The sequence below is a fragment of the Aethalodelphis obliquidens genome, unplaced genomic scaffold (genome assembly GCF_003676395.1).
Source record: "Aethalodelphis obliquidens isolate GAN/ISIS:26980383/991018 unplaced genomic scaffold, ASM367639v1 scaffold4, whole genome shotgun sequence".
In the NCBI taxonomy this organism is placed as follows: domain Eukaryota; kingdom Metazoa; phylum Chordata; class Mammalia; order Artiodactyla; family Delphinidae; genus Aethalodelphis; species Aethalodelphis obliquidens.
The window spans coordinates 60,190,050-60,262,138 of record NW_020837948.1 but is presented as its reverse complement, the minus strand read 5'-3'; the positions used below and the strand labels follow the sequence as shown (position 1 = coordinate 60,262,138).

Below are 72,089 nucleotides of genomic sequence, written 5' to 3'. Positions count from 1 at the left end.
TGGGCATATACCCTAAGAAAACCATAATTCAAAAAGAGTCATGTACCACAATGTTCATTGCAGCTCTATTTACAATAGCCAGGACATGGAAGCAACCTAAGTGTCCATTGACAGATGAATGGATAAAGAAGATGTGGCACATATATATAATGGAATATTACTCAGCCATAAAAAGAAACAAAATTGAGTTTTTTGTAGTGAGGTGGATGGACCTAGAGTCTGTCGTACAGAGTGAAGTAAGTCATAAAGAGAAAAACAAATACTGTATGTTAACACATATATATGGAATCTAAAAAAAAAGGTTCTGAAGAACCTAGGTTCAGGACAGGAATAAAGACACAGACATCAGAATGGACTTGCGGACACGGGAAGGGGGAAGGGTAAGCTGGGATGAAGTGAGAGAGTGACATGGACATATATACACTACCAAATGTAAAATAGCTAGCTAGTGGGAAGCAGCCACATAGCACAGGGAGAGCAGCTCGGTGCTTTGTGACCACCTAGAGGGGTGGGATAGGGAGGGTGGGAGGGAGACACAAGAGGGAGGGGATATGGGGATATATGTATATGTACAGCTGATTCACTTTGTTATAAAGCAGAAACTAACACACCATTGTAAAGCAATTATACTCTATTTAATAGAGATGTTTAAGAAAAAAAAGAAAGAAGAGTGACGATGGTTACTAATACTGTACTGCACATTTGGAAGTTGCTAAGAGAGTAGATCTTAAAATTCACAAGAAAAACATTTTAACTATGTCTGGCAACAGACGTTAACTAGACTTACTGTGGTGATCATTTTGCAATACATGCAAATATCAAATTATGTTGTACACCTGAAACTAATATAATGTTCTGTGTCAATTACACCTCAATTTAAAAAGAGAAAAAAAAGAACAGAAAACATAAACTTTATAAACATATTTTATGTGTAGATGTAGATCTAGTTAATTACAGTTAACTCAGGAAGAAAGTCAGAAGGGAGAGGGGAATAAAGAAACAGATGAGTGGGAGTCTGAGACAATGAGGAAAGTCAAATCAGGAAGTGATTGAAAGGCATGGAAAAAGTAGCAAAGCAGAAAAAGATACAAGGAAAGATCACATTAAAAACCCACCAAGAGGTGGATAGTCAGGTCAGGCACACAGACCCCTCTGAAGGAAGCCCACTAGGAGTGTCCCTCTAAGTGAATTGCTGTTGCTTTTTCGCATCTCTAGGGGCAAGTCACATGGCCTGCAGTTGACTCAGGTATTCTGTCCATCTGCTTTAAAAATGTTTCTCAGGCTTCCCTGGTGGCGCAGTGGTTGAGAGTCCGCCTGCCGATGCAGGGGACACGGGTTCGTGCCCCGGTCCGGGAAGATCCCACATGCCGCGGAGCAGCTGGGCCCGTGAGCCATGGCCGCTGAGCCTGCGCGTCCGGAGCCTGTGCTCCACAACGGGAGAGGCCACAACAGTGAGAGGCCCGCGTACCGCAAAAAAAAAAAAAATTTCTCACTTGGCTTGGATCCATTCTCTCTGAAAAGAGACTGGCAAAACAGGTAGGTCAAATTTCATTTTCCAAACATGGATTGCAAAGCATCATCTTAGTGCCCATACAGATAGAACAATGAATAAAAGAGGCTCTGTCCCTGCAGCAAAACTGTTCGGGCCTCAGGCTGTGAAGTGGAATGCAGCAGTGAGCCTGCTCTCAGAAGGGTCATGGCCGGTAGGCTTGGAGGCAGATTTGGGGCTCAGAGGTAGTGATGACCTGGAGGGAGGTTCTTTATAGTACACACTGGACTGGGCTTTTCCTGCCTAAAGATGGGGGCAACTTAAGGCTAAAGAGGCCTGCAGGGGCTCTTGTCATCCTTACAGCCATTTACCATGAGCGGTCCCGTGGTGACTGCCCTAGGTAACAATGGTTGTGTTATCCATATTGGGGGCTATAATCCGCTTCCTTCCAGAAATACACAAATGAGGGAAATAATATTGCCCTCTTGGAGTTAAACCCCCCTCAAATCCACTCAACACATACAGGATGGAACCGAGAGAAGCACGTTTACCGGAGGAGGTGTGCCGGAGAACACTGCATGCATCCCAAGAGTGTGTGTCTTTTACATGTTGTTCCCTTTGCTGGAATGCCCTTCCCTGCATCTCTAGCTACAAAAACACTACCACCCCATGTAGCATTCTCTACCCTCTAGAAGTATGTGTTTGACTTTGTTGTAGTCCATATTTTATTCTATCTTGGAGTAGAGTTTGTGGTTACATGTAAGTCTTCCTTACTATAATACAAACTCCTTGACCATAGGAAACAGGTCTTACTCCACACTCTCTGCATATCATGGGTGGTCAATAAATGTTGTTAAATGAGAAACTGAGTGAATATGGGATGACCCCTCACTATGCATTGAAAGGTCTGGAGGCCAGTCCCAGTACTGCACATTCCTAGAAAGAATGCATTCCTACTAGTAGCCAATCACAAAAAAATCACACATTGATGTCAATCCATAGTATACTATTGTTACTTACTTGCCCGAGGAAAGGTCTGTCCTAGGTTGGGATACGCAGAAACAGCCTTAGAGGGGGATTCTCGTCCTTGTGATATGTTGAGGAAGTGCTCTCAGGAGAAGAGGTGTGAGGAAAGAAGGAGATGGGAGGTGGTGCGGGGACACTAAGCAAGGATGCAGTCTCAGCTGGAGACCATCAGCCCGATCCCACGAAGCACAGGAGCATTAACTGCCCCGCTGAGCTGGTCTTCCATGAAGTAAGGAGACTGGTCTTTTGTACCCCCATGTCAGCTTGACTTTGGCTGGGGGTTCCCTTGGGGCGTGGGCGTAATCCTCTGGGAGAGAAGGCTCCCATTGGCCGGGGGCAGTTCTCTAGATTGGGAACAGCTGTGAGCTTTCAGCGGCCACATTCACAGCAGCTGAGGGTAGGTGCCCAGGCTCGGCTAAGGAAATCTGGGCCAGAATTTTTAAGCCATTTACAGTGAATCTCTGGTGGTTTCCAGGAGCTCCCCTCCCCTAGTCTTCCTGTCTCTTTCCTTTTCTCCTCCTTGGCTAGCCCTACAGGGTCCTGGTTTCAACTGGCTGGTACCATGACTGATGGCACTGCAAGGGCCACAGGGAATTCATGCAGCTGATAGTCCCTTATGGCTCAGGTCAAGTTCTGTGGAGAGGCACGCCCACAGAGAAACAAATATTTCATCCGCTAATACCGTTCACCTTTCATAGTTTAACCTTGAACTGTCCTTCAGCTGAACGATCTCTTCCCACTAGTGGTAAAGAGGAGGGGGAATGCAGGGAACAGAGGAGATCAACAACCTCTTACTGCCACCCATGTAAAGACACCACCTTAGAATTTCCCCTACTTGGTAAAAGAGATATCGTTCCTGCAACTTTGCGACCCTAGTCAGGGTTCAATCTGAGCTGCTATAATAAGCAGACCCCAAGGTTGTTGAGCAAGACAGATGTGTATTTTTCTCTCACAAAACAGCCTGGAGGAAGCTGAGGGCTGGAGAGGTGGCTCTGCCCCATAAGGCTGTCTAGGGACCCGGGATCAGGAATGAGAGTTGCATTGCCATCCCTGATATGCAGCTTCACTGCAGTCTGCAATGGCTGCCCCAGCTCTTGCTGTCATGTCTGCACTGCAGCCAGGGGAGGGGGAAAGGGCCAGAGGGGTCCCTTGCTTTTATTTGTTTGTTCATTCCTTAATTTATTCATTGTGGTAAAATACACATAACATAGAAATGATTTTTTTTTTTTGCGGTACGCGGGCCTCTCACTGTTGTGTCCTCTCCCGTTCCGGAGCACAGGCTCCAGACGCGCAGGCTCAGCGGCCAATGGCTCACGGGCCCAGCCGCTCCGCGGCATGTGGGATCCTCCCGGACCGGGGCACGAACCCGTGTCCCCTGCATCGGCAGGTGGACTCTCAACCACTGCACCACCAGGGAAGCCCGAAATGATCATTTTTAAGTGCACAGCTCAGTGACATTAAGTACACAGTTCAGTGGCATTAAGTGCACAATTCAGTGGCGTTAAGTACATTCACACTGTTGTGCAACCAGCACCGCTATCCAGCTCCAGGACTTCGCCTGTTTCTTTCACGGGCATGATCCTAACTTGGCATAGATCACTTCCACTCACCTCCTTTAGCCAGAAATTACTCACATGGCTACACCTGCTGGGAGGCAGATGGAACTGAATGTATTCTCTAACCAGACGATTATGTGCTCAGCTGAAACTTGAAACTTCCTTGGTTAAAGGAAAAATGTGCAGCCCTACCGACCCCACTCTATTGCATCCTCCAAGAGGCTCTGCTCCTTCGCCTGTTCTTCCAGTCCTGTGTTTTGTCTCCTGTCTGTGTGCTCTTTATGTGTCTGCCAGCATCAGGGCTGGCTGCCTGGGGTCTGGTGCCTAGAAGACACAGCTGCTTTAAACTGCTGGTGGCGGGCCACGTATGAGAATTCAGCACATACTGACATGTTCCCAAAAAGTTGAGTCTAGATCAATTTTTGTAAAGAAAGTTGTCTTTAACTTATTTGAAATACTTGCACATACAAAGGATGTTACTGTGAATCATTTGGTAAAATGAATAATTATTTCTAAAAGATTGGCCACTACCTGATCTGTCGTTCATGTAAATGTGGAGTCAGATCCCTAGCTTGGTGTGGGGCTACCTGCTGCATTTAGTTAGGTTCTTCTGGTCCTGCTGTGGCAGGTGCGGTTCTGAGGAGAGATCAGGCCACAGGTTTTATTACTTCTTCAAGGTCAGCTGATCCTGGTATCTATTGCTGTAGACAAATCATCCTCAAACTTAGAGGCTTAAATTAACAACAGTCACTTTATTATCTCTTATAAACTATGGGTCTCTGGGTCAGAAAGGAAGTAGTGGGTTGGCCTGTCACTTCCAGCTCAGGGTGTCTCATGTAGTTGTAATTACATGCTAGGTGGAGCTGGAAGAGAGAAGGGATGAAGCAGCTGGAGGCTGACTGGGCATTGGTCGCTCTCCTCATGTAGTCTCAGGACCTCTGTGTGTGGTTTCTCTACGTGGAACAACTTAGGCTTCCTCACGGCATTGCTGCCCCTGGGCAATCAGACAGCTCCCATGGCGACTAAAGGCTTCCAGAGCGAAAGCACCACTGAACAATGTGGAAGTTGTGTCCGATGATCTAGCCTTGGAGGTCACATGGTGTTGCTTCCACCGTACGCTATGACACGGTCACAAAAGCCCATCAGTGTCAAGGGCAGGGGACATAGACGCCATCTCTTCATAAGAGTAGTGTCCAAGTAGCAATGTAAGAAGAGAACGAGAAATGGGAAATGCTATTGTAGCTACCTTTGGGAGAAAGTCTATTGTGCCAGCTTTGGCTAATTAAGAGCTTCGTGAGCTCCAGAAGATATGAGGCAGGAATCAGGAAGTCACTTGGGTTTCCCAAGTTGAAATTTCTAAGTGTGCTGGATTTTGCTTGTCTCTTTTTAGTGTGGAAGATAAGCAGCAGTGGTCTGGAGAGAATTGGCTTTTCTACAGACGAGTCATCTGCTGTAGTCTTCTGCTTGGCAGTGAAAGCAGAAGCAGCAGCAAACAGAAGCATCTGGAAAGACTCTGCAAGGATCTGAAATTGGCCACGGTGGTTTTTAAGGAAAAAGCTACTGAAAGTCAGTTTTCCCCAAATATAATCAGTGTCCTCTACTTACTCAGTCTCTGCTCTTAAGTTCTGTTTACACGTGACCAATATGCAGCTCTTCAACTCTCCCTGCCCTCTGTCTATGTCATGGCGCTTCTATTTCAGCCACTGGCATCAATTTTTAGTTTCCCAGTTTCTAACTGAGAATCTGATTTCCCATGCTATTGTTTTGAACTTGGCTACACAGGTCGTAAGTCCCTTCTTGCTAGGATGACCAACTTGTCCTAGGAATTTTCTGGTTTTAGCGCTGAAAGTTTTGTGTCCTGGGAACCCCTTCAGACCAGGCAAAGCATGATGGTTGTCCGCCCTTCCCTCTATCTAGGGAAGGGTCGCCCTTGGATCAAATGTTCACCTTAAGAGAAGGAGACCTGGGTCATCTGGTGTCCAGCAGGGCCACTGTCTTTCAGCAGTGTGGGGTAGCTTCTCTGAGGAGGGGTTATGAGTTGGGCCAGCAATGATCAATGTTTCTAGTTAAAACTGTAACTGCATGAATCACTCATCAGAAGGGGAGGAATGGAGGTTTTGTAAGTACACGTGCAGCAGTTTGAATGTAGTTGGGAGAGCAGTGAAATGGGAATCAAAATACCTGGTTTCTGCCATTAAGTGGCAATAAAACCCCAGAGCCAAATAATTCAACTTTATGAGCCTCAGTTTCTCCATCTGTAAAATGAAAAGATTAGACTAAGCCTTGCTTCCTTTTTTTTTTTTTTTTTTACTTTTGTTCTAGAACTTCACTCTAGAGGCTAGAATCACTCATTCTCTTCAAGACATGGTCTGGTACCCTCATCGTTCCAGCAAGTTTCTCTCCTCCCCTCCCTTCCCCTCTCCCCCCGCCCCGCCCCTCTTCCCTTCCTGCTTTCTCCATTCCCAGCACCGATCCTTTCTCTCCCAAGAGACAACCACATCAATGTGAAAGCTATTTATCTTTGAGTAGGTACGTAGTTTTATAACATATGAGTATTGTTTCGTGTATGGATTTTTAATTTTCCTATGCTATATTGTGCTGTAGACTTCATTTTATTCCTAACTTTTTCTGTACTCAGCACCATTTGCTAGTCTCTAAGGCTCCTTCCATAGTGACATTTTATGAACCTTGTTTAATATCGCAGAATGCTGTTATCCAGAATTCTACCTAACTGGAACCAAATGATCAGCGAGCTTTCTAGAGTGACAGAAAAGAGAACAAAGTATCTTTAATCCCCCCCCAACCCCACCCCCTGCCAATTGTACCATTTGGTCTGCATGAAGGGAACCAAATGGTTGAATATGCAGAGAACATTGCTGGGGAATAGAGGAAGTGTTAGATGGCAAGAGCAGTTATGAAAGCACCTCCGGGCTTCTGACTCTCTGGACTATGGGGCCTTCCCCAAACCTCCAGATCCTCTGAACTCTCACTGGGGGAGCTCACCTCTCCCTGAGGCTGGTGGGCATTTTCCTAGGGGAGGCGGGCGGAGGAGTTCCCTGGCTCTGGCTCGTGCTTCACCAGGCACAGAAAAGGAAGGCAGCTGCTTAAGACCTCGGCCGGAGATCCAACTCAAAGAGGGCAGATACCTGCAAGCTCTCGCTTCTCCTTCCCGGGCCGAGGACCCGGGTGGCGTCCTGCCCGGAGAGTTCCTGTGGCTATTGGAGGCTATTAGCAGATCAGTGACTCACAGGCTGAGCCGCTCTCTTGGTGGCAGTGAGGCTCCGGGCGCCATGTGTTGCCTGGGAAGAGGCTGCAGGTGGGGAGCAGCTGTGGGTATCAGCCCCTCGTGTCACTGCCTGCTGACGCCTGGAGACCAGATTCCATTTCGGGCAGCAGCGAGTCACACTGGGTGGCCTCTGGCTTGTCTTCTACGTCAGCGCCATGGAGAACTACCCAGAAGACTGACAAAAGCAGAGATCCCCTTGGGGGAAAGAGGGCCTCTCCTCTCTCCCAGGTTTCTGGCTCCAGCCTTCACCCTTCTGGCCCCTCAGCAAACTGAGCAAGATCTCGCCAGGCTTGGCTGGTGAGGGCCGGGAGGTCAGGGTGGGACGTGGGGTGGAGGGTGCCTTATGCTCCCCCAAGTGACACACTTTATCACCAAAACTTCATACAGAGGCACATCTGGACTCTATTCCAGGCTTAACGATTTCTGCTTTGAAGATACAAAAACAACAAAATACAAAACCAAAAATAAACAAACATATTAATAGGCACACACACAGATGCAAAGACCTATTGTTTCCAGCCCCTCTCCAAATTTCGGCTGACTCCACATTAAGATATGTGGTTTCCACCTTGTGTTTTTCAGCTTCCCAGAGGAGGAGATAAGTGCAGTCCTAGGAGTACGTACACACTTCACCTATATGTCTTCCTTTGCAGTAATAGCACTTAAGCTGACTCTAAGAATCAGAGAAGGTTCACCTTGGCTTTCAGACCTAGTAGCAGCTGATCCTTTGTACCCAGGGAATGGCTTCAGGGCCTCCTGGCAAGGGCCTGGGTGCTCCAGCCCTACCAGGGACCCAGCTCCTCAAGTACCCAAGGGGGAAGTTTAAAGTCAGATGACATACTTCCCCGTTTCTGAGATTAATCATCTATAAAGATGTCCCTCACCAGGATATCAGGAAGCTTAAGCAAGAGGATGGGATAAATGCCCGGAATCTGTACAGTAGTGATCCCTGCCCACCCACCCCTCCCCAAGATGCTTGTTATTCTTATAACAAAGTAAAATTCACGGAGACCGTTTTGATTTTCAACATGACTATAGTACAGCTATGATCGGCGCTGAGCTTACTATGCTACGTTCTCTTTCTGTATCATCACTTGCCCCTCATACCCTTATGAAGTAGGTACTGTTACTAGCCTCTTTTATAAGTGTGGAAACCGAGGCTCAGAGAACCTAAGCAGCTGATCCAGCTGCACATCTAGTGATTGGTGGAGCCAGGATTTGATCACAGAAAAGACTCCAGAGCCTAAGCTCACTCTTAACCATTACGCTTGTGTAAGCTCATACACACACGTACACGCGCAATGGTGTATACATGTGCACTTTGGTTTATGAAGTGTGATCATTTTAATAATACTCACAGAATCATAGGTGGTTGGAAGTCACCTTAGAGATGACCTATCTGGCCCCTCCCTGACTTTTGATTTCCACAAAAAACCAAAGTGGGGACTTGCCTTAAAGAAATAGTTCTTAATTGAGCAAGAATCAGAATCACCCGGTTGCTCTGGACCCCAACCCCAGAGCGTCTAATTCAGTAGGTCTGGGGTGAGGCCCAAAATTTGCATCTCTGACAAGGTCCCAGGTGATGCTGATGCTGCTGGTCCTGGGACGGCACCGTGCGAACAACTGCGTGAGAGTGAATTGGACTCGGACCGTAAGACCTGCCGCAGTGTTGTTACTTACACTTTCTTAGCAATGTCGACAAAACCTACACATGGTCACGCTTAGCTGAGTCACTTGTTCCTAAATAACTCTCCGCCTCTCAGCAACAGAAGCAGAATGTGGTAGGAAGAATTCTAAAAAAGCCCTCCCCCCAAAGGATTCCATACCCGTTGTTCCCCGAACCTGCGAATGTGATAGCATTCCTGTGCCCGTGTTATGTTATACGGCAAATCCATCTAAAAAGGAATGATCTGAGTGGGGATAATTTAATCACACAGGGCTTTCAGAGAAGCAGAGAACTTTCTGTAACCGTCACAGCAACAGAATAAGGCAGAAGGAGGAGGTAAAACAAGTCAGAGAGATTTGAAGCCTGAGAATGAGGCAAAGTACCATAGCTGCTGTGACGATGGAGAGGGGCCACAAGAGAAGGGACATGCAAGCAGAAAGTGACCTTCAGCCAGGAGCCGGGCCCTCACTCCTGCATCTGCACAGGATCCAATTTGCCAACAACCTCAAGGAACGTGGGAACAGATTCTTCCCAGAACCTCCAGGTAAGACGATGCCCGACTCACTATCAATATAATATGAGGGTCTTGTAAGCCTCTAAGTCTGTGGTTGTGACCACAATAGAAAGCGAATACACAAGTACACAGATTCCTGGATCCAGAAGGGAGCTACTGCCCAGTGCAGACCTACCCCATCGGAAGATCCTCAGAAGAGCTGAGCCCCTGGGAGGTTACCTTATGGTTTGACGAAAATGTCAGGGGCTGTGACCTAAATCCCAGCCCCAGCAAGGTAGCATTCAGTTCAGTCCGAAAAAAGGTTGTCGGGGAGAGCAGCCTGAAGACCGCCTGCCCCAGTGCCCCTCGCAGACAGCCTGGCTCAAGAACTCGCCAGAGAGCTTGTCAGCATGTGCCTGTCCTTCACAGAGGAGGAGTTTAAAAGCAGTTTAGGAAAACAGATTGTCCTCCTGTGCCGCTACTTGGTCAGATAACATACTTCCCCGTTTCTGAGATTAATCATCTATAAAGGTGTCCCTCACCAGGATATCAGGAAGCTTAAGCAAGAGGATGGGATAAATGCCCGGAATCTGTACAGCAGTGATCCCTGCCCACCCACCCCTCCCCAAGATTCTTGTTATTCTTATAACAAAGTAAAATTCATGGAGACCGTTTTGATTTTCAACATGACTATACTACAGCTATGAATGATTCAACCACTGTGTCTTTTTATTGTAAAAGGTGAATGTAACTCTCTGATGCCACGGTCAGGTGCAATTCAAGTAAATAAAACAGGTTAGCAGCAGAGAACTCCTGCTATTGAGATCCCGCCAGATTCCTCCAGCGGACTTACAGACACCTGACATTCGTCCAAGTGCAGATTCACTTCTCAGGGCTGAGGTTCCACATCTGTTCCACCTGTACTGTGCATCGATCCTCCTGCCACAAGTGCTTGTCCCGGTACTGCTGAGTACCACGTGCGGCCTGGTTCATGTTCCCTGATGTCTGCACCCTCGGCCCTCTGAAGGCACAGAGCTGGTCGGAGCATGGCTTTTGGACCCTAGCCGCCCCCTCCATGACAGCTGCCTGTTTCCCCTCCTCTAGCACTAATGACAGGCATGTCCTGGTGGAAGTACCTGCCTTGTGTGGGACACCAGGACCATTCTAGGCCCTGGACTTCCGAGCAGGGTCAGGAGCTGTGCATTCTGACCCTCTTTTCCTCTCACATCAGCTGAATGCAGAGTTGAGCCCATGGACCAGGTTCCTGGAGAACCCAATCATGTCCTCCAAACCTTTTCTGATTTTGTTGATCTTCTCACCGTTGGGGATGATGGTGGCCATTGACAGATGACAGGCCATTTTGACATTGGCCTACTGTGCAGAGCAAAGCATCCAGCCCCCTTCCTGCTGCTGCTTTGTTTTCCCCCACCCGCTCCGACAGTGTGCTAGGTGTAGGGGAAGCCACATGGTGTCATTTCTACCTAAATGTTTGGGGATAAATTCTTTCTGAATTCTGGAAATCTTGAAGGGTTTTGAGACACATATTTGAAAGCAATACTAGTAGATTGCTATTTTCCCATGTTGTCCAAGCTCATGGTTTTGTTTTATTCTATTTTGCCTTTTATGTGCTTTGAGTGGTTGAAATATTTTGTACTTTTTGGCTATTAGAGAACTGGTGGTATTTCATCTGTAATCAAATCAAAGTGAATATGGCCTGCACTGTAGCAGAAACAGGTTATGCTGCAGGAGCATGGCCTGAGCAGCTAGAGTGTTGCAAAATGAATTGGTCACTTTACCAAACTTTTGTGTGTGTGTGTGTGTGTGTGTGGTACGCGAGTCTCTCACTGTTGTGGCCTCTCCCGTTGCGGAGCACAGGCTCCCGACAAACAGGCCCAGCGGCCATGGCTCACGGGCCCAGCCGCTCCGCGGCTCGTGGGATCTTCCCGGACCGGGGCACAAACCCATGTCCCCTGCATTGGCAGGCAGACTCTCAACCACTGCGCCACCAGGGAGGCCCCTATCAAACTTTAAAAAAAAGCCATTTGATCACACACATAACACACACACACACACACACACACACACACAAATTCCACAAAGCAATTTACTCCCACCACAATGTGTTCAGTCAAATGTTTTGTTAACAAATACGTGACTGTGTTTTGTTTCACTTCCCACAAGAGTTCTCTGATAAGCTCGGAAAACTCTTGTTTTTGTGGTTTTAGCGTCACTTTTCATTCATCTCTTTGTACTGTAATCATTTCAAAATTACAGTTGTTAACTAGGAGTGTGGATTGGTGGTTAAAAATTGGAAGTTTGATGTTTAAGTCTGAAAAACAGTGGGAATATGCAAGAAACTCAGGACAAATCAGAACTCGGCATTACTGATGACTGCCACAGAGTTGCCCGAGTAGGTCCGATCCAGAATTTGCCAGTAAAGAAGGATGAGGTTACTAACCACCGATAAGAGAATGAGTAGACAAACATGCTTGATCTGAAATCTTGGGGCATACTTGGATGTCCACATAGACAAACATTCAAGCAGTAGCACAGATGAAACAGTGAAAAGCCAGTATCCCTCTGTGGAAGATTGTACTTTCCAGAGAGTGGCAGTAATATCTCCTATGCCACGTGTTCTTCTGCACTGTGACCTTGACATTCTTCCCCTAGAGAGGAAGAATCTAATTCTCTTTCTTTTGTATCTTGGTTGACTTAGTGACTTCCTTGAGCAATAGAATGAAATGCAAGTGATATTCTGGGACTTCCAAAGCTAGGTCACAAGACGCCTTGCAGCTGCCACCTGGGACTCTTGGAACACTCACTCTTAGGACATTCCCTCTCGAAACCCAGTGCCATGCTTGGAGAAATCACATGGAAAGGCCACAGGTAGGAGCTCTGGTAGACAACACCCATTCAACTCCCAGCAATGGCCAGAGTAACTCTCAGCCGTGTGAGTGAAGCATCTTGGACGTCCAATTCAGTTGGGCTTATGGATGACTGTAACCCTAGCCAACTGTCCAGCAAAACTCAGTCAAGTTACAGAATTATGTTTTAAGCCACAAAATTTGGGAGTATTTTGTTATATAACTGGAACTTCTCCCGATTCTCTTTCCCAACTGATTATGCATCCTTTCAGTGATGTTTTATGCATGTTACTTTCAATAACAAGTATACCTCACTCCCCTTGCAAATGGTAGCATAGTAAATACACTATTCACTTTACTTTTTTTTCAGTCAACGACACATCTTCGAGATTAGCCCATACTTGTTCACATAGATATGGCTTGCTCTTAAACAGTGGCAGAAAACACACACACACACACACACACACACACGTACACAACCAATGTTTGTTCCCAAATAGAAACATAAATAGGGCAGAATCGAACACTCTGTTCTTCTCTCTTCCAAAGTAAAAAAAAAAAAAAGAAAGAAAGAGAGAAAGAAAAGAAAAAGAAACGCAGGGCTTGAGGCTGTACCCCCTCTTAAACAGTGGCAGGATACCCCATTGTTTATCACTGTAACTTATTTATCCAGTCCACTATTGATGGATATTTAGGGTTTTTTTTCCCCCAAAGACAGCGATTCATTGTTTATTCTGCTAAAATACTCTTTTACGCAGGTGTCTAAAGGATATACTTGGGTTACATTCCTATAATTCAATTCTATTCTATTGTATGTGCATTTTAAATTTTAATAGATACTGTTCCCTTCCAAAAAAGTTGTTTCAAGTTGTACTCTCACCAATTAGATTTTAAAATGACTATTTTCCTATACTCTTGCCCCAACAGTGTATTACCAAAGTTTAAAAATTGTTTACCCTGGATTCCTATTCAGATTATTTTATTATAGTAGCCAAAAATGAACTTAATCATTGATTTCTATTTGATATCTTGATACATCTTGTTTGAGAAACTCCTAGCTATAATTGCATCAAACAATTATTTTTGTCAGAATATTAAAAAATAAATTGTATGGATTGGGAAAGATGGCATGAGCTATTAGGTAAAAAGAGAGTTAATGAATGACATAGTTTCATGTGACTCCATTTCTATGAAATGTGTAAACTTGTTGTAAGAAAAAAATAAGTCTGGAAGTATAGATACAAAGTGTGTTAACAAGAAGCAAAGTCTATCCAAATTATAAACCACAATCAAACTAGCAATAAAACACTGCCTGAAATTTCCTGCAAGGTCAATGTCATGATTGCTTCAGAAGGAAGAGGCTCTATTCTTTAGATATGGCTGAAAAAAAATTTAGGTTGAAAGAGGGAGCCAAACTGAAAAGGGTGCTCCTAACAAAAGATATATATTAATGTGCTAAAAGCCCTACTGACACTGATAAAAATTTTGAAGAGAGAATAGAGAAAGAATTGGTTCTTATAAACTGATGTAGAAAAAAAAGCATTTGCCAGATCACTACATATCAGGCGCCAGGGGCTATGATGATTTTCTCGAGTTAAGATCTATATTTGGAACATCAACTACAATTGGAATCACCATGTGATAAATTTATAATTTTCTTAAGAAGCCAAAGGGGTGAATTAAATAGGGATGTGATAGGTATCACCACCCCTATATCTTTCAAGTCTTTCATGATGACACTGATCTCCGCAATTTCCTCCAGGAAAGTGTCATTGCTTTTATTTTTCTATCCTGATAGGGAAGGACTTCTACTTGGCTCTTCCTACCATAGTAGCCATGTTCCACGGGTTAGAGAATTAATGTGGGGATTCGCCAGTTGCCACGTATGTCTATTCTAATTTTACATTCAGGAACTGGGGAAATGAACACAGGGTGGTTTCACAGAACTACTGGCCCCACTGTATTCAACAAGACAAAATTCTATTTAGCACCCAACCACCCTAAGCCCCCCACTTTGACTTATGGACCACAGTGGCATTTTGGGTCCCTAGAAATAGTGTCAGTTCAGAGTCAGGGTGTATCAATTCCCAGAGGTTTGGGCAAATGGCTGTATGTCCTTTGAAAAATACTTGGAGGAAGATTTAAAGTATATATACTTGTAGCAGTGTGGCAGGGTTCTTTTTGAAGGGGAACCAGCCTCTCCTCCAGTCACGGAGCTCCAGGTCTGTGAATGGCTTAGGTTCAAAAACTGAATAAGAAGCCTTGACTTTCTATTGTGATGATACGAGTCAGGTTTTTGGTCACCAGATCTGGAGTTTTACCTGTTATGCACACCAAATAACATTTTAGTAGGATGCTCACCTTTTTCATTCCTAGGGACATGATGATCGATTAGCCATAACCAAAGGTTATGGTGGGTCAAAATATTCTGACTACCATCCTTCATCCCTGATACTCATTATGATAAATGCACCCCTCTTGTCTTTGGCTATTGTAGGGCGCGGTCAGCTAACTGCTACGCGGCAGGAAGCTGAAATAAGCTGAGTCATCCTTCCTGTGGCCACTGCGATACTAATGAGGTTTTAAAGTAGCGACCTATCCGATGCTGGCTCACAAGTCGCACCATCGGCGAAAGCCAATCACAGAGCGACACATGTTCTTAATCCCTATATAAGCAGACTGCTATAGGATTGCGGTGTCTTCCTTCCATCTTTTCTTTAACCAAGCTGTGCTCCAATAAAGTGTGATACGAGAAGAATCTTGCGTGTGGCGACTCGTCATTCTGCTGGTCGGAGGCGGCTCGCCGCAGGCTATTAAGTGCTTTCTCTTGGCCTCTACTAGTCTGAAATTCCCATATCAGCCCCGTTAAAATCAGTGGGCCCACCTTATTGGCAACATTTCTTGATATCATACCTGGCCTGGAGAAGACAGCCATCAGTAAACTTTTCAAGGACATTGATGCTTTCCACACTAATGTATTTCTCAACACCTTGGTGAAGGGGTCAAGGGGTAGAAGATAAGTGTAAAGGTCAGTCATAAAAAGTCTACTCCAACATCTCTATCTCTCAAAGTCTTTGAATTCCTCTACATTATACCAGAGAATTTCTGGTATCTCAACCTCATTGAATACAAGCCACTGTAGAGTCCAAGTGTCAATCAACCAACCAAGTGCACTAGTAAGGTCACTTCCAGCTATACACATTAATATTAACATTAAATCTAGAATACATTAACATTAAATTAAACAAAAATAAATTAATAACACTAACATTAAATCTAGAATATCTGTTAAGTGCACCCATATAAAAATTTACCAATCCAAAACTATATTCTATTAATCCTTAGGATTAATTTCTACCCCTATTCTCCACATTTCTGCTGATATAAATTTTTAAAATTTTATAATTCTTTTGGAGAGTAAGCCATTTTCTCCTGAGTCAGAATAGAGTGTACTACACCCCTAGAGTATGCTGAAATTTGATAAATTATGTTTAGAGGCAACAAGAGGTACCTGGCGTGAATTTTGAGAATAGGCATCCTTTGCTGCTTAAGGTGAGGTTATTATAGTATATTCAGGTGAAATAAGTGGAGAGAGTTGCTTCTTCTAACAAGGATGGCTCAGAATGACTCAGGGGCTCAAGATTCTCAACTTCATCTGAGCCTACATGTGTGTCCTCATTCCAAGTCTGAGGATCCCAATCTTTCACAATCAACCCCCTAACTTTCATATTAGACACTTGATAAGGCTGTGAATTAAACTTTTGTTGTAATTATGTACCCTGAATATTTAAATTTTGTGTTTGATTTTCAGTGAGGTCAGCCCTGAAGATACTAGAAAGAAGAGATTCTTTTAGGGCTACTGTAGAAGCTCTTTGGTTTTCTGACCATCACTTGAGCTGATATTTTAAAGACGTGAGATTGCTATTTTTCTTTTTGTAAGTGTTCTAGGGCACTCAGAAGTGGCCATCTCCATCTTACAATCCTCATAGCCTATCATAACTATCATACTAGTTAACTGTAGCAGCCACTTGGTCCCTAGGGCTCTTCCTTCACTAGGCACTTTTTTTGCAGCCTACCACAGGTGATATTTTGATTGATTTTGATGTTACTACGTGACTTGGGTTACTAATGTCCCATTTTTCATCGAGCTTAGCACTGTATTTGAGGCCAAGAATGTGACCAAACCAACTCCAGAATCCCACCTTTGTAGGTACGTTTCCTAAACCCACTGTTGGTACTACGTATCAGTCAGGATCCAGTTAGGGAAACACAAACCATACTAGTTATTTTAATAGAGAGGATTTAATTTAGGAAACTAGTTGAACAGGTATTGGAGGACTGAAAACGCAAAAAATGAACACCGAGGTAACTCAGAGATAGTAAAAATAGGTTGGGGGAACAGAGGGAAGGAGCTGGAGTTACGTTAGAATATAGACACTTAGAGAAGGGACACCATGGAGCTGGCGCCTTGCTTTCTGGATAAAGGATGCCATTCAACTTGTGCTGGCATCTCAGGAGTTGGGATAAAGAACCTCTGGGGAGCCGCCATAAAAGCCCAAAAGGACAGGGTCCAGAGAGCTTCTAGGTTGGTGAACATGTGGAGATTTGGGGAGAGTGGTGCACTCCGAGAGACGATGGGAGCTCTGTGCACCTTTCCCCATACCTTGCCCAGTGCATCTCTTCTGTCTGGCTGTTCCTGAGTCATATCCTTTTAAAATAAACCAGTAATCTATTAAAAAAAAAAGAACCTCTGAGGAGAGAGCATTGTTTGGCAATGGAAACCGGAAATTGGAACTGTTCCTACCAGGATGAAGAACTGCTGATGGGGTGACACTGACCAGAGAATTTCTGGTATCTCAACCTCATTGAATACAAGCCACTGTAGAGTCCAAGTGTCAATCAACCAACCAAGTGCACTAGTAAGGTCACTTCCAGCTATACACATTAATATTAATTAATATTAATAATATTAATACTAATATTAATAGTACTAACAGTATTAACACTAATATTAATAATATTAATACTAATATTAGGTCCCACTAGACCTGGGACCCCCAGGGTCCTACACCCAGAGACCCCAGGACCCAGTGGGAAGGCACTAATCCCAGGACCCCTTGGGCCCCAGTCCTGCCCATCCATGAGCTGGATCTAACTTGGGATCAGGCTCATGCAACAGTGGACAGGGACCAGCTCCAGGATAACCACAGCCCTGCAGCCTGCTATGGCAGGACCCAGTAGCAGCAAGCAAAAGACAAAGTAGTACAGCTGACCCTTGTACAACGTGGTGGGGTGGTTAGGGATGTCAACCTTCCATGCAGTTGAAAACCCATGCATCACTTACAGTCAGCCCGTGGTGTCTGTGGTTTCCCTGTAGCTGTGGTTCTGCATCTGCAGATTCAACCAACCGCAGATTGTGTAGTACTGTAGTATTTACTATTGAAAAAATCCCAGTATAAGTAGACCCATGCAGTTCAAACCCCTGTGGTTCAAGGATCAGTTGTAATTGCTGTCTCCTTCCTCCCACCTTGCAGGCTCCCTCTAGTGCCCCCTACTGGCAGAGTCTAATATGGAGCCATCTGGCAAAGGGAAATATTTGTTCTTGGCAGAGTCTCAACTAAAGCAAAGTATCAAGGGGTGGGTTTGGAGCAGAGTCACAACAGCTTAATAATCAGCCTAGTTCTCTCGATTGTAACCTGGTTGTTAAAAGGATGAAATGAAACCATGTACATTAAATATCTAGAATTGTGCCTGATGCATTGTAAGTGTTCAATAAATCTTAACACTTTTTTTTTTTCCTGGTGTGCACTGAGATGAGCCTATGGGGTCTTTTCCCTTCAATATAGTGTATTACACGGATTGGTTTTCATATGCTGAACCATTCTTGCATTCCAGGAATAAATCCCAGTTGGTCATGGTGTATAATACTTTTAATATGCTACTGAATTCAGCTTGTTAGCTTTTTAAAAAATTGATATTTACTATATATATACAGAATTTGAGTTTTTAGGGAGAGAGGCAGAGTCAAGGTGACCTTGAAAGTGTAAGTGGAGGGATCTGAATTGAGAGCTTAGACAAGATGGTAGAATAGGAAGACACTCAGCTTACCTACTCTCATGGCACACCAAAGTTACAGCTATTTACAGAGCAAGTATTGGTGAGAAAGACTGGAATCTACCAGAAAAGATCTTCTACAACTAAAGGTATAAAGAAAGAACCACAACAAGACATGTAGGAGGGGCAGAGTCGCGGTATATTCAAGACATAGGCCCCCAGGTTGGTGACCCACAAATGAGAGAATAATTACGATTGCAGAGGTTCTCCCCAAGGAGTGAGGGGTCTAAACTCCACGTTGGACTCCTCAGCCTGGGAGTGCTGCCTGGGGAAGACAAGTCCTCAGAACATTTGGCTTTGAAGACCAGGGGGGCTTACTATTGGGAGACCCAGAGGGCTGTGTAGAGACTCCACTCTTACAGGGCACACACAAAATTTCACACACTCTGAGACCCAGGGCAGAAGCAGTAATTTGAAAGGAATCTAGGTCAAACCCACCTGCTGACCTTGGAGAGTTTCCTAGAGTGGCAGGAAGCAACTGGAGCTCACCCTGGGGACATAGACACTGACAAGAGCTATTTCGGGGAGCTTGTGGACACTGGCACTGGCAAGTTCCATTTTGTAATCCTCCCAGTAGCTTGTTAGCCTCAGGACCCAGTCCCACCACTGCCTACCAACTTGTAGGCACCAGTACTGGGATGCCTCAGGCCAAGCACAGCCCCACCTGCCAGCAGGCAGGCAGCCTTAAGACTTTCTAAACACACAGCCACCACTGGACACAGCCCTGTCTACTGGAGGGCCCACAGCTTGGCCTCACATATCACTGCACAGGCACTAGACCCGGGACCCCCAGGGTCCTACACTCAGAGACCCCAGGACCCAGTGGGAAGGCACCAATCCCAGGACCCCTTGCGCCCCAGTCCTGCCCATCCGTGAGCTGGATCTAACTTGGGATCAGCCTCACCCAACAGTGGGCAGGGACCAGCTCCAGGATAACCACAGCCCTGCAGCCTGCTATGGCAGGACCCAGCCTACCCACCAGCAAGCCAGAACCAGGCCCAGGACCTTCTGAGCCCCAACCCTGCCCATCAGCCGCCCTACACAAGACACCTTGGGGGCTTCCCTGGTGGCGCAGTGGTTGAGAGTCCGCCTGCCAATGCAGGGGACGCGGGTTCGTGCCCTGGTCTGGGAAGATCCCACGTGCTGTGGAGCGGCTGGGCCCGTGAGCCATGGCCGCTGAGCCTGTGCGTCCGGAGCCTGTGCTCCGCAGTGGGAGAGGCTTCAGCAGTGAGAGGCCTGCATACTGCAAAAAAAAAAAAAAAAGACACCTTGGACCCCTCAGCCAGCTGCCCTGGGATATGGCCCCACTCACCAGTGGGTGGACACAAGCTTCAGGACACCCTGGACCCCACAGCCAGCTGTGTCAGGAATCAGCCTCACCCACCAGTGGTCTGACACCAGCTCTGAGACTCCTGGGCCCTGCAACCAGAGATTCTAGGGCCTGAATCTGCCAGTGGGCTGCCAGTAGCCTCAGCACCAGGCTTCACCCACTGGTGGGTAGGCACAAGGCCCAGGAACACCTGGACCCCAACCCCACCTACCAGCAAGTGGACACTGGCTTCAGGACAACTGCAGGACTCAGCCAACATACCAGCAGGCTAACACCAGCCCCAGCACCCCTGCAGCCCTGGCTCTGTCCACCGGCAGGCCAATTCCAGCTCTAGGACAACTCAGGTCCCCGTCCCACCCACCAGCAGGCCAACACCAGCTCTGAGGTACATTGGACTCCTCATCCAGCCATGCTGAGATCTAGCCCCACTCACAAGTGGGCCATTATCAGCATTGGGACACCCTGGAACCCACAGCCAGCTGTGTCAGGAACTGGCCCCACCCACCAACAGGCTGACACTAGATCTGGAAATCCTGGCACCACAATTACCCACCCCAGAACCTGGCTCTGCCCACCAGTGAACCAACACTAGCCCTGGGACCTCCTGGAGTTCACAGCCAGTCGCCTTGTGATCTGGCTCCACTAACCGGCAGCTGGCAGCCTCTGCACAAAGCAGGGCCTGGCAACTGAACAGACTGGAGGCCAGACACACCTACCAGACTGTAGTCAGACCCCACAACAGAAGGACCCAGGCAGCTCACATACGGAGCACCCCTAGAGCATATAGCTTTGGCGACAAGAGGGAAGTGCACTGCTGGGATGCCTAGGATGTCTCTTACAAAAGGCCACTTCTCCAATGTCAGGAAATGTAACTGACCTACCAGATACATATAAATAAAAACAGAAAGTTAGGAAAAATGAGGCAACAAAGGAATATGTTCCAACTGAAGGAACAAGATAAAACCCCAGAAGAAGAACTAGGTGACGTGGAGACAGGCAATCTATCCAATAAAGAGTTCAAGGTAATGATCATAAAGATGCTCAAAGAACTTGGGAGAAGAATGGATGAACACAGTGAGAAGTTTTACAAAGCATTAGAAAGTATAAAGAAGAAGCAAATAGAGCCTACGAATACAATGCCTGAAATGAAATATACATTAGAAGGAATCAACAATAAATTAAATGATACAGAGGAATGGATCAGTGAGCTGGAAGACAGAGTAGTGGAAATCACAGAAAAAAGAATAAAAAGAAATGAAGAAAGCATAAGAGTCTTCTGAGACAACATCAAGCGTACTACCATTCACATTATAGGGGTCCCAGAAGGAGAAGAGAGAGTGAAAGGGGCAGAGAACATATTTGAAAACATCATATCTTAATAGCTGAAAACTTCCCTAACTTGGGAAAGGAAACAGACATTCAGGTCCAGGAATCACAAAGAATTCCCAATAGGATCAACCCCAAAGGGACCACACCAAGACACACTGTAATTAAAGTAGCAAAAAGTAAAGATAAAGAGAGAATATTAAAAGCAGCAAGGAAAAAGCAACAAGTTATGTACAAGGGAATGCCCATAAGTCTATCGCCTGACTTTTCAGTAGAAACTGTGCAGGCCAGAGGGAACTGACACGATAGATTTAAAGTGATGAAAGGGGAAAACCTACAACCAAGAATACTCTATCTGGCAAGGCTTTCATTCAGATTACAGAGAAGCAAAAGCTTAAAGAGTTCATTACCACCAAATCAGCTTTGCAAGGAGTATTAAAGGGAGTTCTCTAAGTGAAAAAGAAAAGGCCACAACTAGTAACATGAAAATTACAAAAGGAAAAAGCTCACTGGTAAAGGCAAATATACAGTGAAGGTGGTAAATCAACCATGTACAGAGCTAGTAAGAAGGTTAAAAGACAAAAGTAGTAAACTTGTCTATGTCTGTAATAAGTAGTTAAGGGATACAGAAAACAAAAAGATATGTCAAAACCAGTAATCATGAGGGGGAGTAAAAATGCAGAATTGTTAAAATGTGTTTGAAACTAAGGGATCAGCAACTTAAAATAATCATATCTGTATCTATCTATCTATCTATCTATCTATCCACCCATCAATCTAGAAAGAGATTGCTATATATAAACCTCATGGTAACCAAAAACCAAAAATCTATAATATACACACAAAAAAGAGAGAGGAATCCAAACATAACACTAAATATAGTCATCAAATCACAAGGGAAGAACAAAAGAAGAAGAGAACAAAAAAGAACTACAAAAGCAATCCCCCCAAATGGCAATAAGTACATACCTATCAATAATTACTTTAACTGTAAATAGACTAAATGCTCCAATCAAAAGACAGAGAGTGGCTGAATGGATACAAAAACAAGACCCACATATACATATACTACTTATATACCCATATATATATAGTGACTCTACAAGAGACTCACTTCAGATCTAAAGACACACACAGACTGAAAGTGAGGGAATAGAAAAAGGTATTCCATGCAAATAGAAATCAAAAGAAAGCTGGGGTAGCAATACTTATATCAGGCAAAATAAACTTTAAAACAAGACTATCACAAGATACAAAGAAGAACATTATGTAATGATCAAGAGATCAATCTAAGAAGAAGATAAAACAATTGTAAATATATAGGCATCCAACACAGGAGTACGTAAATACATAAAGCAAACATTAACAGATATAAAGTGAGAAATTGACAGTAACACAATAATAATAGAAGATTTTAACACACCATTTACATCAATGGACACATCATCCAGACAGAAAATCAATAAGGAAACACTGGCCTTAAATGACACATTAGGCCAGAGGGACTTAATTGATAGAACATTCCATTCAAAAGCAGCAGAATACACGTTCTGTTCAAGTGCACATGGAACATTCTTCCAGGATAGATCACATGCTAGACCACAAAAATGTATCAGTAAATTTAAGAAAACTGAAATCATATGAAGCATCTTTTCCAACAACAATGCTATGAGACTAGAAATCAACTACAAGAAAAAACTGCAAAAACACAAACACATGCAGGCTAAATAATATGCTACTAAACAACAAATGGATCACTGAAGAAATCAGAGAAGAAATTTAAAAATACCTGGAGACAAATGAAAATGAAAACACAATGATCAAAAATCTATGGGATGCAGCAAAAGCAGTTCTAAGAGGAAAGTTTATAGGGATACATGCCCACTCAGGAAATAAATATCAAATAAACAACCTAATCTTACACTTAAAGGAACTAGAAAAAGAAGAACAAACAAAACCAGAAGTTAGTAGAAGGAAAAAAAATCATAAAGATCAGAGCAGAAACAAATGAAATAGAGACAAAGAAAGAAAGAAAGAAAGAAAGAAACTAAGAGCTGATTCTTTGAAAACATAAGCAAAATTGATAAACCTTTAGCCAGACTCATCAAGAAACAAACAGAGAGGGCCCAAATCAGTGAAATCAAAAATGAAAAAGGAGAAGTTACAACTGACACCACAGAAATACAAAGGATCATAAGAGCTTACTTTGAACAGCTATATACCAAGCAAATGGACAACCTAGAAGAAATGGGAAAATCCCTAGAAATGTACAATCTCCCAACACTAAACCAGGAAGAAATAGAAAATATGAACAAACAAATCACCAGCAATGCAACTGAATATGTAATAATAATAATAAAAGAACTCCCAAGAAACAAAAGTCCAGTACCAGATGGCTTCATAGATGAACTCTACCAAACACTTAGAGAAAAGTTAACACCTATCCCTCTCAAACTATTCCAAAAATTTGCAGAGGAAAGAATGCTCCTAAACTCATTCTACAAGGCCAGCATTACCCTGATACTAAAGATATCACAAAAAAAGAAAATTACAAAAAAAAGAAAGAAAGAAAATTACAGGCCAATATCACTATGAACATACATGCAAATATCCTCAACAAAATATTAGCAAACTCAATCCAACAATATATTAAAAGGACCATACACCATGATCAAATGAGATTTATCCCAGGGATGCAAGGATGGTTCAAGATTTGCAAATCAATCAAGGTGATACACCATGTTAACAAACTGAAGATTAAAAATAATGTAATCATCTCAATAGATGCAGAAAAAGCTTTTGACAAAATTCAGCCCCCATTTATTATGAAAACTCTCCACAAAATGGGTATAGAGGGAACATATCTCAATGTAATAAAGGCCACATACGACAAGCCCACAGCTCACATCATTTTCAACAGTGAAAAGCTGAAAGCATTTCCTCTAAGATAAGGAACAAGACAAGGATGCCCACTCTTGCCACTTTTATTCAACATAGTACTGGAAGTTCTAGCCATAACAATCAGATAAGAAAAAGGAATCCAAATTGGAAAGGAAGAAGTAAAACTGTTGCTCTTTGCAGATGACAGGATACTATACATACACAATCCAAAAGACACCACAAAAAAACTACTAGAGCTCATTGATGAATTTGGTAAAGTTGCAGGACACAAAATAAATATACAGAAATCTGTTGCATTTCTATATTCTAAGTACAAACTATGAGAAAGAGAAATTAAGGATTTACAATTGCATTAAATAGAATAAAATACCTAGGAATAAATCTAACTAAGGAGGTAAAAGACCTATATTCAGAAAACTATGAGACACTGATGGAAGACAGTGTCTGTCTGTCTGGAATGTCTGAAATGGAAGACAACACAAGTAGAAAGATATTCCGTATTCATGGATTGAAAGAATAAATATTGTTAAAATGACTATACTACCAAGACAATCTACAGATTCAATTCAATCCCTATCAAAATACCAATGGCCTTTATCCTAGAACTAGAAAAAATGATTTTAAAACTTGTATGGTAGCACAAAAAACCCTGAATAGACAAAACAATTTTGAGAAAGAAGTACAGCACTGAAGGTATCATGCTCCCTAACTTCAGACTATACTACAAAGATACAGTCATCAAAACAATATGGTACTGGCACAAAAACACATAGAACAATGGAACAGAATAAAAAGCCCAGAAATAAATCCACACACTTATGGTCAATTAATCTGTGACAAAGGAGGCAAGAATATACAATGGGGAAAAGATATTTTCTTCAATAAGTGGTGCTGAGAAACTGGACAGCTACATGTAAAACAATGAAATCAGAACATTTTCTCATACCTTATACAAAAATAAACTCAAAATAGATTAAAGAGCAAAATGTAAGACCAGAAACCACAAAATTCCTAGAAGAAAACAGATGCAGAACACTCTTTGACATAAATCATAGTAATAGTTGTTTTGAATCTGTCTCCTAAGTTAAAGGAAACAAAAATATACAAATGGTACTTAAAAGCTTTTGCACAGCAAAGGAAACCATTGACAAAACAAAAAGACAACCTACTGAATGGAAGGAAATATTTGCAAATGATATGACCAATAAAGGGTTAATATCCAAAATATATAAATGGCTTATACAACTTAATATTAAAAAACAAATAACCCAATAGAAAAATGGGCAGAAGACCTAAGTAGACATTTTTTCCAAATGACCACCTGGCCAATCTGCACATGAAAATATGCTCAACATCACTAATCATCAGAGAAACGCAAATCAAAACCACAATGAGATATCACCTCACAGTTGTCAGGATGGCTATCATCAAAAAGAATACAAATAACAAATGTTAATGAGGATGTGAAGAAAAGGGAACCCTTGTACACTGTTGGTGGGAATGTAAACTGGTGCAGCCACTGTGGAAACATGACAGAGGTTCCTCAAAGAACTAAAAATAGAACTACCCTATGACCCAGCAATTCTTTGGGTATATATCCAAAGAAAATGAAAACACTAATTCAAAAAGACACAAAACAGAAACTGACTTACAGACATAGAAAACAAACTTATGGTTACCAAAGAGGAAGGTGCGGGGTGCGGGGAGAGGGATAAATTAGGAGTATGGGGTTAACAGATACACACTTCTATACATAAAATAAGCAACAAGGATTTACTGTATAGCCCAGGGAACAATATTCAATATCTTGTAATAACCTATAATGGAAAATAATCTGAAAATACATACACATATATGTATATAACTAAATCACTTTGCTGTACACTTGAAACTAACACAACATTGTAAATCAACTATACTTCAATATAAAAGATACATGCACCCTAATGTTCAGAGCAGCATTATTTGCAATAGCCAAGATATGGAAGCAACCTAAGTGTTCATGAATAGATCAATAGATAAAGAAGATGTGGTATACATATATACAATGGAATATTACCCAGCCATAAAAATGAATGAAATTTTGCCATCTGCAACAGCATGGATGGAGTTGGAGGGTATTATGCTTAGTGAAATAAGTCAGACAGAGAAAGACAAATACTGTATGTTATCATTTATATGTGGAATCTAAAAAATAAAACATATGAATGAATAACAGAAACAGATTCACAGATATAGAGAACAAACCAGTGGTTACCAGTAGGGAGAGGGAAAGGGGGAAGGGACAAGACACAGGAAGGGGATTAAGAGGTACAAACTACTATGTATTAAATAAATAAGCTACATGGATATATTGTACAGCAGAGGCAATATAGCCAATATTCTATAATGACTTTAAATGGAGTATAATCTGTAAAATTTTGAATCACTTTGTTGTACACCTGAAACTAATATAATAAATCAACTATGCCTCAATAAAATATAAATAAAATAAAATAAAATAAAAAGGAAGTATAACTAGAATTTCCTCACCAGTCTGCTCTGAAAGCCATTCCAGTTTTGGATTCACGAGCTGTTTAGAGGAAGGTGCTCTCTCTCCCCCTGCTCTTTCAGTGTTCCCAGTTGTCGTAATTGCAAATGGATGTAGCTAAAGACAAATGCGAAACATAAACTGAGTGGTTTAGAAGAACAATTTGGAGAGCCTAGCTCTTTCTAAATGCCGGGGACTTTCAGGGGTTAAGAGCCTGAAAAGAATGTCAGCCTAGCTGACCAGAATTTTTATGATTAAAGAGAAAAGTTGGCTCCCCTGGATCTCTGATCTATCCCAGTGGGAAAAGGGGCAGACCCCTCCTACTGCAACACCACTCCATCCTTGCTGCTGGAGGACACGCACGGGGAGATACCTGAGGGGGTCACCTGCTTGCTTTCCCTTCTGTTTGGCAGTGAAGTTGAAGATCACCAGCCTTGTCCTGTAGCAGGGAGAGGCATTTTGGAAGGGAAAAAAGTCCCCTGGTTTCCCAGGAGCACTTGGGATAAACGTAGGGTTTCCAAAGATTTCTGATGATAAGAACCACCTGAGGCACTTACTCTCCCTTGGAAATGTTGGTTCTGTTGAACTGAGTTGGGAACTCACATGCTGCCATTTAAAAAAAGTGGCCCAGGTGATTTTTATCATCAGGCAAGTTTGGGAAGCCCTGCCCTAGGGCAAGAGGGCAACTCCTCCTGGACCTTGAGCTCATGCCTGCAAAAGGGAGCTGATATAATATTTAACCCCTGAAGAGACACATCTGTTTGGAGAAGATCTGTCTAGGAAAGTTACAGGGCTACAGTTACTATTCTGTGGAGGACGAAATTGGTTGGGGCTCTTCTGAAGTTCTGTAGTTATGAATGACAGATCATGTCATTGAAGGGCAAGTTTTCTTCTTGAAATCAGCTTGGGTTTGGTTGCAAAACACAGCAGACTTGAAAATCCAGCTGTTTACTTCACGATGGAAACTGGGGACTGTGCTGCCACTACCGAGCCAGGGTCTGAAGTGCGTGTCCCTGAGACCCCAGGTCATACCTGATGCTCTGACAATGACGTGGTGCATGGAAAGGCCTCTAGGGTGTCTTTCCTCTCCCACAGCTGGAATTGTTCCCCAAATGCTGAAAGCCAAGGCACTTGGAGCTGGCCAGGAAAGAGCAGGACCTCAGAGCTTTGTGAGAGCTGCCATGAGAGTTTAAGTGTCATCACAACTAGGGATTCCTGGGGTGGGAAGGAAAACAGACAGTCATGAAACAGGTCTGTGTTTCTAGTGAGCTGACCCAGCAGGAAAGTTGGGTTAGATTCCTGAGCATGTGGTGGACACATCAAGGGTCCCTGCACAACCAGAGGCCCTGGGGGGGGGGGGGTCCTCTGCTATTTCTACAATCTTGGTTTGGGTAGGATGCAAACAGAGCCTTGGAGCAGTGCCTAACACATCTAAAAAAGTACTGCCTGGCACATAAGATGGGCTCAGTAAAAACTTTCTGAATGAGTGAATGAATGGGAAGAGAGAGAGCTTGCCATTGAATTGCAAATCAGAGGCCTCCAATTGTTGACAATATATGAGAAAGATTCAGGCTTCATTTCTCAGACCTTTATTCTTCTAAACAAAGTTCAGCGCTCTGCATGTTCTACTCTGTTAAGCACAGAAGCCCAAAGTTCTTCCATAACTAATCTGAACCTGGGATGCCTTTGCTCTGCTCTCAGGAGCTCTCACAACCTCTTTCCCCTTGAAGCAGTGTAAGGATGATGGAGCAGGGCCGCGGTCGCATGGAAGATTTCCCTCTCAACGTGTTTTCGGTCACTCCTTACACACCCAGTACTGCTGACATCCAGGTGTCGGATGACGACAAGGCGGGGGCCACCTTGCTCTTCTCAGGCATCTTCCTGGGACTGGTGGGGATCACGTTCACCATCATGGGCTGGATCAAACACCAAGGAGCCTCCCACTTTGAATGGACCCAGCTCCTTGGGCCCATCCTGCTGTCAGTGGGGGTGACATTCATCCTGATTGCCATCTGCAAGTTCAAAATGCTCTCTTGCCAATTGTGCAGAGAAAGTGAGGAGAGGCTCCCGGACTCAGAGCAGATGGCAGGAGGACAATCGTTTGTTTTCACTGGTATCAACCAACCCATCACCTTCCATGGGGCCACCGTGGTGCAGTACATCCCTCCCCCTTATGGCTCTCAAGAGCCCATGGGGATGAACACCACCTACCTGCAGCCAGTGGTGAACCCGTGTGGCCTCATACCATCTGGAGGGATGGTGGCCACCATGCCAAGCCCTCCTCAGTACTACACCATCTACCCTCCAGAGAATGCTGCCTTTGTTGATGACCAGGACTACCTTTCCTTCGTGGACGGTGGAAATGACAGGTAGGATGTGTGCCTTGGCGATGCTCCCCTTCCAGCTGTGGCAGTCAGGTCTATGGCTGTGTTTGGTCTGTAAGGAAGGTGGTGGGAGACTGCAGATCTCCGTGTGGCCCGTTGCCAGGATGGTGGCATTGGTTCTGAGAGCGGTGCTGTGGGCTGTAATGCATTTTGTGCTTTCTGCTCCCGTTTCAGGACCGGCCCTGATGCTGAGCAGATAGAAGAGACACAGCTGGGAGATGAGGACTCTGCCTGCTTCTCTCCTCCCCGCTATGAGGAAATATGCTCCCTCCCTCGCTAGAGACTATGCGGCTGGGGGCACAGAGTTTTAGTTTTTTGCTGACAACTGAAGTGTTCTATGCTGTGACCTTCAGAAGTTAGACAACAGAGAAGCCCAGGAAGCCTGACAGATACCATTCGAGGTGGGGAAGGGGGAAATGGGAGGTAGAATCTCTCTGACTGTTAAAAATTAGGCTAGGGTGGGGATATGCACTTCCAATCGAGCTAGAAATCCCCTGGATATGGCTCAGGATCAGGAAATTTCACCTGTTTATTCACCACCCACCCCTTTCCCACTGGAATGCACTGGTGTTTTAATTTGAGCTCCAGTAGCCAAGGGAAAACTCACTATTGCTGTGACTTTGGGAGTTTCCACAGTAGTGAGAATGGGGGTAGGGGAAGGAAGCAGGGAATAGAAAACGGGCTCAAATGGAGATTTCCCAGTTCCTGTTCTCAGCTGGGGATCTTCATACGTACAAGAACTTGGTTGCCATCTGGCGTCCCTTGAGGACTCTGGCATCTTAAAGGCTGCAAAAATAAATAAATTAAATGGAATAAAATAATGTCTTCTGTTAGAACAGTATTAGATAGCTGGCTCATAAAATAGACAACTGATGGGAACATACTGTGTAGCATAGGGAACTCTACCTAATGCACTGTGGTGACCTAAATGGGAGGGAAGTCCAAAAGCGAGGGGATATCTGTATGTGTATGGCTGATTCATTTTGTTGTGCAGTGGAGGCTAATGCAACATTGTAAAGCAACCACACTCCAATAAAAATTAATTAAAAAAATAATAGGACGATGATGTCAATAAATCCTTAAGTTACCACGGAGAGACACATCACAGTGACTCTCAGCTGTCGATGTTCTCTCTAGCAAGGCTGAAGCTTGAGGTGCCCACCCCAGCATGGGATTTGTGCTGGACCCAGTGGCCAACAGAACACGAGCACCTCCCTACACATAGATGAGATCTGTTAAATTAGACAGAATAGAGCTGCTGTGTCAACACCTGGAAAATCATGTCATGGAAACAATCTTTATGGTCAAGATAAGCTCACCTTCTTTATAAAAATACTGAGGTGCTCTTAATCTCCCAGAATCTGGGCTGTGTAACAACAACCAGAACAGATTCACAGACTTTAGAAGAGACAGACTAAACCATCAGAGTTTAAAAGAAAGTATTTTCCATAGGCTACAAAGGTAGGCCACTCAAGGTAAGGGTGCGTGGCTCATCCCAAAGGAAGACCAGGATTTAGCAATCCTTTAGAGTTTTGGTACTGTGTTCGTATATGGAGTGATTTTTACTAATCTTTATCAGAAGTATCTAGTTTTCCAAGGATATGATTAAAATAAGCTTGGTATATTATTATTGTGATTTGTATTATATCTTAGGGATGAAATCTCTTTTTTTAAATTTAATTTTTATTTTATATTGGGGTGTAGTTGATTTACAATACTGTAACAAACTCTCCTTTAATGGTCATTGCTACTTTTTTTTTTGTATCTATATTGTACTTCACTTTTTTTAACATCTTTATTGGAGTAAAATTGCTTTACAATGGTGTGTTAGTTTCTGCTGTAAAACAAAGTGAATCAGTTATACATATACATATATCCCCATATCTCCTCCCTCTTGTGCCTCCCTCCCACCCTCCCTACCCCACCCCTCTAGGTGGTCACAAAACACCCAGCTGATCTCCCTGTGCTATGCGGCTGTTTCCCACTAGCTATCTGTTTTACATTTGGTAGTGTGTGTATGAATATGTATGTCCATGCCACTCTCTCACTAGGCACGAAATCTCTTTGTATGAGAATTCATTTTCATGTTCAGTGATAGCAGGTGATTGAAAAATATGATTCAGTTAGCAGAAAACAGCTTTTTGCTCAGCATATTCATGAAATACTGGACTCCTGGCTGAAGGCCATCAGTTCAGGGAGGACGTTAGGTGACAGGGACGTAGTTGAGCACCACCGTGGCATGCCCACTGGCAACGCCCACACACCTGCCTCCCTCATCCCTCTCCCTCGTCATCCTCACCCACCGCATAACTTTATGTTCCTGGATTTGGGTACCAATGAGCATCAAGGGTAGTTCAAAAGGGAAAGAGATGTTAAGAAAGGACAACCACGTGTGAAAGGTGGGACGGTGGGACAGCTCCTTTGTCTCAGTGATGCCTGGAGTCCGATGTGCAGGGAAGTGGCCTTGGGGGCTTTTTAGCTCTAGGCTGCAGTCATTCAGCACCAACTGTCCCTGTTCCAAGGCAGACAAAGTGCTAACGCAGAGGTAATTTATGCTTCTGGAGACAGTGCACCAGAGCTGACAGCTCAAGGTGGGAGGTGGGGCTCAGAAAATAGGAACTCAGCACTTATTTATTGAGCACGTCCTCTGTGTCAGGACTCGGGCCATCAAGTAGGGTTATAACATTGAAAAACTGAACCCGCAGAAAAGCAGCTACGGCTAGTCTAGAGAGAGAGACAGCTACTGATCACTTATGCCCTGACACCCAAGAGGGGTCCTGGAGCCATAAGAGGGATTTGGACTAGTTGGGAGGGTCACCAGAGCTGACTTGGGAAAGTGAAGTCGGGACCACGGCCCTGTATAACCCCGGGAGCACCGTTACATGCATAGCCATGACATCGGACTCCCTGGACCTCTGAGGCCGGTGCCAGGAGCTAAAGGAACAGCCCCTGATGCTAGACAAAGAGGAGGAGGAGGGGCCAGCTGTGTAAACCTTTTTATTTTGCTGCTGCTACGGCCCTCAAACAGAGCTGCCGGGCTTCCCTGGTGGCGCAGTGGTTGAGAGTCCGCCTGCCGATGCAGGGGACACGGGTTCGTGCCCCGGTCCGGGAAGATCCCACATGCCGCGGAGCGGCTGGGCCTGTGAGCCATGGCCACTGAGCCTGCGCGTCCAGAGCCTGTGCTCCGCAACGGGAGGGGCCACAACAGTGAGAGGCCCGCGTACCGCAAAAAAACCCCAAAAAACAAAAAAAACAGAGCTGCCTTCCAGCACCTGGGAAATTATATTCACCAGCTCTCTGGCTTCGAAGCAACCCCACCATGCTCTCTTTCTGTTTTCCTTTGGGGTTGCAGGGGCCAACATAATGGGAAGCCCACCAACTGGCCCCTGGACTCTGACGCCAGGTCTTCGCTGGTCTCTTTGACCAGCGAGGACACACTTCTGGCAGAGTTTCAGGTTTGTTTTCTGGATATTTGCCTTTTCTCATTCTCTCTCTCAGTATCTTATCAGGGCTGAACTGTGATCTGGGGAGAGTGAACTGGGGTCTGTCTGGTCCCAGCTATGCCATCCACCCTGAGATTCCTGGTGTGGAACGTGGCCCTGGCTTTAGGAACATGCTCAAAGGTCCAGTGTCCAGGCCAGAACCCATGGGCCACTGTCGGCCTTGTTAAACATCTTAGTATGTGTCTGCAGAGCAATTGGGAAGTCATTGAAGAGTTTGAATGACGAGGGAGCTGTGATCTGATTCTGAACACTTCCTGGTCAGGGCAAGACCCAGAGGCACACAGGGTGTGATACTGACCTTGCTGGGAAAGTCCAGATGTCAGTGACCGGAGCACCAGGAGACATCCCTCTCCTCTGCCCTCAGTCTTCACCGGGGTGCCATGGCTGGGCATGCTCTGGCAATCTACACATCGTTCAGAACAAAGCCAAAAAGGTCTTGTTAATCAAAGGGGACGGGTGTCTTAAGAACTAAATGTTCACATCTCTCGGGAGCCAGTTTGGGTTGGGCCTCTGGTCTGGAGGCACTGATGACCGCTGCCAACCTTGACAGGACAGGAACGGACCCTCCAAGCCTGGGTAATGAGGCCCAGGCACCAAAGGGAAGAAACTTCCACAAAGCTCTTAGACGTCTTTCTCCTCTCGGGCTGATCTCTCCTGCAGTGTGGGTCTGGCCACGCCCTCTGCAGGGCCCTGGGAGGTAGGTATCCCGCAGGGATGGCATCCGTTTTCCCTTTCGCTCCACTGAACCAGGCATGGGTCTAAGTTTCAAATGCAGCAAGTGGCTCTGTTCCAAAACAGCCCTTTAAGTGCTCTCCCCACTTTTTTGGGGGGTGGGGTGTACAGTGTGAAAACAAGACACTTGCTTGTGATGAGCTGGCCTTGGGTGGCTGTTTTCAGCTTCGGCCCTCTGGGGTTCGTCTTTGGCCTTGTTTACTATCGGGTCAGTGCTGTGGGGCTGAGCTGAAGGTCTACACCCCCAGGGGGCTGGTGCTCCTCCCCCAAAACGGAAGTGCCTCACGTGGTCGTGGGATAGACACCTTCTTACCAACCGAGAGAAGGGGGCGGGCAGCCTAGCTCTCAGTAGTGTCCCCGCCTGTCACAAGCAGGCACTGTCTGCAGACTGCCGCTTACACCCCTTGACAGTCACCAAGGGCCTCACGCAAAGCCCTCTACGGATGCTTGGTTCCTGGTGCATAACAAACGTGAAATGAATAAACGAAGAACTTTTCAAATAGCTAACAACCACTCTAGTTCAACTTAGCTCTTTTTTTTTTTCCTCATTATGTAAAATTTCAAACAAGTACAAGATTAGAGAGAATAGTATATGAAACCCTATGTAGCCATTACCCACCCTCAACTCATGGCCAATCTTACTTCTTTTATCCTCCCACCCACAATCCCCCACCTGGATTTTTAAAAAGCAAATCCAAACCATCAAGTCATTTTATCCTAAAACGTTTCATTGTGTATCTTTAAAAGATAAAAACTCCAAAAAATACAACACCGTTATTACACCCCCCAAATTTATAATAACTCCTTAATGTCTTCAAATATTTCGTCATTATTCAATGTCTTCAGTTTTCTCTATTCTGTTTAATTTTTTACCTCTTTGTTTTGTTTGAATCAGGATCCAAATGAGATTGGCTTTTGGATAAATGGATCCTTAATTTCTGTCTATATTATACTATATTTTGGAGGCAGAGAGTTCGCAAACTATTCATGGTAGCAGAATCATATTTATTAAATTTCACTTTCCCCAAAAAAATGTTTTTCAAGGTTTTTTGCTTTATATTTCCCTGGCAGTTCCCTGAAACCCTAGGACTCTCCTGGAATTAGAAACTTATTTTTTTCTACTTTTAGCATATTATTAGAGATTTTTCTAAGCACAGTCTAGAAAAAAAATTACATAAAAAAAATCTTTGAGTGTCTGAGAAATATTTGTTGCATAATAGTTTCAAGAGTTTCAATAATATCAGAAAACTGATAACCATCAGTATTCCTGGCTTGGTTGGTGAAAGTTTTTAGGAAAAAAAAAAAAAAAAAGTTTTTTACTCCAGAGACCATAAAAACGCCTTTGAACATTTCAAAAGTGGGGACCAGCGTCTTCTCTCTAAGAAATAAAACCTCTTGCTCTGCATTAAAATACCACCTGGTACTATTAAACTCTCTGAGGTTATTGACTGTGGGCCTCTTACCAATGAGTTCTCAATTTTCAAATTAAAAACAAATATATTTTCTGGTCATGCCTACAACTCTTCCTTTGAAGGTGTGTGTGTAGGGGCGCGCGCGCGTGTGTGTGTGTGTGTGTGTGTGTGTGTGTTCACCTACACCTTCTTATTATTGAATGTGATTTATGGATTTCTTTCCCACTCACTACTTGTAAATCATCAAGAGTTTTATGTCCCAAGCAGTCAGCAGTTGGTTATAAAATCAACAGAGAGCCGTACTAAATAAACCCTTACTGGATTGCTCCTAAGAACTGATGACAAATCAGAAAGTGAAGACAATTCCATGGGAATGATTCTCACCTGCCTCTGGGATACCACAAAGGTCTCAGATATGGGGATTTTATTTGTCTTGCGCTTTTAGGAAGATTAATAACCAGATGAACTGGGAAGGAAGTCAGTTTTCTAGGTTCCAGAAGTTTTCTTATAACAAGGAATTTTTCCTCCAGCACAAAACCTACACATGTGTAAATCATAGACACAAATATGTGTGCTGGAGTCTGTGCTTACACACAAGGGGCTGGAGATGAAGCTATGTGATTTTCCTGTTTTAACCTTCCATGAGTTTAAAAGAACACATTTTTTTTTTTTAAAAAGGGGTTTGTGTGTGCATACTCTTTTTTAAATATATAGAATATCTCTTGAAGAAGACTTAAAAACTGGTAATAATCATGTCTGGGGCAGAGGATGGGAGACTTATTTTTCACTTTAATTCATGCTAATTAATAAATGTTTTATCATGTTCATAATATTGCCTGTTCATAAAATTATTTTTAGAATACAGGAAGAAAAGGAAATGATCTCTCTCCATGTGCTTTTAATGTTAACCTCACCTTCTTGAGTCCAAGGATAAATGATTTTCATTGTCACTGCTGCTTATACATGTAACAGGTAAACACACACAAGACACAGAAACAAATGTGGTATGTATGCATACATCTATGTGGACACAAGGCAATGTAATATGAGTAACACTTCTATATAGACACACACACACAAAGTCTCTGGGGGAGAGAACAGAGCTTTCACTGTGTACGTGAAAGAATTTTCACACATATATGTTGTTGCTTAAGTCCTCTGCCCATGGGGTAAAACACTGACCAACGTCAGTGTAACGGCAGCGCACAGAGTCATGAATCCGATTCCACGTGGTTCTTCCTCGGATGATTTGTCTCAACCCAGATTCCTCCTTCACACTTGAAAAACTGTTCACAGCAGACAGCCATTCACTTACCAAAGAGCCACCACCATTGTACCTTCAGAGGTGAAACAGAGCAACCTAAGTGAACGGATTCCTCATCAGAAGGGGCTCCAGGGATTACCTTTGCATGCTTCCCCTCCCTCCCCACCCCAAGTGGGTGTGAGAGGGAATCGTGGCTACAGCAGCCCCCCCTGCTCCTTTCTGTCCTGGAATTGGTCCGGGGTTCCTCCTCCGGAGCCTGTGGGGCTGGTCTGATCCCACCTCATCCAGGAAGGACGCCCTAATCCCTGAACAGCCTGAACAGGAGCCACACAAGCATGCTTGGAATTTTTCAGAAGGCAAATAGATCGCTTTGCGTGCTGTCTACAAAGCTCAAAGAGGACAGGTTTAGGCTAGAGTGTGTCTGTGCCTCGTTAGAGCCCCTTGGAGGCCATGGCGGGGGGGCTCATCCTTGGGGGTCACCTTTCTGGTCCCTGTGCTCAAGTGACATCCCAACCGACTTCCCAGCCTACCCTGTGGTCCTCGAAGGCCTGTGGCAGGAGGCACCATAGTTATTCACTCGTGCATTTGGCAGACGTTCTCAAAACTGAACAAAGTGAGCCTGTCACTTCAAGGGAAATAACTGACAGTGTTTGTTGCCAATGACAACATTCAACCTTCCAAGTGAAAATTAGAATTTTTGAAAACTTCTATTTGTCATCGTGAGCTTGACAACTTCTCCAAAATTGGACTTTTCTTTTGAGATCGGTATTGATATTTTAAAATGTAATTTCTGAAAATTTATATAATGAAATGTGTCAGCATTTGAAAGGTCAGTATAACTCAGTGAACGAATATTTTCCACATGACCACGACATGATATTACAAAATCATGTGTGGGAAAAATGAACTCAGTGTACAAGATAGACCAATGGATTTTAATGTAACAGAGTACAAAATGTTCATTGATACAATTTCAGATTCCACACTGCAACTAGCTTTTCAGAACTTACCACCTGGGTTTTGGTCTGGTATCCAAGAGGAATATCCACAATTACCTGAAAAGCTTTTAAAATACTTCTGTATTTTCCAACTACACATCTGTGTGAGACCAGATTCTCTTCATACAGTTCAACCAAAACAACACATGGCAACAGATTCAAAGCAGAAGCAGATATGAGATATGAGAGTCTGGCTGTCTTCTGTTAAGTAAGATAATAAACAAATTTGCAGAAATGGAAAACAATATCACTTCTCATTTTCTTTTTTCCTTTGGAAAAATATGCTATTTAATACAGAAAGAGTTTAAAATTGTAATTTTCATGTTTTAATATTTTTGAAGGTCCTGGAGCTGTTTTAATTTTTTTCCAGCTTTATTGAGGTAGAACTGACAAAAAATTGTAAGATATTTAAAGTGTACGATGTGATGATTTGATATGTGCATTATAATTTTTAAATGAATAAACAAATATTTTATGCTTTTTTAGCTTTAATTTCTAATATAGTAAATGGTAAATACTAATAGATAGTCCATAAACAAAAGTTCTTTGGGTTCCTCAGTAAATTTTACAGGTATAAAGGGTTTTCGAGACCAAAAATGTTGAGAACTGCTGGTGTATATTACTGGGGGGAGAGGGAGAGGTGGCAACGTGCCCAGCAAAAGACTACACTTCCCAGCCTCCTTTGCAGCTAAGTTTGGCCATATGACTAAGTTCTGGCTAACTGGATGTAAGGAGACGTTTTTGGAAGGGGCTTCCTCAAAGACTGCTTAGAAAACAGCTGGGGGAATTCCTTTTTTGACTTTCTCTTTTTCCTCATTCTGTTTTTCTTCCTTGAAGACTACGACTTATATGTGATCACAGAAGCTTCAGCAGCTACCTTGAACCATGAGGTGACCTTGAGGATGGAGACCACTTGTTACAAAGATAGAACAGAAAGATAGAAGAAAGCTGGGTCCCCAATGACTATGATGCTGCCTGACTATCTACGTCAGAGTTCTTTTAAGAGAACTTTTTGAGAGAGAGAAATAAACTTTGAAATCTTGTTTAAATCAGTATTATTTTGGTTTGTCTGTTCCACATAGTGGAACCTAATTCTGCTCCTTTTAAGTGTGGCAATGTGCTAAGACCAGCTACAAAGGACCTATTTTATGTGGATTATATAATTATTTCATAGGTATTTCTAAGATTGGGTTTTATTCCCATGTCAACCACTGTCTTAAGGTGTGATGTTGAAAAAGGATTATTCAGTGTTAGTATTATAGGCACTCAGAAATTCATTCACATTGTAAAGCAATGATACTCCAATAAAGGTGTTAAAAAAAAAAAGAAGTTCATTCAACTCTTTGAGCGACAAACATTTAGGAAGCCCATCTCATTGGCAGGCAGTGAAGCAGGCACTGGGTACACGTGCCCTCAGAGCCCTTGTGGTCCGTGGAGGAAATCGCCTCACTCCAGGACCTAGCACTGCCCTCACAGCTCTGCTGCAGGCCCTACACTAGGATAACAGACTATTCTGGGTATGGAGAGAAAAGCAGACGGCTTGTCACTTAATTGGTATTTCCAGGGCGTGACTTAAAGTTCTCTGGAATAAATTTCATTGTCACTACACTCACTGAACCAGAATGGCCCAAATAAACCAAAAGACTTCCCTCTCCTTAATTTTGATGGGTTAACACATCTCACATCCCTGATTAGCCACGTCAGTTGTTGAGGGCCCTCTCACGCTACATTGTCAATATTGTAAGTAACTGCCTGGATTTGAAAGTCTAGTTGTAGGAGGCCATCAAACCTTGTCCATGGAACCACCTGTAACTTAAATCCTCTAAGCAAAGGCAACTTTCTATGGACCCTCAACAGTCTCTTCTCTCCTGTTATACAGAATCTATTACCATTTATGTGGGGCCTCACAGGCGGGGGCTGGATAAAGGAGAGACACACAGAAGCCTTACTTGCAAAGTCCAGTAGATTCCAGAAGGGGAGCATCTTTGGGGTAAGCAAATCTCTCCCAAGCTCCTTGGGTGCAGAATGGATTCAGGCCGGATCTGACCACTGCACAGCCTGCTAAGGACTAAACATAATAATACTGTTGATTAAAAACTGCACATTCTACAGAGCTGTAGTTATTGACTCATGCTGCACTGACAGGGACAGCAGTGTTAAGTAAACGCATAGGCTGAGTTAGAATACTGCCTCTGTCGCTTATTAGCTGGGTGACTTGAGGCATGTGGCTTAACCTTGCTGAGCACAAGACATAGTTATGTCCATGTCCTCAAGTCACGCTGCTCACTCTAGCAGATGGACTAACATGGGCCAAAGTGTGCTGACATACTATAAGAAATGACTTTTCTATTAACTTTACCCTATCCTCATCTATCACGTAGGATTAGATTTGTTTTTGTATAAATTAAAACCCCAGATAACTTTAACTTAAACAAGATAAGTTTATTTCTCTCTCACATATAAAAAATCCAGAGGTAGATAGTATCAATACAAGGCTGATCTGTCTGTCATCAGTGGCCTCTTTTTCCGCCACCCTCATTTAGCACCTGGCTTTCCTCCTCCAAGTCATCTCATGGTCCATGATGGCTACTGAAGCTCCAGCATTATGTCTACATTCTAGAAGGTAGGAGAAAAAGAAAAGAAAAAAAAGGACACACCTCTCACCTGATTTGATTCCTTTCAAGAAATCCTTTCTGGAAGTTCCATATCATACTTCCACTTCTACCTCTTTGACCAGAATTTGATCCTGTGGCCATACCAAGCTGCAAAGACATCTGGGAAATGTAAATTTTTAAAAATTACTGTTGTTAAATTACAAAGGGAAAAGAGTAGAAAAAAAAAGGACACCATTGGAAGAAAGGATGAAATTGGAGGATGTACTGCAGACTATATAAAAAAGAGTAGAACAGATATTGGGTAAGCCACTAGCAGCCTCTTTCATACTTGGTTCTCTCTCTCTCTCTCTCTCTCTCTCTCTCTCTCTCTCTCTCTCTCATTCACTTTAGTCAGATTCAAATAACTGCTCAAGAATTTGGAACTTTTCAGAAAATGTTTGTTTTAAATCCCTCTGCTGAACCAAAAATATTAACTCTGAAATGCCAAGTATAAATACACATGCCAGATGCAAGGTTTCAGCCAACAAAGTTCAACTTGTAATTTTAGAATGACAGATGCACTCGTGGTGGGGGGAGCATCAGTGTGTTACAGAGCATCTACGTTGTAAAACAGGCGAGCTTTTGACCGAACCGTGAGTCAACAGATTTGCTTGTATCACATATCTGTCTCACTTCTCTGGGTTTTTGTGGGATTTTTGGTCAGCCTCTTTGCCCCATTTGAAGGATGTTAGTTGTTATAGGAAACGGTGACATTAAATGCAGATGGCAGGATCTGATGATACTGACGTATGCAAAACAAAGTGAGTTCATTCCAGAAGCTGTGATTTAGTAAGTTCAAATTGCTCAGAGTTTAACTCGCTCCCTGAGTTTGGAGAGGAGGTTGGGGTAGGGGGAGTGTGGGAAGCCAGACACCTTTGGGAGCTGCCATAACTTCTTTGGGGCATTAGAGCTATATTTATTGCAATTAAGTTGCTAATTCAGTAAAAACTGCACAGTTCCCTTGCGGCCTGGGAGAGGGAAATGCAGCTGCTAACAGTGGCTGATTTATAATCACGGAATGACCTAGGTACCAGGGGAAATAAGCCAGATTCTTCCGAGGGCCTAAATCACTCTCTCAGCCAGGCGATCAAAACAGCATGCTCACCCTGGGCAGAGCACTGGAGTTGGGTAGCCTCCAAAACCAGGCTTGAAAAATTCCCAGTTTTCAGTGGGATTAGACCCCTGCCTCTCCCTCATCCCTCAGAAGGATGCAGGAAGTGTTAAGAGAGCCTTCAAAGACTCAGAGATCAGTACCTACGCTCTCCTTAACCTCAATCCCAGCCCTAGGGAAAACAAGACTCAAAAAAGTGTGTATTTAGTCTGTGATCTCTCCCACTAGCGAGTTCAGGTCATTGAAGATCACATATGGGGGCGAGCAGGGCCAAGCTGAAGGGCTAGCAGGTTGTATACCCCACATGCCCAGGGGATGCCATTCTCAGCATAGTCTAATTCAGTGGTTCTCAAACATGGTTGCATATTAGAATTACCTGAGAAGCTTAAAAAATCTCAGTGCCCAGACTGTACTTCAAACCAATTAAATCAGACTCTCTGGAGGAGTGACCAAGACATCAATAATGTTTAAAGTCCCCCAAGCGATTCCAGTGTGCAGCGGGTTTAAGAATCAATGGTCTACCCTCAGAATGGGAGAAAATATTTGCAAATGAAGCAACTGACAAAGGATTAATCTCTAAAATTTACAAGCAGCTCATGCAGCTCAATATCAAAAAAACAAACAACCCAATCCAAAAATGGGCAGAAGACCTAAATAGACATTTCTCCAAAGAAGATATACAGATTGCCAACAAACACGTGAAAGGATGCTCAACATCACTAATCATTAGAGAAATGTAAATCAAAACTACAATGAGGTATCACCTCACACCAGTCAGAATGGACATCATCAAAAAATCTGCAAACAATAAATGCTGGAGAGGGTGTGGAGAAAAGGGAACCCTCTTGCACTGTTGGTGGGAATGTAAATTGATACAGCCACTATGGAGAACAGTATGGAGGTTCCTTAAAAAACTAAAAATAGAACTACCATACGACCCAGCAATCCCACTACTGGGCATATACCCTGAGAAAACCATAATTCATAAAGAACCATGTACCACAATGTTCACTGCAGCTCTATTTACAATAACCAGGACATGGAAGCAACCTAAGTGTCCATCAACAGATGAATGGATAAAGATGTGACACATATATACAATGGAATATTAGTCAGCCATAAAAAGAAATGAAATTGAGTTATTTGTAATGAGATGGATGGACCTAGAGTCTGTCATACAGAGTGAAGTAAGTCATAAAGAGAAAAACAAATACCGTATGCTAACACATATATATGGAATCCAAAAAAAAAGATCATGAAGAACCTAGGGCAAGACGGGAATAAAGACACAGACATACTAGAGAATGGACTTGAGGATATGGGGAGGGGGAAGGGTAAGCTGGGACAAAGTGAGAGAGTGGCATGGACATATATACACTACCAAACGTAAAATAGATAGCTAGTGGGAAGAAGCCGCATAGCACTGGGAGATCAGCTCGGTGCTTTGTGACCAGCTAGAAGGGTGGGAGGGTGGAAGACACAAGAGGGAAGAGATATGGGTATATATGTATATGAATAACTGATTCACTTTGTTATAAAGCAGAAACTAACACACCATTGTAAAACAATTATACTCCAATAAAAATGTTATAAAAAAAAAAGAATCAATGGTCTGACTCATAGACTTCGCTGTGAATGGCCCCTGCTGCAGCTGCGCTGGGGACAAACTGCACAGACATATGTCACAGCCCTGGGTGGTGGTGGAGAAGAAGAGAAGTGGCAGAGGACAGTAGGGAGACGAGTATGCCTTCTGGAAAGGAAGAACTCAAAAGGGAATCTAGAAATTGGGCCTCAAACCAGCAACTTGTGACTAGGGTGAAAAATTAAGGCACTGTATGATTTGCAGTCCCTGAATGGCTTATATGATTGCAAATTTCACTTTTAATTTGCCCCAGTTCCTGAGCTGCATTTCTTGGATATTTTATTTTCTAAGACATGTATTTTATTTCATTAAAACAGCAACCCACACTCAAGTGTCACTTCAGAGTTTGCAAAGCACTGTTTCCATACCCACCATCCTTACTGGGCTGCACACCTTGTAAAGACCCTGCCTTAGTTTGTGGAGTCCGAGCTCCTTTCTCTGTCAGATCCACATGCCATTAGAACTGGATGGTCGGTTTTCCATTTACGGTTTCTGCTGGGAATTTTTTTTTTTTTTTTTTTTTTTGTCTTCTTCTCTGAGTTTTCAATTCCTATGGGCAGACTTAGAGGATAGAGCTTAAGGGAGAAATCAGCATTTATGATGTAGCCTCATCCTCACCAAACTTCACCCTCAAGCTGGACTCCAGGTCAAAGGGCACTGCCAAGCCCCCCACCAAAGGCTCAGTGTTTGGAACAAGGGAATCACTCAGTGATACTTGTGCAACACGTGCACAGGTGAATGGTGCAGCGGCAAACCCCGCTGGGAGGCCACAGGTCAGAATGAAGGCTCTGGGTGCTGAGAGGGAAATGATGGCCCTGGAGAAGAATGGAACATGTGTGGTTATTCATTTATTTTACTGAAGTATAGTTGATTTATGGTGTTGTGTTAGGTGTTAGTTTCTGGTGTACAGCAAAGTGGTTCCGGTTTTTTTTCAGTTTTATGTATATATATTCTTTTTCAGATTCTTTTCCATTATAGGCTATTATAAGATATTGAATATAGTCCCCTGTGCTACACAGTAGGACCTTGTCTTTTATCTTTTTTTTTTTTTTTTTGCGGTACACGGGTCTCTCACTGTTGTGGCCTCTCCCGTCACGGAGCACAGGCTCCGGATGCGCAGGCTCAGCGGCCATGGCTCACGGGCCCAGCCGCTCCGCGGCATGTGGGATCTTCCCGGACCGGGGCACGAACCCGTGTCCCCTGCATCGGCAGGCGGACTCTCAACCACTGCGCCACCAGGGAAGCCCCCATATCTATTTTATATAAAGTAGTACGTATCTGTTAATCTCAAGCTCCTAATTTATCCCTCCCCCACCACCAACTTTCCCCCTTGGTAACCATACATTTGTTTTCTATGTCTGTGAGTCTGTTTCTGTTTTGTCAATAAGTTCATTTGTATCATATTTTTAGAATCCACATATAAGTGATATCATATTTGTCTTTCTCTGACTTGCTTCACTTAATATGATAATCTCTAGGTCCATCCATGTTGCTGCAAAAGGCAGTATTTCATTCTTTTTTATGGCTAATATTCCATTATATATATGTACCACATCTTATTTATCATTCTCCTGTCGATGGACACAGGTTGCTTCCATGTCTTGGCTACTGTAAATAGTGCTGCAATGAACATTGGGGTGCATGTATCTTTTCAAATTAGAGTTTTGTCTTTTCTGTATATATGCCCAGAAGTGGGGTTGCTGAATCATATGGTAACTATTTTTAGTTTTTTGAGGAACCTCGAAACTATCCTCCGTAATGGCTGCACCAATTTACATTCCCACCAACAGTGTAGGACGGTTCCCCTTTCTCCACACTCTCTCCAGCATTTATTATTTGTAGACCTTTGGATGATGGCCATTCTGACTGGTATGAGGTGATACCTCACTGTAGTTTTGATTTGCATCTCTAATAATTAGCAGTGTTGAGCATCTTTTCATGTGCCTGTTGGCCATCTGTGTGTCTTCTTTGGAGAAATGTTTTAGGTCTTCTGCCCATTTTTTGATGAGGTTGTTTGGAACATGTGTGGTGAAACAGTTGCAAATCTGGCTGAGGGTTCTTCTGGCCTCAGTCTGCCCTCAGCCTTTTCAAAGGCCATAGTCAAAGGGGCCTCCAACACTGTCCGGATCGCGGTCCTGGTCCTCGGGTGGCTCTCATGCTCACCTGCAGTCGCCAGGCCTCTGGCCTGCACACAGCAGGGCACAGCGGTCAAGGGTCGACTTCTGTAGCCAAAGGCTTGGCCCCTTACAGGCTGAGTGACTCTGAGTACGCCCCCGAAACTATCCCACCTCTGTCCCCTTTATCTGTCCAGGGGGTAGTCTGGGCCCCTTAATGTTGCCCTGAGGCTCAGCATGGGCCTGGAGCCCTGGTAGGAACCCTGTGAATGGTGCAGTGGTGTCCGGGCACTGTAGCTCCGGGGCTACAATTTCACTGCCTTCACCAGGTGAAAACTGGCAGATGGAGGCTGGTGACCCTCTAGGTCTCCCTGGGCCCTGATTTGATGGGTGCTCTGTCCCGACCATGGTGTAAGTTTCATGGGTCTAGTGAAAGCAAACACTTCTGGCAGATTACATTCAACCTCTAAGGTTGTGGCTCAGTCTTTTTCTTTAAGGACATAGAATGGTGTTTAGTAAAGCCAGTTCTGGAGTCAGAACAGGCTCATCTCTCTCCATTATTCTCTTATGACCTTTGGCAAATTCTTGGCCCTGCTAAGTCTCAATTTCCACATCTTTGGGAATGGAAGCAACATTACTATCCAGGTCATAAGGTTTATTGGGAGAATCAAAGGATATAATGCCTGGAACATAATTAGCACCTGATAAAAAAGAGCTGATATTGCTGGGCAATCTTGTTTACATCCCCCCTCCTCCCCGTGGGCCAGGTCTGGAGGGTCTCTCTGGGCCCCATGGCTTCCCATGGCAGTTCCTGCCAGCTTCAGTTCTGCTCAACTCCAAGCTTCCCCAGGGAGCCCTGTTTTCCAGGAGTTTCCATTCCAAAGTGTTGCCACCTGATAGAAATTCCTGATCTCCAAAAAGAGCTCTTGCTTCCTAGGGAAATAACCACTCAAGAAAATATTCTAACATTTGATCACATTGTCAATGTGCCCCATTAGGTCCCCTCTCTCTTCTTCCCCACTGCTTCTGCGGGCAGACCACGTCCTGTTTCAGCAGGGCTGCTGTATTCTAAGACATTGTGCTATTCAAAATGGACACTTTCTCAGACCTAGAGATGATCATACTAAGTGAAGTAAGTCAGACAGAGAAAGACAAATACCATATGATATCACTTACATGTGGAATCCAAAAAATAATACTAATGAACTTATTTACAAAACAGAAACAGACACATAGACATAGAAAACAAACTTAGGGCTACCAAAGGGGAAAGGGTGGAGGTATGAATTAGGAGTTTGGGACTAGCAGATACAAACTAATATAAAAAATAGATAAACAACAAGGTCCTACCATATAGCACAGGGAATTATATTCAATATCTTGTAACAACCTATAATGGAAAAGAACATGAAAAAGAATATGTATATACGTATAACTGAACCACTGTGCTGTACACCAGAAACTAACATAACACCGTAAATTAACTATACTACAATTAAAACATAATAAAAAATAGGGGCTTCCCTGGTGGCACAGTGGTTGAGAGTCCGCCTGCCGGTGCAGGGGACACGGGTTCGTGCCCCGGTTTGGGAAGATCCCACATGCCACGGAGCGGCTGGGCCCGCGAGCCATGGCCGCTGAGCCTGCGCGTCTGGAGCCTGTGCTCCGCAACGGGAGAGGCCACAGCAGTGAGAGGCCCACGTACCGCAAAAAATAATAATAATAAAAATAAAATAAAATAAAATGACACTTTCTCCAAGGTAAGCCAGCGCCCCCCCCAAGCCTGGCAGACTGCTCTGCCCAAAACACAGGGCTTGGGAGGGGTGACCTGCACAAATGGACAACTCTTAGACTTAATAATAACTCGTTTCCCCTGTATTGAACTATTTTGTGTTTATTCATGGCCCTAAGCCCCACCTACACCAATTTGACATCACTGTTTCGATAGCAAATAATTTTCAAATGGAATAAAGCAGAAGCTGAAAGCCCCACAAGATGCAGCTGAATGAGACAAACGTGTTCCTTAAACAATGGCTACAATGGAGCGGTGTGGCTGCCAGCCTGTGTATTTATGTTCCAGATGACTTCCGTATCTCCACCCCTGTTTACCCCACTAATGAGGAATGAGGAAGGCTGGCTGCTACAAAAACAATACACCACAACTTCACAAAACCCATAGGAGCATATATTTATTTTTTGTTGTTGTTTTTTTAAATAAATTTATTTATTTATATTTTATTTTTGGCTGCATTGGGTCTTCATTGCTGCATGCGGGCTCTCTCTAGTTGTGGCGAGCGGGGGCTACTCTTCATTGTGGTGCTTGGGCTTCTTATCGCGGTGGCTTCTCTTGTTGCAGAGAATGGGCTTCAGGTGCATGGACTTCAGTAGTTGTGGCACGTGGGCTCAGTAGTTGTGGCTCATGGGCTCTAGAGCGCAGGCTCAGTAGTTGTGGCACACGGGCTTAGTTGCTCCGTGACATGTGGGACCTTCCTGGACGAGGGCTCGAACCCGTGTCCCCTGCATGGGCATGCGGACTCTTAACCACTGTGCCACCAGGGAAGTCCCAGGAGCATATATTTATACACAGAGACGTGACTCTCACATTAAAAGTTAAGACTTAAGGTTTCCCTGGTGGCGCAGTGGTTGCAAATCTGCCTGCTAATGCAGGGGACACGGGTTCGAGCCCTGGTCTGGGAGGATCCCACATGCCGTGGGGCAACTAGGCCCGTGAGCCACAACTACTGAGCCCGCGCGTCTGGAGCCTGTGCTCCGCAACAAGAGAGGCCGCGATAGTGAGAGGCCCGTGCACCGCGATGAAGAGTGGCCCCTGCTTGCCACAACTAGAGAAAGCCTTCGCACAGAAACAAAGACCCAACACAGCAAAAATAAATTAATTAATTAATAAACTCCTACCCCCAACATCTCCTTTAAAAAAAGTTAAGACTTATTAATGAAGCCCTGCATCTGGAGCATTTGCTACTCTTCAACATCTCAAAGGAAGTATTTGGACTTAAGTTCTCTACAGAATTTAGAATAGACCCTGGAGTCTCACTCTCATTCACTGTCTGTAGCCCTCCTTTGGCACCCAGAATAGGTTCTTTTATTGGCTGCCTAGATTTTTATGTTTAGGTGTTGAATATAAGCTCCTTAAGGCAGGGGCCCTGCCTTACAACAGAGACCTTGATGTCCCAGAATCCAGCACAGAGTCTTACACATAGAAGTAGGTGTTTCTGTTTCCTGAGGAACAGGGTGACGTAATACTTGCCCAAGAGAGATGGAAATCCATGTGACAGGTAATACCTGAATACGCTGAAGTACATTTTGTTCCAGGACGTCCTCAAAGGACATGAACTCATTCTCACCTTCACTTCGCAAAGTGTGGTCCACGGATCAGCAGCGGGACATCACCTGGAGCTTGTTAGAGTCTCAGGCTCCAGCTCAGCCCTCCTGAGGTAGAACCTGCATTTTAACAAGGTTCCCAGGTTGTTTATGTGCACATTAAAGTCTGAGAAGCCCTGGTCAGTCTACACTATCTTCATGTGGATGGTTGAGAGCAGTGTTCAAGTCAGAGTGTGTGTGTGTAAAAGAGGGAGCGTGACAGAGGCAGAGAAGCCAATAGTAACATTCTCCGAGCGCTCAAAAAGAGGCTCAGAAGTAGGTACTATCATTATTCCATTTTACTAACTAGCAAGTTGTGGAGATCGAATTAAACCTACGGAGTGTGCACTCGTAAACCATTCTGTTAGGTATCCTAGGAGCTGTGGGAATCCTGTGGCGTTCACTACCTCAGTAACACCTGGGAGGAATTCTAACTCACATTCAGGTAGCAGCTTTCTCTCACAGGGCATCTACACACTGGCAGGACTTCAGGCAGCCTATATTCTTTACCCTTTAAAACATGTTTTACAAGAAATACCTGCTTACTGAAGAACAATTAGAAAATACAGATAAGCACAAAGAAGAAAGTAACGCCCAGTAATAACAACATAGTTAACATTTTAATAAATATACTTCCATATATCATTCTATGAATAGATATGTGTCTGCATGCAGATGTATATACTCATACGTATATTTTTTTTGTTTTTAACAAAAAAAATCATTGTATCCATACCGTTTTGTGACTTTCTCTGTTTTAAAATACCTGTAGCATTGTATAATAGATTTCTCCAGCTCTCACCTTCTTCTTTTCTCTGCAACTGTTTTAATTCCCACCCGTCCTTGAAAAAAATTAGCTCAAGGTGCACCTCCTCCAAGAAGCCTCCCCTGGTCACCCAGCCCATGGGTACTGGTGACACTCAGCTGACATGGCCAGCTTGGCCACCTCTACCTGTGTGTCGCGTAATGCTCATTCCCAGGTCAGGTCAGCTCAGAACAGGATTCGGACGATATTCATAGGACGCTGGTCTTGTCCTCCAGCTCCTGCGCAGGGAAATGCTTCGGCCACAGCAAGCTCCTTTCTCTGGGCTCAAGGGCTCTCTTGAATATCTCAGGCCTTATCTGACCTCTGACCTCCCCCACGCTGGCTTCTCCCCGCTCCCTGTACTTACCCATCCACTGTGTTAATATACCCTCTTCTCAGCCACAGCTGATGCTCTGCTGGCGGCTGAGCTGAATTAGAATTAACAAGTGAAATTGTCAATACCCTTCTGTTTTTGACCTACCTCAATGGCAATTTCATGAGGTTCACCCTGACACTCCCCCTCTTACACTGGATGAGACCACGCCTCTGTTTAGCTCTGACAGCTGTTCCTATTACCTGGAACAAAGACCTCCCACCTACCTTCCACTCCATCATTGGGGCACAAAGCAGGAGGAAGCTCTCCTCTCAGTTTCCCTCAAGCTTCTGGTGGACCAGGTCTTTCACTGAACCTGTGCTTTCTTTCAGGTGATATCACGTTCTCCTGCAGAGGCTGCCCCAGAGCCCTTGGGTGGACTGGACTAGAAGACAATCAGAGTAACCTGCAATGGGCAGTGCCGAGAATGGTTCGTCTTCACTGACTGCTCACCTGTGTTCTGGTCTGGCTTGGCCTCCACAGGGGGCCACATCCTTATCAGGTCACTGCCTGGGAGTCCAAGGGGGCCAGCGCTTCTCTTGTGCTTGGTGTTACCGTCACTCCAAAGAGGCTGCTGCCTTCTGACCTCACTCATGCCCAAACACCCCAAGTTTCTCAGTGGGTGTCAGCTCGCACCCTTGCTCTGGGGGTTTTGCTATAATTAGCTTCCTCTTTCTACCTGCTTGGCCGGTAGCACGTGTGGGATCGTACTGGTGGGCTCAGCTGGGTTTCGAATTCTGGCTCCAACACTTGCTAGCTTGCATCAATTTCTTTGGTGTTTCAGGGTCTCATTTTTCTCATCTGTTAAAAGGAGATAATAAGAGTGTCTGCTTCATTAGGTAGTTTTGAGGGTTAAACAGAACCACCCAGGAGAGATGCTTAAAGCAGTGCCCAGAACACAGAAAGCACTTAATAAAATCTAGCCTGGAGGCACTAACGACATTTCCCACCTCTGAGCACTTCGGTGTGTGCCTGAATACATACTTGGTGAGCGATTAACGCTACCTGTAAGAAAACAGAGGCAGGAGTGTCTGTGTTAATTACAGGGCAAGCAGACTGTGGGGGGGGAGGGTGAGTGAGGGGAGACGTAGGTAGAGGAGTCTGTGTCAGAGGGACACTGCGCCCGGTCCCCTAGCTCCTGGTCACACCCATCGCCCCAAACCCCTCACCCCTGGGGGCATTTCTGTCCAGCACCTACATACACTCAGGTAACTGCAGGGGCTTCTGGAAGCCTCAGGCGGGAACAGCATGAATTCCAGAACCTTGGGGAAAAAGTGTCCTCACCCCATAAAAAAGTCATGTACGCCCCCAAGAACCTGGGAACCAACTGCAGAGACATCGTAAACATCAGGATCTGACGACTTCAACAGCGGATTGTTCAGTTCCAAATATATACAAAGACTCCACACTGATGTGTAACTTCTGAAGATCTGTGGAAATCAAAGGCCAAGGAACAAGAGGGGACTCTGCAGGGAGAAATGCTCCAAACTGTCAGCATTAGGTGAGCGCTTACACTGGGAGCAAGCCGGACGCTTGGGACACACGTGTTACCATTCAGGCCTCCCTGGACTTTCAACCCCGCTCCACTGAAATCCACCCAAAAGTGCCCCCCGCTCCCCGCCAGCTTCACTTTCATCTCAGCTTCCTTTCTATGCACCACCATGGTCTTCACATTTAGTTTTATAATAATACATATTAAGTTTATATTTAGCTCTGTTTTAGACGTGTGTAGTGATGATTTGGTGAACGAGCATTACTTGTAGACATATAACGGCGCAACCAAACACGAGGTGGGTATGGTGCCTGCGGTGTGCGGTGGGGCTGACCTGTGGTTTGTGTCCTCTTTTTTTTTTTTTTTTGCGGTACGCGGGCCTCTCACTGCTGCGGCCTCTCCCGTTGCGGAGCACAGGCTCCAGACGCGCAGGCTCAGCGGCCATGGCTCACGGGCCCAGCCGCTCCGTGGCATGTGGGATCTTCCCAAACCGGGGCACGAACCCGTGTCCGCTGAATCGGCAGGCGGACTCCCAACCACTGCGCCACCAGGGAAGCCCTAGTGTCCTCTTTAATTGCTCCAGCCTTCAGTGAGGATTTCTGCTCAAGTTGTAAGATTTGGAAACTTCTGCTAAGTGGGGATGCAGCGGGCATGTATTTTTGCAAGACTGGCTACTAATTCATACATGACTACAAAATGACAACGTGGGGCTCCTTGTTCAGAAATTAAGAGTTTCAAGATGGCGACGGCAAAGCATTAAACCAAGTGCAAGGCTCTTCTGAGTGTGAGGCTCTGGGTGACTGCACAGGGTACGTTCCCATATCGTCAGCCCTGAAGTCTAGGCCACAACGTCAAATTCAAGGAACGTCACATTCCTCTATTTCCCCAAAATAAAATTTAGCCTCCTACGCTGTTGGTGGGAATGTAAATTGGTGCAGCCACTAAGGAGAACAGTATGGAGGTTCCTTGAAACACTAAAAATATCAATCCCACTCCTGGGCATATATCTGGAAAAGATGAAAACTCTAACTCAAAAAGATACATGCACCCCAATGTCATGCAGCACTGTTTACAATAGCCAAGACATGGAAGCAACCCAAATGCCTATCAACAGAAGCGGCATATATATACGAAGATGTGGGATACACACACACACACACACACACACACACACACACTCACACACACTCACACACACTCAGCCATAAAAAAGAATGAAATACTGCCATTTGCAGCAACATGGATGGACCTAGAAATTGTCATACTAAGTGAAGTAAGTCAGACAGAGGAAGACAAATATTATAATGTATCACTTATATGTGGAATCTGAAAATAATACAAATGAAATGAATCTATATACAAAACAGAAACAGACTCACAGATATAAAAAACAACCTTAGGGTTACCAAAGGGGAGAGGAGGAGGGGGGATGGACAAATTAGGAGTATGCAAGTAACAGATACAAACTACCATCCCTAAAATAGATAAGCAACAAGGATTTACTGTATAGCACAGGGAACAATATTCGATATCCTGTAATAACCTATAATGGAAAACAATCTGAAAAAATATATATATATAACTGAATCACTTTTCTGTACACCTGAATCTACACAACATTGTAAGTCAACTATACTTCAATAAAATAATTTAGCCTCGAAAATATTAGGGTGTTCCCTCTCTTAATCCTGCGATCCTACAAGAAACCGGGCTTCTGTGGTGCTAAACAATGGCGGGGGTGGGAAGGAGGCCAGGAGGCCCTTGGGCCCTGGTGGCTTCCTCCTTTACCATTGCTCCCGGGGGCTACAGGAAGCCACAGCTGACCGCAGTCCTCACAGGCTTTTGGGCACTCCTGAAGCTCAGAGAGGCCCTCACAGCTCTCCTCCCCACTGGCCACAGACTTGGCATCTACTAGCTACCATACCTCTGCCTCTCCATGTTCCCTGACCCTCCCTTCCCCTCTCCAAGTCTGGGAGAAATCAGAACCCTCTCTCAGGACCTGGCTGCTTCCACTCCCCACCCCCCGAGGCATGTCCCTTCACCCTCCTTTCTAAGATGTTTCCAGATCCACCCCTCTCCGAGTGCCTTCAGGAAGACACCGCTGCTCCCTCTTTCCTAAGGAGGGAGAAGGGAAAGCAGATACCTACCTCAGTGGGGCAGATTTTTTATATCCTCACCATGATTCACCAAGATTGTGGTGGGGCCTGGACCTCACGTCTACGTCTTCAGATCTCTGCCATTCTTTGCATACGCAGAGGACTGGGGAAGCCCAGCGGGAGACGGGTAGCAGGGGAGTAGGTGGAGCAAATGAAGTGGAGTAAACAGAGACCTTACTGAATGCTGACTCCATTGCCCTCTGTTGTTGAGACCTTAATTTCGCCATCTGTGCAATGGGCAGCAGCACCTGCCTCCTGGGATGGTTGAGGAAATCAGAGCGCACGCTAAGCCCTTTACCACTATTAGTTCTCTCTCTTCCCTTCCCTTCCTCTCATCTTCTAACCTTGAAGCAACCCCAGGCCAAAGGAAAGGAAATCAGAGGAGTTTTGGAAAACTATCTCAACGTATTCATAACAGACCACTGAGTAAAAATGCAGGTGATAAACTAGCAGAGCCTGATTCCTTTTATGTAACATCACACACACACACATTTCCATCAGAAATGCTCAGGATATTCGCCAAAACATTAATGGTGGTTTTCTTCAAATGGTAGGATTTCAGGTGGTTATTACCTTGTTCTTTGTACCTTTATGAGTGATTTACATTTTTTTTACAATGAATATGTCTCTTTTTAAAAAAATTTAAAGCTTAAAAATGTTGTAAAACACAACTGTCTAGAATAAGAGTGGTTGGTTTAGAAGATCTCTAAAGGTGAAATGCATAACATTGTCTGTATTAGGACACTGGGCAAAGCTATGATGTAAGCTCAAAACATAGCTGCCTCCAGTATGAATTGGTCCAGCCTCTTCAAGAATCATTTCGCAGCATCAAGCAGGACCGAAAATCCATATTCCCAACAATTCTATTTTTTGTTACACTCCCTAGAAAAACTCTCACGGCTGAGCACAAAGAGATACAGGAAAGATGTCAACAGCAGCATTGTAAATAATAGTGAAAAACTGGAGAGCAGGACAATGGCCATCGTCTTAGTCTGTTTGGGCTGCTCTGGTGTGGTTTATAAACAACAAACATTTATTTCTCACAGTCTGGAGGCTGGCAAGTTCAAGATCATGGCAACTGCAGATCTGGTGTCGGCTGAGAGCAGTTGATTCACATTTTATTGGCCAGAACTAGTCACTTGTCCCTTCCCACTGCAAGGAGTTCTTTTAAATGAAAATAGGGCTAAATGTATCTGGATGTTGCTATTATTCTTTAAAAGTGGTCATATGTAGCTTTGTCTAAACATGGGAATGGGTTAAAGGATGTCGTAATAATTTCTGAGTCTGTTTAGTAAGCTTATTTTTATGCAAAGAAACAGGAAACAGAAGCAGGAAACTACTTTAGTTGCTGAAGAAATCATTGCACTAACCCAGGCAGTGGCAATGTGCATTTCTGAAACTCCTAGGGCCCTGGATCACTGTGGGAAACAGGTATCTGACCCTACACTTTCTTCTATTTCCACATAAGCTTATTTCTGTGTTTATTCCTGCTGCTCTCAAAGAGCAACGTCCATCCCAGCCCATTTCCCTATTTCTGCCTCCATCTAACCTTACAGATTCACTCCTAGCTTTGTTTTTCATTATTAATTTTCATACGTTTAATTGTTACTAAAACATTCTGCATATATTTACAAGGCATCTTGCCCTGGAGTTGCTGAAATCCCTCGTCTATTTAAAGAACCCGTCTCCCATTATGGGGCCAAGCTCTGGGCAGAGCAAACAGTTGAGGAAAGAAGTGCTCCCCAGAATCTGAACACCCTTCAGGCAACACAGTGCCAGGCAGGCAGAGGACCCCGCCTGCAGCATTTGTCATTTAAGGAACTATTATGACACTCTGACTGGGAAGAAGCCCAGTTGAGGCACCCTATGTGGAGAGCCTCCCAGCCTCCTGCCAGAGGGCGGACCAATGCTGAGCTTGTCTTCACCCTTCGTACCCTATGGATTCTGGTTCTGTCTGTGCAGCCACCGGTGCCCAGTCACCCTCTGGCAAAACCACGGCTCCTCTCTCCCTCTTCTCTCTCCCCCAGGTCCCTAGGGCTGGATAATCCTTGCTTCTTGGAATCTGCCCTTCCCTGGCCCTTGCCCAGCCTCTCCTCCTTGCATCTGCCCCTCTGCAATTGTTTCTTGGCCAATCTCCCAGCCTCCAGTTTCTCCCACACCCAGCGCCCTCTGCCCTTCGCCTTACTGAGACTCCAAGAACTTCCCTCAAAACTGCAGCGGCTCCCCCTACAGGACAAAGGGGGAAACTCAGTGGGGCCCGAGACCCTCGTATCACATCCAACCTCACACCTCTATTTCCGCCACTTTCTTCTGCACAGACTTTCAGCCACACTGTGACAGGGTCTATCCTGGGTGGAAGGTAGGCAGGAGGGTCATTTGGCTCTAACCGCATTTTCACAAAGAACCTCAAAGTTAAACTTCTGAAGTAATCTGCAAATGAGGTTATGCGTAGAGTCTCAGAGATAAACTGACAGATGTCCCCATACAACTTTATCTTAGGTCCTGTTACTGGACCACATTATCTGTGGAGAACTATAAATTAATATATTTTTAATAAATTCTGTAATTTTTTGGTAATCATAATTGTTTCTGTAGATGTAAAGCACAATTATCTAGCATTATATTAAAATAATTAATTGGTCAATGAAGACATACTATAAAATGACCACAAAGGTTATCACTCTGTTAAGCATTTCTTTCTCATATCCTTTACTTTCTTCCTTTTTTCTGGAGAGGGTGGGGTTAGGATTCATTTCTTAGCATACAGAATCTTTTTTTTTTTTTTCCCCTTTAATGGCCTGTCTTTCCTTGTCTCTGCTGTGCATATGGCTTTCTCCCCTCCTTCCCCAAATAATCACCAAGCTCCCCCTGCCCAGAACTGTCTCCTTCCTGCTGATCTCAGGCCAGGCTCCTGCCAGGCTCAGTTGTCACCTCCCAACCTCTTGGCCCTCCCATGATGGCTTAGCTCACTGAGCTGCAGTGCATAGTGCCAGCCCTTGTTTGGGAGGCATAAACCACCTTGAACTTCATATTGTCTTTCTTCTTGTGCGGCATGTCTTTCCAACTAAACTGGAAGCAGGGGCTGCATCCCACCCTCCCTTTTTGCATCCACAGCTCCCCTCGGTGTGCCCTGAACCCCATTAACCCCACAGCGAACGCCCCATAAGCCCTTCCTCAGGCTGCTGAGGGTCCAGCTTTCTGTCCCTGTTTGTGGACTCCTCTTAGGGAATGTCCTTTACGATGGGCATTCTTAACCAGAGATCCTAGGGCAGGCTTGGGGGGCTCCATGAACCTTGCAAAATCGTGCAAAATCTTCTGTGCGAGTGCAGTTTTATGATGAGAGGGTTTATAACTTTCATCGGAGTCTCAAAAGGCCCTGTGACCTAAAAAAACATGGTGAACTGCTGCCCTGAGGTGCTCTGGTTGCTATCAGCACAGAAACGAATGAAAGAACTCAGTTGTCTTATCTGCAAATTGGGAGTAATAACGGGGGCCTATATGGAGGGGGTCCTCAGGAAACAGCAATTATTAGTATCCCTGACCTAGTTCCAGAAATGCCTTAGCTCAGGGGTTCCCAAACTTGGATAGTCATCAGAATCACCTGGGGGGCTTGAAAAATACAAGTTCCTGTCCTGCATTCCAAGACCAAAGGAGAGACAGTCTCCACAGGAGGAGCCGGAGTGCTGCATCTTTATCAAGCCTCCACCTGGTGCTTCTGAGGATCGACTGGACAGGTCTGGGAATCGCTGCTGTTCCGTTCTCCCCTGCCTCCGCAAGGCATTCTCAGCCCCATCTTGCCTCTTTGTGGGAAGTACACGTGTTTAAGGAAACTGCCCAAGCCTCTGAGGGAACAGCGGGCTGCACAAGTCTTTCAGAACAGGGAATTAAGTATCTTTATAATTATATCCAGGCCTATATTTAGGCCCTGGCTCATATGGCCTCTTGAACTTCAAATAAATACCTATTTTGTTCCTTGTTTAAACAGGTGTAACAATATCAGGGATACTAGATTTATCCAGGCAGGAAGGCAGCTCCCACAGCTGTCAGAAAGCACGCTACCCTCATTCCTCACAAGAGGAAAAGCTAATTATACTGTCATAGAGCAAAATAAATGTACGATGTCTACCCCTGAGTTCACTGAACCACTCGGGACTGCGCTCTGGCGGGATTCAGGGCCAGCTCGGTTGGCACATGCTGAGATATGATAGAAGCCACTGCAGTGGGGCGATTCTGGGTTGGTGAGGTCTGCTGTCCCCAGAATGCTTACACTCTCACACACAAACTCATGCACACACACTCTCATACGGGAATGCACAACTCTCACACATACACATGGAACACTCACACACACACACACACTCACACAAACACACACACACTCACACACACCCCTCTTCTGATGCCAGAGCGTTCCCACCCAAGTGTGAGAGTTTACTCCCCGTGGACTTCTGACTTCCCATTCCCTGTCCAAATGCCAGGGACTTTCCTGATTTTAGCATTTAAAATCCTACGTCTGGGAACACCCCTCTCCCCCAAAGTCCTGGGCAAAATGGGGTGGCTGGTCACCCTAAGGTGCACCTTCTGCTTTCTCGGCTGCGCGGTGTCCCGCGAATGGGGTAACCTGCTCTTCCGAGAGGGATCTGAAGTCCTCGTGGTTACTGACTCCGCAGAGCTGACACCCCCAGGCAAGTACGCACCGTGGCAGCCAGCACCTACGCAGCTCCGGTGAAGGATATAACCTGCTGATTAGGGGTCCCGTGGCGGTCCTGACAGCACATTAGAGTCACCTGGGAGACTCTGACCTGCACCTTGATGCCCTGGCCCTACCGTACAGAGTGTGGTTTACGTGGCTGGGGTGGGGCCCGACGCTGCCAGGTTCTTCTAGTTTCTGAGGTGATCTGAACGTGCAGTCAGGATGGAGAATCGCTGAATCCGGGCAAAGCGTACAGCAGTCAGGTCACTCCCTAGTGCCTTCCTCACACCTCTACGGGGTGTGGGGCTTATGAGCACGGGCCAGAGGTCCTGTCAGGAGAGAGGAGCCCTGAATCTCCTGCTCCTGCACTTTGACGTGGACATGTTATCCTATAAACCAACACACAGACCCGTGCAGTAACTGAACCTAAGGCCAGTGCCACATTAAGACTTTCTGATTATGCCTCTAGCCAAAGGCTCAACTCCACACATTTTTTTGCAACTGAAAGAAGTTTCCAAGCAGCAGTTTTGACTATGGCTTGCCACCTATCATGGCAGAAAAAGACACTTCTCTGGCTGTAGGACTTGAGTATTCCTGTGGATGAACAGGTTGGCGTGGAAGAACAGGGGCTCATAATCTGCTCTCCGAGAAGGGGCATAAAGATGGGTTGCAGGAAACAGCAAAGGCTTTGGAATTAGCTGCAGTAGACGTGGCATCCCTTCTCTCCACCTATCAGCCACTGATGTGTGACCTCGGGGCAGTTGCTGTACTATGCCGAGCCTCGGTTTCCTCCTCAGTAAAAAGTGCATGACAATACCTACCACCAACGGTTCTTGCTGGTCTATCAGTGACTAGTCCAGACCTTGGCTTGGTGTAGGTGGCAGTGGAGTAAACGACAAATGATAACTATTGAAAAAAAGTGAACGGCGACGCTGTTTCCTTCTTCGTGTTGTACCAGCTCGCTCCCATCACGTCCTAAAGAAGGTATTCTGTTCTCAAGTCACATAAACAATTAAGTTAATGGAAAGTACTGGTTTCCTGTTGCTGTTGTAACAAATTACCACAAACTTCGTGGCTTAAAATCATGCACATTTTTTATCTTACGGTTCTGGAAGTCAGAAGTCTGAAATGGGGTTTGCTGGATTAAAATCAAGATGTCGGCAGGGCTGTGTTCCTTCTGGAGGCTCTGGGGGAGGATCCAGTCCCTTGACTTCTCCATCTTCTAGAGGCTTCCAGCATTCTCTGGTTCTGGACCTCTTCCTCCATCTTCAAAGCCAGCACTCTAGGATCTTCAAATCTCTCTCTGACTCTGACTCTTTCACTTACGATCACCATTGCGACTCCATTGGGCCCATCCAGACAATCTAGGACAATCTCCGCATCTCAGGAGCCTTGACTTAATTACATCTGCACGGTCCCGTCTGCTCTGTAAGGCAACATATTCACAGATTCTGGGGATTAGAAGGTGAACGCTTGGGGAAGGCTATTATTCTGCCTACTATGTGGAGACAGCTTTATCAATGTTAAATTTTTTATCTTCTCTAGGTTTTTCTCCAACCTTTGATACCTACTCCCAGTCGCTGGGTAGCAAATGCTGGCAGAAGGTTAAAAAAATTGCCGAACAAATTAAATTAGCATCACCAGAATATTCAGAAACTGCCCATCAGAGACTTCAATAGTTTCCCTTGTGTGTGTGTGTGTGTGTGTGTGTGTGTGTGTGTGTGTGTGTGTGTGTGTGAACCTGTTTACTGGTGGTTGTGATTTCGCGGTACAGTACATGCCATAGCAGGATCATAGTTTTCGCCTGTAAAATTGTTCCTAGAACATTTGAGGGGACTAATTGGTGACACGGTGTCCTGCAGAGACGACTGTGACTTTGCAGGCATTCTAACCTCTGACAAGTCTGAGGGCTGCCCCAGGGGGCTGCCAGGCTTAGAACTTTAAAAGACCACTCCTCCCCTGAGTGGGGGACCGCTGGCAAGCCCGGCCAGGAAGGAAAGACTTGAACTGAATATGCAGCGAGCTCTCATGTCCTTCATATGAGTTGAGACCTCAAATCTGAAGTTTGGATAGGAAACTGGGACTCAGTGGGAGGTCTGCGAGGGTGGAGGACGGGGGTGCTTCCAGGCTTTCAAAACACAAAACAGGTGGTTTTCAGTGGTGCTGGCTGGCTGGGGAGAGTGGGGGAGGTGAGGGGTGAATACGAGGCAGGCAGGCTTCTGGAAGGGTGGGACCCAGGGCTGAAGCCTGGGCTGGCTGCCTGAGAGTAGAGTGACAGGGGAGGGCTCTGAACCTCCCTGCACGGGAGGGACTGCCAGGAGGTTCGGGGAGGAACCCCAACCCCGACCTGAGAAATGCTTTTCTCGGGCTCAGAGGCCAGGGTGCACGAAAGTGGGAGTCCAGCCAAGCCAGAGGTCCCCCAGCAAAGAAGAGGACCAAGGAGCAGAGTGGTGTGAACCCGTTCTTCTAATGAAGCAGCAGTGATGTGGGTGACAAGGAATCTGAAGGCAGGAGCCCAGCCAGAGGTGGGATCAGCCAGGTCTGACAGGCTTTAATTATTTTAGGGTAAGAAATCTGTGCTCGGTAAACACACCAGATGTTTATGCTTTTGTATATTTTGATTTCTTGTTTGTTTTCCTTGTTGTTGATGATGATGATGTTGTTTTAGTAAAACTCTAACTAAGAAAAGGGTAACGGGGTCCTTGTTTTTGCCTGGGAGGGCCCAGCTGGAGAATCAAGGAATCCTTGTGCGGCTAAGGCCTCCGGTGAGGTGAAGCCTAGAAATGTGACAAACCTTAACCCCAGAAGTGGCTGCCCTCAAATCTCCCGGGGAGTCTTTAATTACCTCTAACACACGTGGCGTGAGTGAGGGAAATGGTGATTTTAGTGACATCCTGGGCATGGGGACAGCAAGGGCAGGCATCGAAATGGACAACTTAGCCATGTCCCATTTCACTCACACAGAAGGCGGGACGACAGTGGTTTTTTAAGTAGCTTGGCTGACCATGCAAAATGCCTCCTGGCTCACCAAAGGGCCGCCGCGGCTGCCCGTTTTCCCTTTATCCTCTCTAGCCCTTATACACACAACCAAATAAATAGAAATCTACATTCTTCCCAACAGACCTGCCTGACATCAATTAACACTAACCTCTGGCGAGTGGCAATCCTCAAGGAAGCTCCAAGATGTTTTCAGCGCGAGGATTTTGATGTGTTCTCTAAATGAGTGTTCTCATGGTCATTTTCCTGACAAGGCAACTGGCCTCAAGATGGTAAACGGAGACACCGGTTAAGTGATCCTGCACGCAAGGGATAAATCTGTGCACAGAATATGGTCCGAGGGCCCCAATTCCCTGCCTATTCCATTAGACAATCAAAATCTCTCAGTCAAGCATGTAGCAAATGGGTGTCCCAGGACTGGCAACTGACTGATACGTCCCAGAGCTCACATTCTAAGCTATTGTCCAGAGAACACCCCGACTGTTCACATGTGTGGGAAGCAGGGGGAGTGGCAGCGGAGAGAAGGGGTGGGTAATTTATTCAGGAGCTGGAAGCTGAGAAACAGATTTGGTAAGCAAATACTTCAAAGCCCACTAGAGAACTCCCATAAAACACAGGCCCTCTGAAGCAACCAGGGAGTGATTTAAATCCACTTGGAATTTTGAGGGGGAAGGGGTAAGACTTATCAACTCTGTTCAGAGCCTCATGAATAATTTCACCTGACACGGGACACTGAACCAGCAGAAAGCTGCGATGTACAAAGGAAAATAGGTTTCCAACTAATCTTTGGTACTCAAGTGTTATTCCAAAGTGGGGAACCAGGGTGCGTGAAGCCCAGACAGGAAGTTCACCATTTTTAGACACATTATATTTTGTCCTTGTGAGAGAAGTGTTAGATGGGAAACACATTTTCTGGCAACCGAAATTGGGCTGGCTGGTTGGCTAAGGGAAAGGCCATGCACCCACGTACTACCGGGATGTGGAAGTCGTTTGGAACTCTCTCTAGACTAGTAGAGGCAGTGAGAGAGGGGCCTTAAAATGAAATGAACATGTAAGCCCCGATCTGCAAAGGTGGTGGCTGCCACAGGTCCTCCTGTTGCCCTAAAACGCAGGACACCGTTCCCCTACCTTCTACCTCCACACTTCATTTCTGCGATAGATACTTCAGTTACTGCCAACGAGACGACGAGCCTGGCGCTGGGAGAGGGTTCCCCCCGTTGTTCTCATTTTTGTGGACAGAGTGGGTTTGGGGGACGGTTGCCTGAACCTTCTCGATGATCCCAGGGGGTCTCGGTCCCGCGGGAATCACCTCCGTCCCCTTAGGAGCGCAGCCTGTCCACCCAGGTGCCCGCCGTCGAGGTGGCAGCGGCGGCGGCGGCGGCGACCCTGGCCGGCCAGGACCGAGGAGCGGCCGCGTGGCTCTCCCCGCGATGGCCGCAGGGGGGCAGGACAGAGGGACCGAGGACACCGGTCCTCCGAAGCGCCGGGCGCTCGCGGAGTGCGGGGCTCGCGGGGGGCCGCGCGCGCTCGGGTCCGGAGCCCTACCTGGGAGTGGCCGCGCGCTCCGCCGCTGCCCGACCTGCGCTGGGGGACGCTCGGGATCGAGGGGGCTGTGCTGGCCGAGGGCTCCCGCCGCCCCGAAAGCCGGGGGGCAGTCATGGCAGCCTCTGAGAGGAAGGCTGCCCTGGGAAGGAAGGTGGCCAGCTGCTCCCCGCGTCCTGTCTGTCTTCAGGGCCGAAACCGCCCTCCCAGCATCTGGCGACCCCGTATTCCCCCCACCCTCCTACCCCCGTTTCGCAGGTATAGAGGCCTGGAGGTGTCATGAGCCTAAAGGACATAATTTAGACCGTAAATCAATTCTGCTAATTCTGAGCCCTGGGGTTCAGAAGGTTTAAATTCAGGAGCCAGGTTTTTACGTCTAATTACATGGACACCTTTTCTTGTTGTTTTCTCCGACCGCGGCCCCTCCACGTCAACTCTTTTATCTTTTAGTACAAACTTCCGCACATTTTCAGCATTCACCCCAAGAAGTTACGGTCATCCCGGTTCTCTTCCCTTCTTCACATAAGTCTCCACTTCTCTTTTTCTTCCTTTTTCCAAATTTATTCCTGACGCGTTTGAGCCGAAAAAGTACTAGTTCAGAGAGCTCAGACACAAGTGGAAATGGCCCCGGAAAGGAAAGAGGCAGAGCAAAAATCAAATTGCATCTTTGAGGGTACTGAGTAGGCATTAACTTGTTCAATAAAATATTCTCGTCTTTAAAAAAAAAAGAAAAAAAAAAGCTTTATCCTAAAATGACTTGCATTGATTTGTTTCACTGATATTTATTTTGAGATGTCAAATATCCTTACAGACCCTGTAAACATTTTATGTTCATTAAAAGTAGACCTGGATTCGAAAGGATTGTGAAACACTGCTGTTCTGACGTTATAAACCACCGAGTTAGAAAAAATAAAAAGCACCGAGAGGGGGAGAACACTAAAGTGAAGGCCAGTGGGATTTACAAAGGAGTCCTAAAAATAGAATCTTCGTCTTTTTCCTTCCTCATCCTGGGAGTAAACTGGCAGTTCAGTTGAGGAGAGGGCTTGGATCAGTCCACCGCCTTGGTGCTATGAACCCAGGGAGGAACCTCCTGATTGTAGCTTGCTCTTGTTCATCTTGGGTGAGCACACAGATGGTCACACTGGGCAGAGGGCAATGATCTGAGTGTGACAGCTTTGCAAAGTAGAACCACCCTGCTGCTTCTGGCAACTGTAGCTCAGGACTCCAAGGCAAGGCTCCTGGGTTGCACCTTTCTGCTAAGACTCCAGGGCTTTCTAGTTCCTCAGCGTCTGCTTTTCTAGCTTGGCAGTGGCCCAGGCCCCTGATCTCCCACTCTTCTTTCTGCTGGCCTATTTGTCTGGCAGTTTGGCTGATGCGTTAGCATCTCCACCAGAGGGTAGGCAGGGAAACGGGGAGCTTGGAACTCCAGGCAGCCTTCCTTTTCTTAATGGTCCTTATAGCGCTGGGCTTGGTGGGAAAAGAGCCGTGCTGTTGGCTAAAATGGGATTTTGGGATTATCTGTGGATTTAATTTGGTCTTCTCACATCTACCATTTCCACAAATAATTAGAGATTACTAGATACATTCAGAAGTTGCATTAGCCTTGAAGAATTTGGAGAAAATCTAAATAGGTTTAAGAACCATCTTGGAGTCCAGAATGTTAAGCTCTATGCTCCAGACAATTAACATTTTTAAGCCCCACCCTCACCCCCGGAGCTAAAATCTCTCCTAGGTAACAATTTACTGAACACATTTTGAAGATCATATGGATATATCTTGCAGGAAGGGTGAGCTGAGTAGGGAAGCAGTAAATGCAGTGCAGCTGTGTTAAGAGAGAAGGCCAGGCAGCACCGGTGATTTGCAGCTTCTCTGTTCTACAAAGGTATCGGCTGATCCTGGAGGTTTGAGAGTAGCTCTCATTATTAACGTGTGGGAGACAGGCAGGTAGAGGGCAAATCCTAGAGCCATGTCCTCTCTGTGAGCGTGAGTGCGCGAACCATCCTCCCGGTGAGCACTCTGGCCAGAGCGTCCATGGGGAGCGGTGGGTGATGCTTAGAGCGGGAGCATGGCCCTTTCTTAGTGCTCAAAGGGCTCCTTACGGAGAGCTCGAGTGGAGGCAGCGGCATTCTTTTGATTATTTTCTTCCCAGTGGGAATCCTACATTAGCACTGACATGAAAATGGCATCCTATTACTGCAGGATGGTTGAGAATATGATGATAATCGTATCTTGTGCCTCTGGAGTGCTTGACAGTTTTCAAGGCAATTGTATATATGTTCTCTTATTTTAGCTTTGTAATAACTGTGAGGTAAGAAGGACAAATATTATCATCTCTCTTTCTTTCTGATGAGGAGACTTAGCCACAGTCAGAAAGCAAGTTTAAAAAAAATGCAAAGCATAATTAGAATCCAGGCCTTCTGAAACCCCCCTCCACATACTTAAAGTTTTGTAATAAAACATCATAGCTGCTCATTTGACTCCATTATCATGCCTGCTGTATGTTCTTTAAATGTCCACTACACGCCAGCATGCTAATTTCACACTGGTTTATGCAAATTATACTCATGAAAAAATTTTAAGTGTCATTTTTAACACTATGTCTCTTTTGGAATACCATTATTGTAATTCTTCCCACTGGTTGTATTTCTCCTCCCTCATAATCAGCAAAGTGTTAATCTAGCCGTGTTGGACAATTTCCCAAAGTCACTTGTAAAATATCACCTGGTATTCACTTTACCCCATGGATCTTCTTTTCCATCACTGGAATTGAGTGCATACTGAGATATTACACAAAGAAATGGGGCAAGATCACAATTTACCAAAAAACCTCTGGCACAAATAGAATGTTCAGTGTATATAATAACTACAAATTTTTATATCTATAGGTATTTTTAGAAAGACTGATAAAAAATTCTCTGACACACCCCACATGGAGATAGTCCAATTCATGCTCAAAAAAGCATTTCAGCTTTTTTCCATCAGCACCATTCATAGTTTAGAAAACCAACTTTGCAGGGGTCTCCCCAAAGTATTTCCTTAAACCTCTGCCAACCTATGGGGACAGGGAGTGAAGATATTACATAAATATCTGCATCAAGGTCTTGGATAGAGTTGCACAATGGCCATATATGGTGAAAGGTAGATTCTCCCCTGTGACTATATTCTTGGAATATGTTAAAGTGCGTATGTCTCCATTTCTGCTCCCAAGACGCTGGTGCACAGATGTTTAGTATTGGGGTGGTGGAAGCACTGCTGTCTACAGTTTACATGATGTCTAATAGGCCTCTAGAATGTGCTTAAAAGGCAGTGTTCAGAATTAGGCCCCTAACCTTCTTTGACATAATTGTCTTTCTTTGGAGTCACATCTTGAAGGGAAGGATGAAGATTTGGAAAGGGAATTAATTTTCTCAACCAGACTTACTATTTTCCCCCTGCACTTTACAGTAATCCTCTAAACGCAAAAAATTCAGCTAATTATGGATTTCTACCTGAATAATGCTGCCATCTGAGTGGTTGCATGTCACTGTTTCTGGTTTCTGACCCCTTGTCAGGCCAATTCTGCCTGATTTCACTCATGTGCTGCTGCTTTTTATAATCTGAACATTATTTCCACTCAAATGTTTCCAGCTTTACAGAGAACCTAAGAATTTGAAAGGGGGCAAAAGACCCCTCATAACTGTTATTTGGATAATTATCACTTTGAGTTATTCTGATTTTTGCTGCAAAAAGGACACTCTGAGAAAGGCCTTTGAAAAATGTTAAAAGTTTTAGTTTAAAACTAAATTTTCGAACTTACATTTTAAAAATAGAGCTTAGGATGTCTTTCTGGTAATTATAATATGATTTCCCCCTTTTTTTTCTATGCTCAGTAAACTCTAACTATTACAATGTATTTTGAAACATAGGACATTGAGTCTAGGGCATTAAAGAAGTTAAAAGGCTTTGAGGGGATTTTTAAAGATCCAGTTTCCTAATATGTAAAGTGGAACCAGGAAAGACTTCATGGTGTTTAATATGTTTTTCCCTATCTTCTAAATGCAATAATATCTGACCGCCACTTGATCGTTAGAGATTTATAGTCATGATAATTTATGTCAACTTATATCTGGGACTCTTTTTTTTTTTTTTTTTTACAACGTTTGGCAGCCAACTGCTGGTGGAAACTAGAATGTTTCACATTAGTCAGCAGACCTCTTAAATTATTTCTATGAAATAATTTACTGTGGATTACAAATTCTTATATGGCATTTATAGTTAATGATTAGGTAGAGAGATATATCAAAAATATGATTAGTCACATATGTACCTACCTTGCATGGTTTTAACTCTACGCATGTTTTATAAGAATTGCTTTTTAGAAAGATATTTTAGGGCTTGTATTTTTATATGTTTTTCCAACAAACGGCAACACGTTTTTAAAGGAAAAGAAAAAATAGATACACACGCTCTTATAAACATTCTCCTCTAATTAAATGTCCATAAAATTATTTTCTATTTCCTGATGGTCTTTTACGGCATAGGTACTGGTGTGTGGTCTGAAACTACAAGAACTGCTAAAAAACTCTTGTAGCACCACTTGAAGTCAAGATGTACAAATACTAACGAAATTTGAGATCGTCCATGAAAATTGTAATGTCTTTTTTTCACTGCAAAGAATCAGTAATGAAGTCATGTGCCTCAACAGAACACGAAATGAAATGAAACCCAGAGTTCCTCCTGCTAATCTGAGAATGAGCTAGTTCCTAACTCATTTTCATTCTTCCACATAGGTATGGTTAAGGCTTTTAGAAATTTCTTTGTTCGATTTTATTTATCATCCGGGAAAGTTAAGACGTGGAAGGATGGCTGTGAAAGTTGGGTTGAAATTTTACTTGCATGGAAGCGGCTCCCAGAGCATCTCTTTTGTATCTCAGATATCTTCTTTTCTCGTCCCTTCCTCTCTCTTTCTATTGAACGGTGGTTTTCTTTAACTCAACTATTTATGATTCATTTCATGAAAGCCTAGGTTTTCTCTGAGGGTACTAAAACGTCTTAAAGTGGTTTTAGAGACTAGCAGCAACAAGGAACCATTTTCCTTCGTGCTTAAAATAAAGTCATTGTCAATAGCCTACAACCTGCAATAAACTATTAAAAAAGGAATTTATGGTGGCTGGGTATTATCCTCCTGAAATAATGTTGTTACAAGTCCGCCCTTGTCAGTCATCTGCAGGAATCAGATCTCAAACAAAGGGAGGATCTGGATCCACACAGAGGCTCATGGCAAATTACCCAGGGGTGGCCTGGCCTGATAGGCCCTATGCCCTTCATCACCTTTTCAAAGCAACAAAGTAATAGCCACACGTGTATTTTATCCTGATTGCACTAAAAGGCACCTGTTTGTGAGGTGGGGTTAGAATTGGGAATTAGGAAAATATCTGCATGGCTGGTAACAGCAAATTTTGTGGGAGTGCCTTGGGGGCATTGAGGGACTAGCAGGCAGGACTTCAGAAAGACAACTAGAGCATCCTGCATACGCTTAAGGCTGCATATCAACTCTTTTCCTTGTTTTTGACGTTAACGTTAAGTCCTCTTCCTCTCCTTGCCCTGTGAGCACTTCCCTTTGCTGAAGCTGGGTCTGTGTGGTAAGCCCCTTGCGGGGAGGGGAGGGGAGAGCACCCTCTGTGTGGGCAGGGGAGGTGGAGGGAGCGAGTGGTGGAAGGAACAGAATTAGTCGTCAGTGGCTGGATTAGCCTGCAGTTGCAGGACCACCAAAGGCAGAGGGTCCACCCTGGAGAGAGAGCTGCAGAGAGTGAAGAATGAGACTGTGTGTGGCTGCGGAAGGACGTGAAATGGTCAAGGAGGTGGACGAGGAGGAGGAAGAGGAGTAAAGAGGCAAAGGCACGAAAATGGTTTCACTGGATTCCAAGAGCTGAAGATAAAAAGTTCCACGGTTTGGGGCTTCCCTGGTGGCTCAGTGGTTGAGAGTCCGCCTGCCGATGCAGGGGACGCGGGTTCGTGCCCCGGTCCGGGAAGATCCCACGTGCCACGGAGCGGCTGGGCCCGTGAGCCATGGCCACTGAACCTGCGCGTCCGGAGCCTGTGCTCCGTAATGGGAGAGGCCGCAACAGCGAGAGGCCCGCGTACCGCAAAAAAAAAAAAAAAAAAGTTCCACGTTCTAAACCTTAGTAGTATAAATCATCATTCCCTGAAGACAGTAATAGAATTTCACTGGTAAAACCATGGCTTTCTTCAGTTGAAAAAAATTATGTTGTGCCTGCAAATGTGAAAAAAAAAAAGAAAAAAAAGCTTCCCAAGGTTTGGGTGTATATTGCTTAATGTTTAATGCTAAACCAAAGAAAATTGGTTTGAAAATGAGAATAAAAATGAGAAACTAAGAACCATCACTTCTTGGACATTAATTTACATAAGTCTACTCTAACATGCTGTGCTGTTCATTACTCGTTTTAGAAAGCTATCAGAAGCATATGTTGAGTACGTTTTGAAAGCCAGCTTCCTTGGTGTTGTGAAGCGATGGCTGAAGTTAGTGCCTATGGAAAACAGAATAGCACACGTATGACTTTAATCCCATTATTCTGGAAACTTGGGAAAGCTTTGGTATCACCTGAAATGGTTGATTTTCTTGTTTTGTGTACTTAGACAAGCACTAGTGATTTTATTTAGGAAAAAATTATGTACATTTAGAAAACTGAAAATCAAAATCTAGAATTTAAATTGTCACTTAAATACAAAGCCCTAATTTGTAATAGTCGCCATATAAGTGACGTCACTTTACCATTCCCTCATAGCATTACCTCTACAGTTTAGCAAGGCTTTCTAAAACTCATCTCCTGAGGAAAATCTAAATTCTGCTAAAATGTTGTTACACAAATTTGCAAATGAAAGACCTAATAAAATAAATATCATGAAACAATAAATGCCATCTGCCAAAATAATGCTAATTTATATTAATAACCTGTTTGGTTTTTTGTACAAAACGTCAGAGCAGCCACTATCCACTAACGTATAAAATAATGGCTTGTGTAACAGTCCCTGCCCTTCACTTAATCACCCACCCAGTAAGTCCAAAGCGGGAATATTTTCAGCAACATTTATCAAACGTCACTTTTAAGTGATTGAAACTATCGATGACAGCCTTTTAGTAGACTCTCTGCTTTTGGTCAAAATATGGCTAGAGAAGTCATCCCCCTCTGAAGGGCCATGTATTACGTCTGCAATCATGCTGTCAAAGTAAAACGTATTTAAGGCAGAAGGAAGAGAATTTCTTAATTAACTGTGGCAAAAAAAAGCACAGAGGACTATGTTCATTCTTGTAACATAGCCCTATTCTATAATTCTCGGTAAGTTGCCAGAGGAGAGGAGACTCAAATCGGTGGCCTTCTGGTCAGAAGATGGAAAAACCATTGAAAAGTTATGAGAATTTGTCATCGTCCTAGCAAAATAAAATCCAATCGAAATACAGTTTTCTAAAATATTTTTCTAATTAGCACTTTGGATCTCTGTGGTTCTGTAAAGAAATAGAAAGCTAAGCCCTTCATTTCTTCCTCACGTCAAACTTAGCTACGATACTCCTAAAGGAAAACACAGTTTTCTGGTGTTGTAGATGTCAGTAGCAGTGAAGAACAGATATGCAAGAATTCTAGGAAAGGCTGTGGAGGATGGCGAGAGCAGTCACGGGTATGCTGGAGAGTGTGGCCTCGTCTCAGGCTGCCCACCCCTCATTCTGACCCACTCACCACTCTTTGCTAAGAGACCACGTGGGACAAGCGGAGCCGCTAATGTTGGTTCATTATCACCTGAAACACCAATGCTATCACCAATACTGCTGTTATGCCCTGGTGGCAAGAAAATGCTGAAATGAACAGTTGTTGAACCATAGAATGTTAGAGCTGGAAGGAACATTAAAGTGGTCTCTCTGGGTACAGTGTCCAACTAACTGGGGGCTGAACTGAGACTAGAGTAACTCTTGACTCTGAATCCACAGCTCTTTAATATGTAAATATCAGGAATGGGCTTAGCCAAGAAATTAGAGATTATAACATAATTTGTAAGGTTTATACCTAAATATTTCATGACTGTCTACATCATAAATTTGAGTCTGGGTCCTTAGAGTCCCGAATTAAACTGGGAGCACTGTTGCCCCGTCTGAGCCACAGAGACCAGTGCTGTCCAACAGAAATGGAATGTGAACCACACAAGTAATTTAAAATTTTCTAGTAGCCACATTTTCAAAAGTAAAAAGAAACCAATGAAATTAATTTAAATAATAGCGTATTAGTTATTTAGTGCTGTGTACCAAATTACCACCAAACTTAGCTTAAAACACACATGTATTATTTCTCACTTGCTATGGGGCAGCATGCACAGTGGCTTAGCTGGATAGTTCTGGCTCCGTGCTTCTCCTGAGTCTGCAGTCAAGCTAGTGGTCTGGCTACATCATCGGAAGCGTGGACTGGGACAGGAGTGTCCACTTCCAAAGAGCATCACTCTCGTGGCCGGCGGTTGGATTCTCCGGGGCCTCTCTTCTCCATCTGGCATCTTCAGCGGGAGAATCTGTTCTTCACTGATGACTAGGCTCTGAGATGGAAAGAGAGAGAGGGAGCAAGCTAGTGAGGGAAAGAAGGAGCACCCAGAAGAGGTGCTGCAGTCTTTCTTTTTGTGATCTAATCTTGGAAGTTACTTCCCGTCACTCCTGCCAAATTCTATGCATTAGAATTGAGCCATGAAGTCCAGCCTACTTTCTAGGAGAGGGAATTACATATGGGCATGAATACCAGGACGCTGGGGTCATTAGAGGTCACCTTAGAAGCGGCTACTACAAATATATTTTACCCCAATATGTCTAAAGTATTATTTCATATATAATCAATATAAAATGATTGAGATATTGTACATTCTTTTTTTCATACTAAGCTGTGAAAATCCAGTACATATCTTATGCTTACGGCATCTATCAATTTGGACAAGCTACATTTCAAGCAGCAGTAGCCACATGTGGCCAGTGGCGACTGTGTCACAGCCCACATCTAGATGCTCTGAAGCCACCTGAAGACCCAAAGACCATAATTACGGGGATCTTCCTTACCAGGAACTTAAATGATTCCAGTTATCCATCAGACCTGTATCAAGTGCTTACCATGGTGCAAAACGTGGGGAACCCCAAACCAATAAATCATAGTGCCTGCCCTAAAGGAACTCAGCCAGTCTAGCGAGAATTCAAATTCCGAATCTACATTAACTATGCTGGACCTACCTCAGAGAGTTCTAGCCTGTGATGGGTTCTGGAACAAAGCAGAGCTCAGACTCCCCACAGCCCTGGGAAAGGTGGGTGAGACGGTGTCTGTTTGGTCCAGCCAGAGCCTCCAACAATGACCACACACATCATTCACTCCCAGCCAACCTGAGGCCATGTCTCCGGCCCTAAGCTGGAGCCCATATGTTGGACTGAAATCTGATTTGCCTTGGACATGGAGCAAGTTAAATATTTGTTTAACTCAGTACATTGTACTTTCCACTATTCTCCACAGTCGGGGCCTGTAGGGGAAGAAAGATGCAAGGGGTGCCTTAACTATTTCAGACTTCTTGGGTGCTTTGGAGGGGGCTCTGTAGAAATGCTGGTACATCTCATGGTTGCACCAAGCTTCATATATATGTGACTAAATTTATGTGGAGAAAAAAATGTCCATAATTATTTTACCAGCCATGAATGGATTTACCATCAGGGAGAATTATTTTTAGTCTATTCTCTGTCCTAACTCTGATAATACAAATTTCTTTGCTTTTGCAGAACATACATATGTATTTGACTTGCATCTTTTCACACAATGTATCTCCTGAGGTGTATTTGCAGTAAGTTATAAGCATCTTGAGAGGATGACTCTGTGCAGCCAGGGCCTACTAGAAGAGATTCCCATCCCCCCCAAATAGCACTTACATGCTATTTATTAATGGTGATACGCCTGGCAGTCCAGTTTAAAAATTCCAGGTTTCATTTGGGGGAAATGCAATATACTCTTCATTAGCAGTAGAAGAAAACAGATTCTGGTCTTTCTACTAATGCAAATAGTAGTAATTAATTTTATTTTATTTTTCTTCCAGTTTTATTGGAATATAATTGACATAAAGCATAAGCTTAAGGTGTAGAACATAATGATTTGACTTAACATATATCATGAAATGATATACCACAATAAGTTTAGTGAACATCCATTATCTCAAATAGATACAAAATTAAAGAAATAGAAAAAAATTTTTTCCTTGT

At 44.4% G+C, this 72,089-nt stretch overlaps 1 protein-coding gene and 1 long non-coding RNA gene across 2 annotated transcripts; one reads left to right on the top strand and one right to left on the bottom strand.

Moving 5' to 3' along the window:
- Positions 1-28,287: 28,287 nt before the first annotated feature.
- Positions 28,288-29,245, top strand: TMEM174 (transmembrane protein 174). The gene is made up of 2 exons (XM_027094840.1): positions 28,288-28,950; positions 29,140-29,245. Exons 1-2 carry the CDS (start codon positions 28,322-28,324, stop codon positions 29,243-29,245), a joined length of 735 nt encoding a protein of 244 aa, XP_026950641.1. The 5' UTR covers positions 28,288-28,321.
- On the bottom strand, positions 29,104-32,829 carry LOC113613823 (uncharacterized). Its single transcript, XR_003430374.1, has 3 exons — positions 32,767-32,829; positions 29,701-29,751; positions 29,104-29,153 (listed from the first exon to the last, which is right to left on the bottom strand). It is a non-coding gene; the product is annotated as an uncharacterized LOC113613823 (long non-coding RNA).
- Positions 32,830-72,089: the final 39,260 nt, after the last annotated feature.

Coding starts and splice junctions, on each gene's coding strand:
- TMEM174 (XM_027094840.1), top strand. CDS start 28,322: ATGATGGAGCAGGGCCGCGGTCGCATGGAAGATTTCCCTCTCAACGTG. Junction 28,951..29,139: donor GTGGACGGTGGAAATGACAG/GTAGGATGTGTG, acceptor CTCCCGTTTCAG/GACCGGCCCTGATGCTGAGC.